The 72,089-nt window shown below is 46.3% G+C and overlaps 1 long non-coding RNA gene across 1 annotated transcript; it reads right to left on the bottom strand.

Moving 5' to 3' along the window:
• Window positions 1–37,027: 37,027 nt before the first annotated feature.
• On the bottom strand, window positions 37,028–70,986 carry LOC122926492. Its single transcript, XR_006387676.1, has 3 exons — window positions 70,773–70,986; window positions 38,091–38,296; window positions 37,028–37,169 (listed from the first exon to the last, which is right to left on the bottom strand). It is a non-coding gene; the product is annotated as an uncharacterized LOC122926492 (long non-coding RNA).
• Between the last annotated feature and the right edge of the window lie 1,103 nt (window positions 70,987–72,089).

The raw sequence follows: 72,089 nt of genomic DNA, 5'->3' as shown, positions 1-72,089 counted from the left end.
GGAACTCTCTGCCTGAGGAGGTGGTGATGGTGAGTACAATAAAGGAATTCAAGAGGGGCCTGGATGTATTTCTGGAGTGTAATAATATTACAGGCTATAGCTACTAGAGAGGGGTCGTTGATCCAGGGAGTTATTCTGATTGCCTGATTGGAGTCGGGAAGGAATGTTTTTCCCCCTAAAATAATGAAAATTGGCTTCTACCTCACAGGGTTTTTTCCCTTTCTTGTGGATCAACTTGCAGGATAACAGGCTGAACTAGGTTGACAGATTTCTATTTTCAGCCTTACAAACTATGTTACTACATTACTATGTAACAGTATTTAGGGGGTCTCCTCCACACCTTACAACTATCTCCATGAAGATTTACATTAACCATAATATGGACAGACTAGAGAGCAGGACTACATAAAAATTAGGTCTTTTGAATGTCGCATTGGGCAGGATTTTCTTTTAGTTCATATAGGGCAACTTGATGCTACATATTTGTTTTGGCTTTGTCCTATCGATGGGCACAATTCCCAGGGGGATATGGCTCAATCACAGTTTTCAGGATGGTCAAATGAAGGGCATGAGCTTGTATCTGACATTACTTTAAAGTCACATCCTGAATGTTTTTGATTAAATCCTTAAATCTTAGGTTTGGTGCTTATAGGTCATACTGTGAGAGAGCATCCTTTGTAGATATGGACATACTTTGGCAATTTTTAGATTATAATCTTGGTCACCATAAGTTTAATAAAAAAAAAACAAAGAAGATCTCCTCATTGGACATTGTATCTCTTATCTAGTCTAAGATTTCTCACTTGCCTTATTAAAGGAACTTCAACATGAGCATGATATGTCATATTACTACTTCATGACCATTTCTATAAACATTAATGGCAGCTTGATACAATAACATGGCTATATGTAGTGCAGAGGTAATAGTCACACCGATGGCTTGATACTGGAGGCAGTCGAAAGACCCCTCTGTAATCTAACATAGCAGTATTATGAATGGCATAATGCAGACCCTGTTACATATTTTTCATAACCTGTCCTCTGAACTAACTGGACTAACAACAATTAAGTAACAGCAATTAAAAACCATGCTAATGTTGTTGTTTGTGGTGTCTCCGTGGTTACAGACTACAAACAATCCATGTGTAATCTGATCCGGCAGTTATACTCCCTTTCATCTGTCTCCCACGTCTTATTAAGCGAGAAGTAGAGGACAGATGCATGGCACTATGACAGTAGGCCTCCATAGAGGCTGCAGACAAAAAACAAGATTTGTAGTAAAGAATTTTTGCAAAGTGGCTTCATTTATGAATTAAGGTGCTTTCAGAGGATGAAAAAAACAGTTGTGAAGTTAGACCTGTCCTTTACAATATTAAAGTTTGCATTCCATATTGATTTATGGTAAACGTAGGTGACAACAAATATTGCGCCTCTATAGCTCCCATGGGGTTAGATAGTTTGTCAAGCTGTGTGTAGGGGGCTATGATGATGGTTTCCCAGAATCAGAACAGAATATAATTTTTAACCCTTTTAGCTGAATCGGCCTAAGTATAGTCTTTCACGTTGGCTGCAAGCCAAAGGTCTTCAACAAAAAACATTGGTACATTGATTATGTACCGTACGAGGTCAAAATGAACTTTATTTTCCAAAGAATTCAAAAGTCTGTATGTAATGTGCACTGGAAACTTTTGTCTCAAAATATTAACACAGCTTAGAACAACAGAAAATTCTGAAAAACTGGAAAGCACACACATGCATAATCTTTATATAAGGTAAACACACTATTAAACGTGGAGACAGATCCAAGCTAAATAAAGCAGGTCTGCGGCAGTGATAACAAGTATGGGCGAGGACATTTTCCAACAGACCGCTTTTTGTTATATTAAGGACACAGTTACAATATATGTTATCATTTTTCAAGGACTGTAATAAAAATTTGATAATACACACACCAAAGTTCTCTGGTTTATTTTGAGATTCATTTTTTTCTTCTTTTTTATTGAGGACAAACATAAAATACAGATGGTACAGCATGTTTTTATATCTAACAAAGGTAGACGTAAAAAGAGCAATAGACAGAAATAAGAGTATGTTAACACTATGGTTGAACACATACTGATGGATTGCCATAAGAAAGGTCTCATTAAACACGAAAGTTGTAACAAATGCAATACTCAAGTATAGCATTACAAAATAAGTGCATGTTAAAGTGTAGGGAAGGAATGGGCAGTGCTGGCTGGTTTTTATGCCTGGGAAAACCCGGCCTGGAACATGGGGAGTAGTCACCCACCCAGCACTTTGACTACTCCCAGTAAGAGCTGTACCGAATTAGCTATGACAGCCATGCTAACTCTCAAGGTGTCATAGCTGCTGCTGAATAAAATACTGCAATAACTTCACCAAAGTCAGAAATCTCGGTGAAGCATACCTTCTATACACGATTATTTCAGGTACCTTCTTACAATATATATGTTATATATAAAAAAATGCCTTTCTGTCTGTCTGTCTAGATGTCTGTCTGGCCGTTCTTTATGCGCGACCAAACGACTGGACCAATCTTCACCAAATTTGGCACACAGGTACTGGTAAAGGGCCAGGCACTGTGGAAGTCACTGTTAACGGAGCAGGCACTGCGGAGGTCACTGTTAAAGGGGTGGACACTGTGGAAGTCACTTTTAAAGAGGCGGGTACTGTGGAGGTCACTGTTAAAGGGGCGGCCACTATGAAGGTCACTGTTAAAGGGGTGGTCAATGTTAAAGGGCGGGCACTGTGGAGGCCACTGTTAAAGGGGCGGGCACTGTGGAAGTCACTGTTAAAAGGGCGGGCACTGTGGAAGGTAACTGTTAAAGGGGCAGCCACTATGAAGGTCACTGTTAAAGGGATGGTCAATGTTAAAGGGGCGGGAACTGTGGAGGTCACTGTTAAAGGGGCGGGCACTGTGGAAGTGACTGTTAAAGGGGTGGGCACTGTGGAAGGTCACTGTTAAAGGGGCAGCCCTATGAAGGTCACCGTTAAAGGGGTGATCAATGTTAAAGGGGCAGGCACTGTGGAGGGCACTGTTAAAAAGGTGGTTAATGTTTAAGGGGTGGGCACTGTGGAGGTCACTGTTAAAGGGGCGGGCACTGTGGAGGTCACTATTAAAAGGACGGGCACTGTGGAGCCCACTGTTAAAGGGGCAGGTAGTGGGGAGGTCACTGTTATAGGCATGGGCACTGTGGAGATCACTGTTAAAGGGGCGTTTACTATTAAAGGGACAGGTGCTGTGGAGTTTACTGTTAAAAGGGCGGGCACTGTGGAGGTCACTGTTAAAGGGGCAGTCACTGCAGAGGTCACTGGTAAAGGGGCAGGCACTGTCAAAAAAACTGTTAAAGGGGCGGGTACTGTAGAGATCACTGTTAAAGGGGCAGCCACTATTAAGGTCACTGTTAAACGGGTGGTCATTACTACAGGGGCGAGCACTGTGGAGGTAACTGTTAAAGGGGCGGGCACTGTGGAAGTCACTGTTAAAGAGGTGGGCACTGTGGAGGTCACTGTTAAAGGGGCAGGCACTGTGGAGGTCACTGTTAGAGATGTGGTCACTGTTAAAGGGGCGGGCACTGTGGAGGTCAATGTTAAAGGGGCAACCACTGTGGAGGTCAATGTTAAAGGTGTATCCACTGTGTAGGTCACTGTTAAAGGGGCGGGCACTGTGCAGATCCCTGTTAAAGGGGCATGCACTGTGGAGGTCATTGTTAAAGGGGCGGGTACTTGTAATGGGGGAAACTGTTGATATCTTTTTACGACACACGGAAACATGAAATGAAATAGATGAAATATACCCATGCGAAGCCGGGTCCTTCTGCTAGTCTCTTATATTATAAAAATGAGTTTCTGTCTGGCTGTCTGTCTAAACGTTTTTTATACGCGACCATAACAACTGATCAAAGGTTTTAGCAGTTTGCAGGTCCTTAAATATTCAGTCATATGAGGTGTGTCAGTCAATATACAGTTGCAAGAAAAAGTATGTGAACCCTTTGGAATGATATGGATTTCTGCACAAATTGGTCATAAAATGTGATCTGATCTTTATCTAAGTCACAACAATAGACAATCACAGTCTGCTTAAACTAATAACACACAAATAATTAAATGTTACCTTTGTTTTTATTGAACACACCATGTAAACATTCACAGTGCAGGTTTAAAAAGTATGTGAACCCTTGGATTTAATAACTGGTTGAACCTCCTTTGGCAGCAATAACTTCAATCAAATGTTTCCTGTAGTTGCAGATCAGACGTGCACAATGGTCAGGAGTAATTCTTGACCATTCCTCATTACAGAACTGTTTCAGTTCAGCAATATTTTTGGGATGTCTGTGCATCGCTTTCTTGAGGTCATGCCACAGCATCTCAATCGTGTTGAGGTCAGGACTCTGACTAGGCCACTCCAGAAGGCGTGTTTTCTTCTGTTTAAGCCATTCTGTTGTTGATTTACTTCTATGCTTTGGGTCATTGTCCTATTGCAACACCCATCTTCTGTTGAGCTTCAGCTGGTGGACAGATGGCCTTAAGTTCTCCTGCAAATTGTCTATATAAACTTGGGAATTCATTTTTCCTTCGATCATAGCATTTCGTCCAGGCCCTGATGCAGCAAAACAGCCCCAAACCATGATGCCCCCACCACCATACTTCACAGTTGGGATGAGGTTGTGATGTTTCTGTGCTGTGCCTCTTTTTCTCTACACATAGTGTTGTGTGTTTCTTCCAAACAACTCAACTTTGGTTTCATCTGTCCACAGAATATTTTGCCAGTATTGCTGTGGAACATCCAGGTGCCCTTGTGCAAACTGTAAACATGCAGCAATGTTTTTTTTGGACAGCAGTGGCTTCTTCTGTGGTATCCTTCCATGAAATCCATTCTTTCTTAGTGTTTTACGTATTGTAGATTCACTAACAGGGATGTTAGCATATGCCAGAGACTTTTGTAAGTCTTTAGCTGACACTCTAGGATTCTTCTTCACCCCATTGAGCAGTATGCGTTGTGCTTGTGCAGTCATCTTTATAGGATGGCCACTCCTAGGGAGAGTAGCAGTAATGTAGAACTTTCTCCATTTATAGACTCCTCTTGTCTTACCGTGGACTGATGCACTTTTGGAGATACTTTTATAACCCTTTCCAGCTTTATGCAAGTCAACAATTCTTAATCGTAGGTCTTCTGAGAGCTCTTTTGTGCAAGGCATCATTCACATCAGGCAATGCTTCTTGTGAAAAGCAAACCCAGAACTGGTGTGTGTGTTTTTTATAGGGCAGAGCAGCTGTAACCAACACCTCCAATCTCATCTCTTTGATTGGACTCCAGTTGGCTGACACCTCACTCCAATTAGCTCTTGTAGATGTCATTAGTCGAGGGGTTCACATACTTTTTCCACCTGCACTGTGAATGTTTACATGGTGTGTTCAATAAAAACATGGTAACATTTAATTCTTTGTGTGTTATTAGTTTAAGCAGACTGTGATTGTCTATTGTTGTGACTCAGATCACATTTTATGACCAATTTGTGCAGAAATCCATATAATTCCAAAGGGTTCACATACTTTTTCTTGCAACTGTAAGTTCATATTAAAATTATTGAGGATTTCATAACAACACAGCCATAAATAGATTTTAAACGCGGTCACATGTCCCTTATCAGCCAATAGGTCACAGTTAAAGGGGCGGTCACAGTTAAATGGTTTCTACCGCTTTGCACCCATTTCGTTTTCAGACACTAGCGATCCGCTAGTGTCTGATGTACAATACAAGCTAAGTATTATCTTATTCTGTTCGGCCGTTTTGTTTAAAAAAGCACTTTTATATTTATGCTAATGAGCCTCTAGGTGCTATGTGGGTGTCTTTTCAGCACCTAGAGGCTCCGTCTACCTTCAGAAACTGCCGCCCAGCTCCTCGCTCCAGCACGCCCATCTCCTAGTGAATTCGATCCTCCCCCTGCTTCTGGCGTCTGAAATCTCGCGCCTGCGCCGTCCGTCTCTGCATTCGGCGCAGGCGCAGTGGAAATGTCTGACCGCTCCCTGAAAAAGACACCCACATAGCACCTAGAGGCTCATTTGCATAAATATAAAAGTGCTTTTTTAAACAAAATGGCCGAACAGAATAAGATAATACTTAGCTTGTATTGTACATCAGACACTAGCGGATCGCTAGTGTCTGAAAATGAAATAGGTGCAAAGCAAGTGGTAGAAACCCTTTAAAGGGGCGGTTACAGTTAAAGGGGCAGTCACTATGAAGGTCACTGTTAAAGAGACGGGCACTGTGGAGGTCACTGTTAAGGGGGCGGAAATTGTGGAGGTCACTGTTAAAGGGGCAGGCACTGAGGAAGTCACTGTTAAAGGGGCTGGGTACTGTGTAGGACACTGTTATAGGGGCGGCCACTGTTTAGATCACTGTTAAAGAAACCGGCACCATGGAGATCACTGTTAAATAGGCAGGCACTGTGGAGGTCACTGTTAATCACCTCAGCTCCCCTAGCTTAAACCCCCTTAATGACCAGATCACTTTTTACAATTCTGCACTACACTACTTTCACGGTTTATTGCTCGGTCATACAACTTACCACCCAAATTAATTTTGCCTCCTTTTCTTCTCACTAATAGAGCTTTCATTTGGTGGTATTTCATTGCTGCTGACATTTTTACTTTTTTTTATATTAATCGAAATGGACTGAATTTTTTTTTAAAAATGACATTTTTCACTTTCTGTTGTAATTTTTTTTTTGTTAACTACATTTCTATATAAATTTTTCTCAGAATTTATTGTTCTACATGTATTTGATAAAAAAAAATGCAATAAGTGTATATTTATTGGTTTGGGTAACAGTTATAGCGTTTACAAACTATGTACAAACTATGGTGCAAAAAAAATCAATTTACGCACTTTGACTCTCAGCACCTGTCATGTTTCCTGAGGTTCTACAATGCCCAGACAGTACAAAAACCCCACAAATGACCCAATTTCGGAAAGTAGACACCCTAAGGTATTCGCTGATGGGCATAATGAGTTCATGGAAGTTTTTATTTTTTGTCACAAGTTAGCAGAAATTGATTATTTATTTTATTCTTACAAAGTCTCATATTCCACTAACTTGTGAGAAAAAATGTAATTTTACATGAACTCACCATACCCCTCACAAAATACCTTGGGGTGTCTTCTTTTCAAAATGGGGTCACATTTTAGGGGCCCTAAAGTGTGAGGAGTAGTTTGGAATCCAAATGCGTAAAAATGCACTGTGAAATCCTAAAAGTACTCATTGGAATTTGGGCCCCTTTGCGCACCTAGGCTGTAAAAAAGTTCACACATGTGGTATCGCCGTACTCAGAAGAAGTAGGGCAATGTGCTTTGGGGTGTATTTTTACATATACCCATGCTGGGTGAGAGAAATATCTCTCTAAAAGACAACTTTCCCATTTTTTTATACAAAGTTGTCATTTTACTGAGATATTTCTCTCACTCAGCATGGGTATATGTAAAAATATACCCCAAAACACATTGCCCTACTTCTCCTGAGTACGGCGATACCACATGTGTGACACTTTTTTGCAGCCTAGGTGCACAAAGGGGCCAAAATTCCAATGAGTATCTTTAGGATTTCACAGGGCATTTTTTACGCATTTGGATTCCAAACTATGTCTCACGCTTTAGGCCCCCTAAAATTCTAGGGCAGTATAAATACCCCACAAGTGACCCCATTTTGGAAAGAAGACACCCCAAGGTATTCCGTGAGAGGCATGGCGAGTTCCTAGAATATTTTTTTTTTGGCACAAGTTAGCGGAAAATGATTTTTATTTTTTCCTTACAAATTCTCATATTCCACTAACTTGTGACAAAAAATACAATTTTACATGAACTCATCATACCCCTCACAGAATACCTTGGGGTGTCTTCTTTCCAAAATGGGGTTACTTGTGGGGTATTTATACTGCCCTGGCATTTTAGGGGACCTATAGCGTGAGAAGTAGTTTGGAATCCAAATGCGTAAAAAATGCCCTGTGAAATTGTAAAGTTACTCATTGGAATTTGGACCCATTTGCACGACTAGGCTACAAAAAAGTGTCACACATGTGGTATCGCCGTACTCAGAAGAAGTAGGGCAATGTGTTTTGGGGTGTATTTTTACATATACCCATGCTGGGTGAGATAAATATCTCTGTAAAAGACAACTTTTCCCATTTTTTTTTTTATACAAAGTTGTCATTTTACAGAGATATTTCTCTCACCCAGCATGGGTATATGTAAAAAGACACTCCAAAACACATTGCCCTACTTCTCCTGAGTACGGCGATACCACATGTGTGACACTTTTCTTGCAGCCTAGGTGCGCAAAGGGGCCCAAATTCCAATGAGTACCTTTTAGGAGGGCATTTTTAGACATTTGGATTCCAGACTTCTTCTCACGCTTTAGGGCCCCTAAAATGCCAGGGCAGTATAAATACCCCACATGTGACCCCATTTTGGAAAGAAGACACCCCAAGGTATTCAATGAGGGGCATGGCGAGTTCATAGAAGATTTTTTATTTTTTTGCACAAGGTAGCTGAAATTGATTTATTTATTTTTTTCTCACAAAGTCTCCCTTTCCGCTAACTTGGGACAAAAAGTTAAATCTTTCATGAACTCAATATGCCCCTCAGCAAATACCTTGGGATGTCTTCTTTCCAAAATGGGGTCATTTGTGGGGTGTTTGTACTGGAGTTTCTGCTATTCTCCTTATATTGAGCATACGGGTAATGAGATTTCTTTTTTCCGTTCAGCCTCTGGGCTGAAAGAAAAAATGAACGGCACAGATTTCTTCATTCGCATCGATCAATGTGGATGAAAAAATCTCTGCCCAAAATGTGCAAAAAAAAAAAAAGGAGGTGAAAGGCATCTGCCAGGACATAGGAGCTCCGCCCAACATCCAAACCCAGCCCGTATGCCCTGGCAAACCCGATTTCTCCATTCACATCAATCGATGTGGATGAATAAATCATTGCCGGAATTTATTATTTTTGTTTTATATACAAAGTGTTTGCCAAAGCATATGAACACCACCGCCCCCTCAGCTCATAAGCCTCGGAAAACGTATCTTTTTTTACTGCAGAGGAAAAATCTTGTCTTGCAGCGCTGCATACACCGACTTTTGTGTAATCTGACAGCAGCGCAATGCTTCTGTCAGAATGCACATCAGTGCTGCAGCTGGTTGATCGGTTGGTCCACCTAGAATGTAAAAAAACAAAACTAAAAACAGGCCGCAACACAATAAATTTATTAACATTAACTTCATATAACATTTGAAACAGAACATGAACTTTTTTAAACTTTATTTAACTTTTGGAACATTAACTTTTTTGCCTACTTGTGATTTTTTATTTTTATTTTTACCTTATAGGACAAACCTCTCCTTCCCCATGGGACAATGTGCAAAGCGCAAATTGCCCAGAGATGTGGCGAAGTACATTATGCACTTTGTCCCAGGTGAAAGGAGAGGTTTGCAGCAGCTCTGTGTGAAAGGGCCCTAAGACCCCTGTGTGCCTGTCCTGTGTCACGCAATCCCTATACTAAGACTATTGTACAAAACTATTGTACATCGCCAATTGAATTAGGTATACAGACACCTTCTTATACCAGCGTCTGGTCCTGCGGGAGAGTAAATAAGGAGCCAACATCTGGTCATTGAAGTCCACCCCTCCCATGAGCAAATTATAGTCGTGTACACAGAGGGGCTTTTCAATGACTCCAGTTGCTCTTTCAATTTAGATTGTCGTGTCTGCGTGAATGGAGGAGAGCATATAAATGTCACGCTTGTCTCTCCATTTCACCGCAAGCAGTTCTTCGTTACACAAGGCAGCCCTCTCCCTCCTTGCAAGACGAGTGGTAACGAGCCGTTGGGGGAAGCCCGCGCGACTAGGTCGCACGGTGCCACAGCAGCCAATCTGTTCTAGAAACAAATGCCTGGGGTACACTTGTGTAGAAATTGTCCACATAAAGATGGTACCCCTTGCCAAATAAGGGTGACACCAAGTCCCAGACTGTCTTCCCACTGCTCCCCAGGTAGTCAGGGCAACTGACCGGCTCCAGGGTCTAATTTTTACCCTCATAGACACGAAATTTGAGTAAATAGCCTGTGGCCCTTTCACAGAGCTTATACAATTTGACCCCATACCGGACGGGATGTATTGTTTGAAGCCAAGGCGCCCGGTAAAATGTATCAGGGACTCGTCTATACAGATGTTTTGCTCAGGGGTATACAAATCTGCAAATTTGGTGTTAAAGTGGTCTATGAGGGGCCGAATTTTGTGGAGCCGATCAAAAGCTGGGTGGTAGGGAGAGGTGCTGTTGTCTCTAAAGTGCAGGAAACACAGGATGGTCTCAAATCGTGTCCTGGACATGGCAGCAGAGAACATGGGCATGTGATGAATTGGGTTCATGGACCAATATGACCGCAATTCATGCTTTTTTTGTCAGGCCCATGTTGAGGAGAAGGCCCAGAAAAGTTTTAAATTCGGAAAGACTGGGCATAAAAGCTTCCCGGGTTGGCGGCTATAAATTGAGTGGCATACCGGTTTGTTTCTGCCACGACTAAGTCAAAGAGCTCCGCAGTAAAGAACAGCTAAAAAAAACCCAGTGCCGATCCGATCTGAGCTGTCTCAACCCGAACTCCAGACTGGGTGGTGAAAGGGGGAACTACTGGTGCGGCTGAAGATGGGGGCTGCCAATCAGGGTTTGCCAGCACCTCAGGGACTCTAGGGGCTCTACGTGCCTGTCTGTGCGGTGGCTGCGATGGGGGAACTACTGCACGTGCCACCGTACCAGCTTCAACTGCCCTTCTGGTGCTCGCCACTTCACCATGTTCTACGGTAGTGCTGATACTAGGTCCATGATGGGCTGCGCTGCTGGTGTATGCCTCACCACGTAATCCGACAGCGCCAGCCCCACTCTGCTGCCCTTGAAGCGGATCCTGCGCAACCTGTGGTCTAGCAACACGAGGCCGGGTACGACTTGTGGTATCAGGGACCTCAACCTCATCTTCCGAACTTTGGGTCAAACTGCCACTGCTTTCTACAGATTCGTATTTTGACCCGCTAGATTCATCAGATGAGGGTTCCCATTCCTCATCCGACTGGGTCAGAAGCCTGTAGGCCTCTTCAGAAGAATACCCCTTACTTGCCATTTGGTCAACTAAATTTAGGGGGTATTCCCTGAGACTACCCAAGAAAAAAAGCAAGACTGTCTTACAAATAGGAGGCTAGCAAAGTACAGGAAGCCGCTGCGATTGATAAAAAATATCAAAACTGATTTTTTTTATCGCTGCAGCGCTTGTGTAGTGATTGTGCAGTGATAAAAAAATAAATAACATTTTTGTCACTGCGGCGGGGCGGGCGTGGGTGAACGCACGTGTGGGCGACCGATCAGGCCTGATCGGACAAACACTGTGTTTTGGGTGGAGGGCGAGCTAAGGTGACACTAATACTATTATAGATCTGACTGTGATCAGTTCTGATCACTTCCAGATACTATAAAAGTACCAATGCTGATTAGCGATACGCTAATCAGCGAATCAGTGACTGCGGTGCGGTGGGCTGGGCACTAACTGACGCTAACTACCTACCAAAGGGTAGTCAATACTGGTGAAAAAAAAAATGTGACAGTTTACACTGATCACTTTTTTCCCTTTCACTAGTGATTGACAAGGGTGATCAAGGGGTTAATTGGGGTGATGGGGGGGTTATCTGGGGCTAAATGTGTTGTGTTTGGTGTACTTACAGTGATCTGTGCTCTCTGCTGGGACCAACCGACGAAAAGGAACCAGCAGAGAGCACAAAAGCCATTTAACACATTATATTTATAAATATAATGTGTTATATGCCTTGTGATTAGATTTTTTAAAAGTCACCAACCTGCCAGCGCAGATCATTGGCTGGCAGGCTGGTGACGAACTTCTGCTGCGACTTTTCCTGGCCCGCACTGCGCATGTGTGGGCCGGCTTGGCGCGTCATCCCGCGTCAACGAGAAACAACCCGACCGCCCGCAGGACGCATCCCTGCGTTAGGCAGTCGGGAGGTGGTTAAAGGGGGCGGGCACTATGGAGGTAACTGTTAAAGGGGCAGGCATTGTGGAGGTCACTGTTAAAGGGGTGGGTACTGTGGAGGTCACTGTTAAAGGGGTGGGAACTGTGGAGGTCACTGTTAAAGGGGTGGGCACTGTGGAGGTCACGTGGAGGTCACTGTTAAAGGGGCAGGCAGTGTGGAGGTCACTGTTAAAGGGGCAGGCCTTGTGGAGGTCACTGTTAAAGGAGTGGGTACTGTGGAGGTCACTGTTAAAGGGGCAGGCACTGTGGAGGTCACTGTTAAAGGGGAGGCCACTTTGAAGGTGTCATGGAACCATGAACCAGACGTACAACAAGAGATAAGTGGAAATAAGAAGGCTTTATTGAAAATCAAGCTGTAAGCAAAAGTCCAAACGGATGGCTAAACCGAAGCAGGGTCTTGCGTAGACAGAGGTCAGGAACCAGAAGGGTAGTCAGACGAAGCCTGGATCAGGAACCAGCAGGGTAGTCAGACGAAGCCAGGATCAGGAACCAACGGGGTAGTCAGACGAGGCCAGGATCAGGAACCAGAAGCAGCAGCAGTCTTAGAAGCATGTGAACACAGGAGGACCAAGCAAGGAACTGAAGCCACAGACCTCCTATATATATGAGCTAGGCATCCAGCTCCTCCCAGAGGGAAGGAGAAGCCGCAAGGTGGGAGGCTACAAGAAACCCAGAAACCAAGATGGCCGCCAGCACATGTCAAACGAAGGAGAACAGTAAGAAGGTAAGACCATGACAGTACCTCCCCCTCAAGGGCCCCTCCTCCGCGGAGTAAGGAACGGTTTCTGAGGGAAGCGTGCGTGGAAGGCTCGGAGCAAAGCAGGAGCATGGACATCTGCGGAGGGAACCCAGGAACGCTCCTCTGGACCATAACCACGCCAATGGACCAAAAACTGCAACCGACCGCGGACCAGGCGTGAGTCCAGGATATTGCTTACCTCATATTCCTCACGATTGCCCACTTGGACCGGACGGGGCCGAGGAACCGAGGAAGTGAAACGATTACACACCAATGGCTTCAACAGGGAGACATGAAACACGTTGGAGATCCGCATGCCAGGAGGAAGCGCAAGGGCATAGGCTACCGGGTTTACCCTGCGAAGCACTCGGAAGGGACCAACAAAGCGAGGCGCCAGCTTGGGAGTGGGCACTCGAAGGTTGAGGTTGCGGGTGGACAACCATACACGGTCTCCGACCTGGTAGGAAGGAGCGGCGCTTGTCTGCGATCAGCCTGGAGTCTCTGGCGCTGCGCAGAGACCTCAAGGGACCTCTGGATCTGTACCCAAGAAGCACGTAGGATGGAAAGGTGATCCTCCACAGCCGGAATATCCTGGGGAGAGAATACCTCCGATAACACGGCAGGTTGGAACCCATAATTGGCCATGAAGGGAGACGTCCCAGAGGAAGAGTTCACCGCCGTGTTCCTGGCAAACTCAGCCCAAGGCAGGAGGTCAACCCAATTGTCTTGGTGATCGGAGACATAGCAACGAAGGAATTGCTCCAAGGCCTGATTGGATCGTTCTGCGGCCCCATTGGACTGAGGGTGGTAGGCCGAGGAGAAAGAGAGATGAATCCCCAACTGGGAGCAAAAGGCGCGCCAGAACCTGGACACAAACTGACTCCCCCGATCCGACACAATCTTCTTGGGCAAACCGTGCAACCGGAAGACCTCCCTGGCGAAAATCGTGGCCAACTCTTGTGCAGAGGGTAACTTCTTGAGAGGAACACAGTGGCACATTTTGGAAAACCGATCCACAATCATGAGAATGACCGTATGGCCTCGGGATGCAGGGAGGTCCACAATGAAATCCATCCCCAGGTGTGACCATGGGCGCTCCCCGGTGGCTATGGGTTGCAAAAGGCCCAACGGAAGGTGCCGAGGGGACTTACTCTGGGCACAAACGGAGCATGCCGCTACATATGCGGCGATGTCGGAACGTAGAGAAGGCCACCAGAACAGACGTGAAACAGCCCAGGACAGCTGATTCTTTCCAGGATGCCCCGCGGCCTTGGAGTTATGGTAGGTTCGCAACAACTGAGTGCGCAACTCCTCAGGCACAAAACACCTGCCGTTGGGTCTCCCAGAGGGAGCACCAGATTGAGCCGCCAAAATCTGCTCACCCAGGGGAGAGGTCAGGCTGGTGCGAATGGCGGCCAGGATCTGATTCGGAGGTATGACCGAAGTCGGAATCGACTCCTCCCCGGACAGCTCGGAGTACTGCCGTGATAAGGCATCCGCTCTGATGTTCTTGGAACCGGGTAGGTAGGAGACCACGTAATTAAAACGTGACAAGAACAGAGCCCATCTGGCCTGACGTGGTGTCAATCTCTTGGCCTCAGAAAGGTAGGTCAGATTCTTGTGGTCCGTCAGGATGAGAACCGGAACCACCGAACCCTCGAGCAAGTGCCTCCATTCTTTAAGGGCCTGCACGATGGCCAATAACTCCCTGTCACCAATCTGATAGTTGCACTCCGCGGAAGACAGTTTCCGGGAGTAAAACCCACAAGGAAGCAGAGGACCCTCTGGTGTTCTACGCTGAGACAGAAGGGCGCCTACTCCCGTCTCAGACGCGTCCACCTCTAGGACAAAGGGCAACCCAGGGTTGGGATGCGACAGAATCGGAGCCGACACAAAGGCGGACTTTAGAGCCTCAAAAGCTCGGATGGCCTCGAGCGGCCAGACCTGGAAATTACTGCCCTTCCTGGTCAGATCCGTGAGAGGCTTGGCTAGAATAGAAAAGTCCCTGATGAACTTCCGATAATAATTGGCGAAGCCCAAAAGGCGCTGCAGGGCACGGAGACCACTGGGCTGGGGCCACTGTAAGACAGCCGAAACCTTCTCAGGATCCATGGAGAACCCCTCAGCGGAAATGATGTAACCTAAGAAGGTTACCTGGGATCGGTGAAATTCGCATTTCTCAAGCTTACCGAACAGCCTGTTCTCTCGTAACCGTTGCAACACTCGTCTGACATCCATAATGTGGGCCTCCATGGATTCAGAATATACCAAGATGTCATCCAAATAGACCACCACACACTGCTGCAACAGGTCACGGAAAACATCGTTGATGAATTCCTGGAAGACTGCGGGCGCATTGCACAACCCAAAGGGCATAACCAAGGATTCATAATGACCGGTCCTGGTGTTAAACGCGGTCTTCCACTCATCGCCCGCCTTGATCCTTACCAGGTTATATGCCGCCCTCAGGTCGAGTTTGGTAAAGACCGTGGCCCCTTTGAGGCGATCGAACAGCTCGGAAATCAAGGGTATCGGGTAAGCGTTCTTGATCGTGATGCGATTGAGACCCCTGTAATCGATGCAAGGCCTCAACTCACCGCCCTTCTTTTTCACAAAGAAAAATCCAGCCCCTGCCGGGGACGAGGATTTGCGAATGTGTCCGCGTGAAAGCGCCTCCCTCACGTACTCCTCCATGGCCTCATTCTCCGCTACCGACAGTGGATAGACTTTGCCACGAGGAGGAACGGCACCAGATTGTAACTCTATGGCACAATCGTATGGGCGGTGCGGAGGTAGGGCAACCGCGCGCACCTTATCGAATACATCCCGGTACTCTTCGTATTCAGGAGGCAACAGAGAGTCCGAGGAAGTACACAGCAACTTGACAGGCCCATGGATGCAACTAGCCCCACACTGCGGTGACCACGAGAGGATCTCGGCCGATCTCCAATCGAAAGTCGGATTATGCTTCTGGAGCCAGGGGTACCCCAAGACCACCGAGTAGTGTGGAGACGAAATCACCTGGAGACAGACCGACTCTCTGTGAACGGCACCAATGGCTATCCCCACTGGAAGGGTCTCATGAGTCACGTGTGGCGGCAGAAGGGGTCTGCCGTCTATCGCCTCAAGAGCCAGTGGGGAACCTCGAGGCTGCAGAGGAATGGAATTGGCGGCAGCGAACACACTATCAATGAACAAACCACCAGCACCAGAGTCCACCAACGCCTGGGTCGTCACCGAGCCCCCGACCCAGGAGAGGACAACAGTGATCAGTGGTTTGTCAACACGGGAAACCGGGGACGAGGAGACTCCACCCAAGATCTGCCCCCGACAGGATCTCAGGTGCGAGCGTTTCCCGGACGGTTCGGACATGCCAACCGAAAATGCCCACCGAGACCACAGTACATGCATCGGCCCTCGCGTCTCCGGAGTACCCTCTCCCCCTCGGAAAGGCGAGCAAACCCCAGCTGCATGGGTTCACCCCCAGACAAGTCATCCCCAGGAGGCGTGGGAGGAGAGGGAGGCACGGGTGGGACAGCAAACGTAGGCGCCAATCTGTTAGAAGACCTCCGCAGGCTCTCCTTAAAGGAAGGTCTCTCCCTGAGTCTGGTGTCAATCAAAATCAGGAAAGAAATAAGAGACTCGAGCTCCACTGGTAGGTCCTTAGCTGCAACCTCATCCTTCAAGGCATCCGAGAGACCATGAGAGAAAGCAGCGACCAGAGCCTCATTATTCCAGCCCACCTCTGCTGCCAGGGTACGAAACTCAATGGCGTATTCAGCTACGGATAGTGAACCCTGTCTGATGGACATAAGGAGCTTCGCAGCAGAGGCAGCACGAGCCGGCACATCGAATACCTTCCGAAGAGAAGCAACAAAACCGGAAAACTCGGCAACCACCGGATTGTTGTTCTCCCATAAAGGGCTGGCCCAGGCCAAGGCCTTGTCCGAGAGCAGCGAGATCAAGAAGGCCACCTTTGATCTCTCAGTAGGAAAGGCATGTGGCAGCAACTCGAAATAAATGCCCACCTGGTTAAGGAAACCTCGGCACTGAGTTGGCTCTCCCCCAAAGCGCTGTGGAAGGGGGGCAGAACCGGTCATACCCCGAGACACCGCAGGCGCAGCAACAGGTGTCGGGGTAGACTCTGGCGCAACAACCGGAGCGGCAGTAGGAGCGGGCCCAGGAGCGACAACCGACCCATCGGCAACGGAAGCGAAATGAGCCGTGCGTTCAAGCAGGGTTTGCAACGCCACAGCGAACCGACCCAACAGGTGATCCTGCTGATCAAGTCTGGCAACCAGCGTAGGTAGCGAGGATGGCCCTGTACCGTCAGAATTCATGGCTTGGTCCTAATGTCATGGAACCATGAACCAGACGTACAACAAGAGATAAGTGGAAATAAGAAGGCTTTATTGAAAATCAAGCTGTAAGCAAAAGTCCAAACGGATGGCTAAACCGAAGCAGGGTCTTGCGTAGACAGAGGTCAGGAACCAGAAGGGTAGTCAGACGAAGCCTGGATCAGGAACCAGCAGGGTAGTCAGACGAAGCCAGGATCAGGAACCAACGGGGTAGTCAGACGAGGCCAGGATCAGGAACCAGAAGCAGCAGCAGTCTTAGAAGCATGTGAACACAGGAGGACCAAGCAAGGAACTGAAGCCACAGACCTCCTATATATATGAGCTAGGCATCCAGCTCCTCCCAGTGGGAAGGAGAAGCCGCAGGGTGGGAGGCTACAAGAAACCCAGAAACCAAGATGGCCGCCAGCACATGTCAAACGAAGGAGAACAGTAAGAAGGTAAGACCATGACAGAAGGTCACTGTTAAAGGGGTGGTCACTGTTAAAGGGGCAGACACTGTGAAGGTCACTGTTAAAGGGGTGGTCAATGTTAAAGGGTTGTGCACCGTGGAGGTCACTGTTAAAGGGGCGGGCACTGTGGAAATCCCTGTTAAAGGTGCAGCCACTATGAAGTCAATGTGAAAGGGGTGGTCAATGTTAAAGGGGCAGGCACTGTGGAGGTCACTGTTAAAGGGGCGGCACTGTTATGGAGGTCACTGTTAAAAAAGCGGGCACTGTGGAGGTCACTTAATGGGTCAGGCACTGTGCAGGTCATTGTGAAAGATGCGGTCACTGTTAAAGGGGCGGGCACTGTGAACGTCACTGTTAAAGGGGCAGGCACTGTGGAGGTCAATATTATGAAGGAAACTGTTGATATATTTTTTTCAACACACGGAAACATAAAATGAAATAGATACAATATACCCGTGCGAAGCCGGGTCCTTCTGCTAGTCTCTCATATATATAAAAAGAGTTTCTGTCTGTCTGGACATTCTTTATGCGCGACCAAACGACTGGACCGTCTCAGCTCTCTAGGACTTATTGTTCTTGAGATATTCCCAAAATGACTCACATTAGCCAATACAAGCCTGCAAGCCTTTCTCTTCAAATACCAACTGCCATAAACACAGTTTTATTCCAGATTTCCATAACAACCCAGCCATTTTTCTTTGCTGCTTAAAGGGGTGGGCACTGTGGAGGTCACTGTTTTTTAAAAGGGCAGGCACAGTGGAGGTCACTATTATTAAAGGGGCGGACACTGTGGAGGTCACTATTATTAAAGGAGCAGGCACTGTGGAGGTCACTGTTTTTGAAGGGGCGGGCACTGTGAAGGTCCCTGTTAAAGGGGCAGGCACTGTGAAAGTCCCTGTTAAAGGGACGGTCATAGTGAAAGTTACTGTTAAAGGGGCAGTCACTGTTAAAGGGGGGTAACTGTGAAAGTCACTGTTAAAGGGGCGGTCACTGTAAAATACACTATTAAAGGGGTGGATACTGTTAAAGGGGCAGTCACCGTGAAAGTCACTATTAAAGGGGCAGTCATTTTGAAATTCACTATTTAAGGGGCAGTCACTGTGAAAGTCACTGTTAAAGGGGCAGTCACTGTGAAAATCACTGTTAAAGGGGCAGTCACTGTTAAAGGGGTGGTCACAGTTAAAGGGGCGGTCACTGTGAAAGTCACTGTTAAAGGGGCGGTCACTGTGAAAGTCACTGTTAAAGGGCCGGTCACTGTTAAAGACACTGTTAAAGGGGCAGTCACTGTGACAGTCCCTGTTAGAGGGGCTGTCACTGTAAAAGTCACTGTTAAAGGGGTGGTTGCTGTTAAAGGGTAAGTCGCTGTAAAAGTCACTGTTAAAAGGGCGGTCATTGTGAAAGTCACTTTTAAATGGGCAGGCACTGTGGAGGTCTCTGTTAAAGCGGCGGGCACTGTGGAAGTCACTGTTAAAGGGGTAGGCAGTGTGAAGGTCACTGCTAAATGGGCGGCCACTATGAAGATCACTGTTAAAGGGGCGGTCACTGTGAAAGTAACTGTTAAAGGGGCGGTCACTGTGAAAGTAACTGTTAAAGGGGCGGTCAATGTTAAAGTCACTGTTAAAGGGGCGGTCAATTTTAAAGTCACTGTTAAAGGGGCGGTCACTGTGAAAGTCACTGTTAAAGGGGCGATCACTGTGAAAGTCCCTGTTAAAGAGGCGGTAACTGTGAAAGACACTGTTAAAGGGGCGGTCACTGGAAAATCACTGTTAAAGGGGCAGTCACTGTTAAAGGGGTGGTCACTGTTAAAGGGGAGATCACTGCTAAAGGGGAGATCACTGTGAAAGTCACTGTTAAAGGGGTGGTGACTGTTAAAGGGGCGGTCACTGTAAAAGTCCCTGTTAAAGAGGCGGTCACTGTGAAAGTCCCTGTTAAAGAGGCGGTAACTGTGAAAAACACTGTTAAAGGGGCGGTCACTGTGAAAATCACTGTTAAAGGGGCGATGACTGTGAAAGTCACTGTTAAAGGGGCGGTCACTGTTAAAGTCCCTGTTAAAGAGGCGGTAACTGTGAATGACACTGTGAAAGGGGCGGTCACGGTGAAAGACACTTTTAACCCCTTAAGGACACAGCCTTATTACACCTTAGGACCAGGCCATTTTTTGCAAATCTGACCAGTGTCACTTTAAGTGCTGATAACTTTAAAACGCTTTGACTTATCCAGGCCGTTCTGACATTGTTTTTTCGTCACATATTGTACTTCATGACACTAGTAAAATTTAGTCAAAAAAATTATTTTTTTTGCACCAAAAAATACCTAATTTAACAAAAAATTGGAAAAATTAGCAAATTTCAAAGTTTCAGTTTCTCTACTTCTGTAATACATAGTAATACCCCCAAAAATTGTGATGACTTTACATTCCCCATATGTCTACTTCATGTTTGAATTATTTTGGGAATGATATTTTATTTTTTGGGGATGTTATAAGGCTTAGAAGTTTAGAAGCAAATCTTGAAATTTTTTAGAAATTCACAAAAACTCAATATTTAGGGACCAGTTCAGGTCTGAAGTCGCTTTGCAAGGCTTACATAATAGAAACCACCCAAAAATGACCCCATCTAAGAAACTACACCCCTCAAGGTATTCAAAACTGATTTTACATACATTGTTAACCCTTTAGGTGTTGCACAAGAGTTATTGGCAAATGGGGATGAAATTTTAGAATTTCATTTTTTTGTCTAATATTTCATTTTTACCCATTTTTTCCACTAACAAAGCAAGGGTTAACAGCCAAACAAGACTGTATCTTTATTGCCCTGACTCTGCCGTTTACAGAAACACCCAATATGTGGCCGTAAACTACTGTACGGCCACACAGCGGGGCGTAGAGTGAAAGGTGCGCCGTTTGGTTTTTGGAGGGCTGATTTTTATGGACCGGTTTATTTACACCAGCGTCCTGTTTCAACCCCCCTTATGCACCCCTGGAGTAGAAACTCCCTAAAAGTGACCCCATCTAAGAAACTACACCCCTCAAGGTATTCAAAACTGATTTTACATACGTCGTTAACCCTTTAGGTGTTGCACAAGAGTTATTGGCAAATGGGGATGAAATTAGAAAATTTAATTTTTTTGCCTTATTTTCCATTTTAACCCATGTTTTCCACTAATAAATCAAGGCTTAACAGCCAAACAAGACTGTATCTTTATTGCCCTGACTCTGCCGTTTACAGAAACACCCAATATGTGGCCGTAAACTACTGTACGGCCACACAGCAGGGCGTAGAGTGAAAGGTGCGCCGTTTGGTTTTTGGAGGGCTGATTTTTATGGACCGGTTTATTTACACCGTGTCCTGTTTCAACCCCCCTGATGCACCCCTGGAGTCGAAACTCCCTAAAAGTGACCCCATTTTGGAAACTACGGGATAAGGTGGCATTTTTTGGGGGAGTATTTTCAGGGTAAATATGATTTTTGGTTGCTCTATATTACATTTTTGTGAGGCAAGGTTACCAAAAATTGAAATTCTGATATTTCATCTCCATTTGCCATTAACTGTTGAGGAACACCTAAAGGGTTAATAAAGTTTGTATAATCAGTTTTGAATACCTTGAGGGGTGTAGTTTCTTAGATGGGGTCACTTTTAGGGAGTTTTTACTCTAGGGGGGCATCAGGGGGGCTTCAAAAGGGATATGGTGTCAATAAAAAAGGCCATCAAAATCGGCCTTCCAGAAACCATGTCGGTCCTTTCCTTTTGCGGCCTCCCTTTTACTGATACAGCAGTTTACGACCACAAATGTGGCATTTCTGTAAACTGCAGTATCAGGGTAATAAATATTAACTTTTGTTTGGTTGTTAACCCTTGTTTTGTTACCGGAAAAAACGGACTGAAATGGAAAAGTGCCCAAAATAGCGGTTTTGGCACCGTTTTTTTTTTTTAACCGTGTTAATCTGGGTAGTTAGGTCATGGGATATTGTTATAGAGGAGATTCTTACGGACGCGGCAATATCTAATAAGTAAATTCGAAAGAGTAGGTTAGTTGGATGCACAGGGTGGCTGATACACCAAAAAGGGTGCTCTCAAACTTACAGCGTCACCCCACTGTTAAAAAGCAAAAGTATATATAGGAATGATTGGGCACACCTAAGATACTTGGAGACCAATTTATTAAGGTTGTTAAAATAGTTAATTGATAGAAGACAGTAATAGAATAAAATAAAATAGTAGGAATAAAAGCAGCAGTGCAAATTTGGCAGTGCTATTAATGTATAAAGCTGTCACGTAATAAAATAGATATTAGATGCGTATGTGACCGAAAGGAGGCTCAGAGTAATACCTGCCCGGCAGTGCCAGTGACTATGAGCCTCGTTGCGACCACAGTGGACAGTGAATGTGAATATTCCAATAACAGTAAATAAAATTATATACTTTATAAATTAAGAATGCCGGGTGGGTAAAAACCTATATAAATATAAATGTAAAAATCAAAAGTCCGGATGTACTAGGTCGAGATCCTTCTGGTATTGGCACCCACTTACAGCAGCAGAAGAGTGTTTAAAAGAGGTTGCAGTGTTTAGAGTCAAGGTTTCTCTGTCTCTGACCCGGCGGCGTCCCGCTTACAGTCAGAGAACAATCCCGTGATGAAACAACAAGTAGTTCACAGTCTTACCAGTGTTGGAGGGTTCTCCTGATTCGGAGATACCTCGGCCGTCTATCGAAACCTTCCTTCAATCTTTGCCTTTATAATCAGATGGATCCAGCGGTAGCTTGAGTGCGTCACTTCTGTGGTTGCTGCACGTGTCCCGCTTGTTTGGCTCCAAAGCTGCCGGGTTTTCCAGGTTTGGTTTCAGATCGGCTCCGTTCGGTACACTGGCTCAGAGTGGTCTTCAAGTTAGTTGGATGCGGTGCACTCGCATAAGATTGGGGGGTCAGACCAAGTGGTCTTCAGTGTACCGAACGGAGCCGATCTGAAACCAAACCTGGAAAACCCGGCAGCTTTGGAGCCAAACAAGCGGGACACGTGCAGCAACCACACCTATTTCGGGGGCTATATGACTTTTTGATCGCTTGCTATTAAACTTTTTGTTATGTAAGGTGACAAAAAATTATTTTTTTGCTTTGCACCTATTTTTTTTTACTGTGTTAATCTGGGGGGTTGGGTCATGGGGTATTTTTATAGAGGAGATTCTTACGGACGCGGCGATACCTAATAAGTCTACTTTTTTACAATTATTTAGGTTTTAGACGATATTATCCTTTTTGATACCCTAAAAAAATGTTTGGATCTCTAAAGTCTAAGAGTCATTTTAAATTTTTTTATTTTATCCGATTATCTTATGTGGGGGCTCATTTTTTGCGGGATGAGACGACGGTTTTATTGGCACTACTTTGGGGGCTATATGACTTTTTGATCGCTTGCTATTAAACTTTTTATTATGTAAGGTGACATTTTTATAGAGGAGATTATTACCGACGCGGCAATACCTAATATGTCTACTTTTAATAAATTATTTTAGTTTTTTTGGGTGTCTCAAGTCTGAGAACCAGTTTTTTTTTTTTATCCGATGTCAGTGCTAAATTGGGATATAAATTTAGTACTCCATGGAAGTGTGATACTCCCTGAAGCAACCGTCAATGCAGAGGCCCGGATGATCGGGGCATGTGTCGCACTGAGTAGTGGTGTCCTTCCGTATCCCCCTCCTGCTACACACTCTGCACTTTTTTGGGGTTCGTCCCTTCTTTCCAGTATGGGGGACCACACCTGGAAAGTGTTGGCCAGGGACGATCCGGGCGCCTACAGTTCCCAAGGTACTCCGGCCTGCTCTTTCCCGGTCCGAAAAGATCAGGGCCTTGAGGACTGCCTCATAGAACTGGAGGAATGTCCCTGTGCTGCCAGCCCTTCGGGATAGTACAAAAGAGTTGTACATGGCAACCTGCACCAAGTAGACCGCAACTTTTTTGTACCATTCCTGGGTTTTGCGCATGGCGTTATATGGCTTGAGGACTTGATCCGAGAGATCAACTCCTCCCATATACCGATTGTAGGCGACGATACAATCGGGCTTGAGGACCGTTGCCGCGGTACCTCGCACAGGGACAGGGGTGATGCCGTTACCATGAATTGTGGACAGCATAAGGACATCCCTCTTGTCCTTATACCTGACCAGCAACAGGTTTTCAGTGGTAAGGGCACGGGTCTCACCCCTGGGGATAGGTACCTGGAGGAGGTGGGCAGGGAGGCCGCGTTGATTTTTCCGCACGGTCCCACAAGCGGACGTGGATCTGGCGGCAAGGGAGTGGAACAAGGGGATACTTATACAGACGGTCATGGGCAGGATCACCTCGGGGGGGACATGCTGCATTATCGGAATAATGCAGACATTTCCGGATGGCCTCAAACCGGGAGCGTGTCATGGCCGTACTGTAAAGTGGGGTCTGGTATAGGACGTCCCCACTCCAGTACAGCCTGGCACTGGGTTTCTTGACCAGGCCCATATGCAGCACGAGGCCCCAAAATGTCCTCATTTCGGCTGCACTGACCGGCGTCCAGCCACCGGGCCTGGCCAAAAAGGAGTGTTGAGCGACGAACTGTTGGGCGTACAGATTCGTCTGCTCAACCATCAGATTTACCAGTGGGTCACGGCAGGGTGCTCTGGTGGATTTAACTGGTGGGCCGGAAAACCAGTACTAGCCCCAGAGCTGCTCGTACTAGTGTGGGCCACAGGGTCCCTAACATGGCGGTCCCCTTGCTCTGCCTGGCGGCGTCTCCGCCGCCTTGGGGGCTCATCATCATCGCTAGATGATAAGGAGGATGCGGATGACAACAGGAATGTGGGGTCATCCTCATCCTCACTGGGACTCTCGGAGTCGGAGGCAAGCTGGGCGTATGCCTCTTCGGCCGAGAACGTCCGGCGGGCCATAGGGGAGTGTGTGTCTGCGTGTGTATGTGCGTGTGTGTAAATCTTTATTTGGTGTGCGTGTGTGTGGGGGCACGGGTGTTCACGAACTCACCCTAAAACTAACAGAAAAAAAAGAAATAAACTAACTAAAAAAAAGGGCAGAAAATGTGGGGAAAAAAATTCTAAACCGCTGATCAACCGTCCGAAGTTGATCAGCGGTGGGGTGTGCGATGCGCTAACAGTGGCCGGACGCTAAGTGCCGGCCACAGTCAGCGGACACAAAAAAAAAAAAAAGGGGGAGGGGGGCAAGTGACAGCACCCCTGGGGGGTCTAGGGTCACACAGCTGTGCTGTGGACCCCAGACACCCTAACTGGGATGATGCAATAAAAGTTCAAAAAAACTACCTTTCCCTTTTTTTCCCTGCCTAACCCAAACTTTTATGTACCTGATGGGGGGGTGCTGGTGGCAGAGATCGGGTCCTGGGGGCACAGATCGGGGTGCAGGCAGCGGTGCAGCGGTGGCAGCAGACACGTGCAGGCAGCTCCTCTCTCCTCCGGCTCCGGAACACAAAAGGAGGAGGAGAGGAGCTCCTGCCTCTTTTGAATATCGCGCCGGACTGCCCACAGACCAATCAGAAAGCGATCCTGAGTGCTGATGTCACCATCACCACTCAGGATCGCTGGATGGTGATTGGTGGAGTGAAATCACACCACCATCACCATCCTGTTCTGGGTTATCGGGTCTTCAGAGACCCGAATAACCCGGAAACGCAGAAAACCGCAGGTCTGAATTGACCTGCGGTTTTCTGCGATCGCATATATGGGGGGGGTCACCGGACCCCCCGACGCATTTGCCCCAAGTGCCTGCTCAATGATTTGAGCAGGCACGGGGTTACGATCGCCGCCGGCCGCGCGGCGGTAATCGAAAATACACAGGGCGTACATGTACGCCCTGTGTCCTTAAGTACCAGGGCACAAGGGCGTACCTGTACGCCCTGTGTCCTTAAGGGGTTAAAGGGGTGGGCACTGTGGAGGTCTCTGTTAAAGGGTCGGGCACTGTGGAAGTCAATGTTAAAGGAGGGGGCACTGTGAAGGTCCCTGTTAAAGGGGCGGACACTATGAAGGTCACTGTTGAAGGGGTGGTCACCGTTAAAGGGGCAGTCACTGTGAAAGTCACTATTAAAGGGGCGGTCACTGTGAAAGTCACTGTTAAGTGGGCAATGAATGTAAAAGTCCCTGTTAAAGAGGCGGTCACTGTGAAAGTCCCTGTTAAAGAGGCGGTAACTGTGAAAGACACTGTTAAAGGGGCGGTCACTGTGAAAATCACTGTTAAAGGGGCGGTCACTGTGAAAGACACTTTTAAAGGGGTGGGCACTATGGAGGTCTCTGTTAAAGGGTCGGGCACTGTGGAAGTCACTGTTAAAGGAGGGGGCACTGTGAAGGTCCCTGTTAAAGGGGCGGACACTATGAAGGTCACTGTTAAAGGGGTGGTCACCGTTAAAGGGGCAGTCACTGTGAAAGTCACTATTAAAGGGGCGGTCACTGTGAAAGTCACTGTTAAATGGGCAGTCACTGTGGAAGTCATTGTTAAAGGGGCGGTCACTGTGAAAGTAACTGTTAAAGGGGCGGTCAATGTGAAAGTCACTGTTAAAGGGGCGGTTCACTTTTAAAGACACTGTTAAAGGGGCAGTCACTGCGAAAGTCACTGTTGAAGGGGCGGTCACTGTAAAAGTCACTGTTAAAGGGGCGGTTGCTGTTAAAGGGTAAGTCTCTGTGAAAGTCACTGTTAAAGGGGCGGTCATTGTGAAAGTCACTGTTAAAGGGGTGGTCACTGTTAAAGGGGCGGTCACTGTGAAAGTCACTTTTAAATGGGCGGGCACTGTGGAGGTCTCTGTTAAAGCGGCGGGAACTGTGGAAGTCACTGTTAAAGGGGCGGGCACTATGAATGTCACTGTTAAAGGGGTGGTCCCTGTGAAAGTCACTGTTAAAGGGGCGGTCACTGTGAAAGACACTATTAAAGGGGCGGTCACTATGAAAGTCACTGTTAAAGGGGCGGTCAATGTTAAAGTCACTGTTAAAGGGGCGATCACTGTGAAAGTCACTGTTAAAGGGGCGGTCACTGTTAAAGTCCTTGTTAAAGAGGCGGTAACTGTGAATGACACTGTGAAAGGGGAGGTCACTGTGAAAATCACTGTTAAAGGGGCGGTCACTGTGAAAGACACTTTTAAAGGGGTGGGCACTGTGGAGGTCTCTGTTAAAGGGTCGGGCACTGTGGAAGTCACTGTTAAAGGAGGGGGCACTGTGAAGGTCCCTGTTAAAGGGGCAGACACTATGAAGGTCACTGTTAAAGGGGTGGTCACCGTTAAAGGGGCAGTCACTGTGAAAGTCACTATTAAAGGGGCGGTCACTGTGAAAGTCACTGTTAAATGGGCAGTCACTGTGGAAGTCATTGTTAAAGGGGCGGTCACTGTGAAAGCAACTGTTAAAGGGGCGGTCAATGTGAAAGTCACTGTTAAAGGGGCGGTTACTGTTAAAGACACTGTTAAAGGGGCAGTCAATGTGAAAGTCACTGTTAAAGGGGCGGTCACTGTAAAAGTCACTGTTAAAGGGGTGGTTGCTGTTAAAGGGTAAGTCTCTGTGAAAGTCACTGTTAAAGGGGCGGTCACTGTTAAAGTTACTGTTAAAGTGGCGGTCACTGTTAAAGGGGTGGTCACTGCTAAAGGGGCGGTCACTGTGAAAGTCACTGTTAAAGGGGTGGTCACTGTGAAAGTAACTGTTAAAGGGGCGGTCACTGTTAACCACCTCCCAACCGCCTAACGCAGGGATGCATCCTGCGGGTGGCCGGGTTATTCCTCCTAAAGGCATCGATGCGTCATCTTGCGAAAGGCGAGATTTCGCGCGTTCACAGCGACGCGCACCTGAGAAGTTGATATACAGCCTGCCAGCAGCGATCATTCGCTGGCAGGCTGTAGATGCGATTTTTTTAACCCGAAAAAGGTATATTAGACGCTGTTTTGTTAACAGCGTCTAATATACCTGCTACCTGGTCCTCTGGTGGTCCCTTTTGCTTGGATCGACCACCAGAGGACACAGGCAGCTCTGTAAGTAGCACCAATCACCACACTACACTACACCCCTCCTGTCACTTATTAACCCCTTATTAGCCCCTGATCACCCCATATAGACTCCCTGATCACCCCCTGTCATTGATCACCCCCCTGTAAGGCTCCATTCAGACGTCCGTAGGTGTTTTGCGGATCCGCACATTGCCAGCACTATATAGAAAATGCCTTTTCTTGTCCGCAATTGCGGACAAGAATAGGACATGTTCTATAGGCTCTACAAAAAACGCAGTGTTCGCCCGATCAGGCCTGATCTTGTGCGCACACTTGCGTTCAGTCCGCCCCACCGCAGTGACAGAATTTTTTTTTTCTGATCACTGCAAAAACACTGTAAAATCGCTGCGGCACTTTAAAGATAACTTTTGAGGGGCATGGCGAGTTCATAGAAGATTTTCTTTTTTGGCACAAGTTAGCTGAAATTGATATTTTTTTCATTTTTTTTTTCTTACAAAGTCTCATATGCCACTAACTTGTGACAAAAAATAAAATCTTACATGAACTCACCATACCCCTCACGGAATTCAAATGCGTAAAAATGCCCTTTGAAATTTGGGCCCCTTTGCTTATCTTGGCTGCAAAAAAGTGTCACACATGTGGTATCGCCGTACTCAGGAGAAGTAGGGCAATGTGTTTTGGGGTGTATTTTTACATATACCCATGCTGGGTGAGAGAAATATCTCTGTAAAATTACAACTTTGTATAAAAATATGTAAAAGGTTATCATTTACAGAGATATTTCTCACACACAGTATGGGTATATGTAAAAATACACACCAAAACACATTGCCCTACTTCTCCTGAGTACGGCGATACCACATGTGTGACACTTTTTTGCAGCCTAGGTGCGCAAAGGGGCCCAAATTCCAATAAGTACCTTTTAGGAGGGCATTTTTAGACATTTGGATTCCAGACTTCTTCTCACGCTTTAAGGCCCCTAAAATGCCAGGGCAGTATAAATACTCCTCATGTGACCCCATTTTGGAAAGAAGACACCCCAAGGTATTCCGTGAGGGGCATGGTGAGTTTATGTAAAATTTTATTTTGTGTCACAAAAGGGCCGGGCACTGTAGAGGTGACTGTTATGTGGGAAACTGTCGATATCTTTTTACGACACACGGAAACATAAAATAAAATAGGTGAAATATACCCGTGCGAAGCCAGGTCCTTCTGCTAGTCTCTTATATATATAAAAATGAGTTTCTGTCTGTCTAACAGGAAAAATTCCACGGCACATCCAAGGTATAAAATAAAATTAGGCTTTATTCACCAGACCGCGACGTCGCGGTCTGGTGAATAAAGCCTAATTTTATTTTATACCTTTGATGTGCCGTGGAGTTTTTTCTGCTACTTCATTGAAGGGGGATAGCCTTCACAGCCGCTGGCACTCCGCCTACACCTTTATACTGCTGTGCTGCTCTTATTCAAATCTCCTGTCTGTCTGTCTAGACGTTCTTTATGCACGACCAAACGACTGGACCAATCTTCTGGCACACAGGTACATCAGGTGTCCGGGAAGGTTTTAGACCGGGTCTGAGCTCTCTAGGACGTACCGTCCCTGAGATATTCCCCCAAAATTGCCAGCATTAGCCAATAGAAGCCAGAAAGCCTTTCACTTAAATCCGCTATGATATGCCCCCATTGTCTGATAGGTGCGGGTCACACCTCTGGGACCCACACCTACAACGAGAATGGAGCGGGGAGAGCTGTGGCTGGAGGACCCTGGATTTCCCAGGGTCTGTCCACCACCAAACGCTGCTCCCATAGAAGTGAATGGGAGAGCACTGCGCACGCGTGGACCCTGCTCTTATTCATTTCTATGGGGCAGATGGAAATAGCCGAGCCAGTGCTCGGCTAATTTCGGCGGCCCCATAGAAATGAATGAATGCATCCATATAAGATGCAAGCGAGTGAATGTAAAAACTTGAAGATATATCATTAGTGCAGCAATGATCGGCTGGGGAAAGATGCCGGAAGCATCGCTGCACACACTGTGACCTGAACAACGGTCACGTGATTGATCGGTGTCCTGGTAACAGGACGCTGAGGGCAAAACCCAGTAGGAGTGTATGGGCGGATAGGAGGAAGCATCACTGCGCACCGTGCAACCACGTGACCTGAACAGCGGTCACGTGATCGCTGTGTGTCCTGGCAACAGGACGCTGAGGGCAAAGTCCAGTAAGACTGTATGGGCGGGTAGGAGGCAGGATCGTGTCTGCCACACAGTGATCCCAAGAACTGTGTGCAGGCGAGACCGGGTGCTGGAACACGCTGGGTGGGGAGGGAGGTGACTAATGAATGGCTAAACCATAAAAATGGAGAATAAAAAAAACCAATAGATTAACGGCAGACATAAATGAATATAAATGATTGAATTATGGAATACATTAAAAGGGGTATAAAATCAATTTATACAAATGACCTAACGGCAGACATAGATAAATCGCTAAATATAAATTATTTGATAGCCGAATGCATTAATAAATAATAATTGTTGGATGTAAGATCGATCCAGAGGGCACATAGTCAAAGGATTATAATCATTTTACGTGTACACAAATTATAGGGGGAGTTTTGTTCCAAGGAAGAACCAGAATACTTAGTGTGGACACAGGTAGACGAGTTGACGCGAATAACGCTACCTGAAATGTATATGGGTACACAAATGTGCTGAGACTCAGGAAATGTGTATATCGTGTCATGGAAAATATAAGCTAAAATAATCATCATTATTGCAAATGCAAAAACCGAATGCACCTATATTAAGAATGGACTAACGGTTGTTGGTTTAGCCCCAGTGGTGGGTGAGGCTCCTAGTTGATGCTCTAACCCGGGGTTATTGGTAGATTCCTGAAGGATCAGAGCATGGGTCTAGAGATTGATCTCAAAAGCCTCATTCAGGCCGTATGGGTTCAAACAGTTCAACTTATAGATCCAAAACATTTTGCGTTTCCGCAAGATTTTGATGGTATTATAACCATCGGGTTTGATCCTCTCAGTTGGTAAACCCAAGAAATAAACCATGGTGGTGATCTGTAGCGTGCCTCGAGACACTGTGCTGTAAGAATTTATTTTTAACGTTGCTTGTTAAGTCTGTTCCAAAGGGCCTGGATTGTTCGTCCTATATACTGGAGGCTGCATGGGCCTAGGGGGTTAGGTCATGTGATATTTTTATAGAGCCAGTCGATACGGACGCGGCGATACCTAATATGTATACTTTTTATTTATTTACGGTATGTACGTAAAATCATGTTTAAGTGTCTCCATATTCTGAGAGCCATAGTTTTTTCAGTTTTTGGGCGATTATCTTAGGTAGGGTCTCATTTGCGGGATGAAATGACGGTTTGATTGGCACTATTTTGGGGTGCATATGACTTTTTGATCGCTTGCTATTACACGTTTTGTGATGTAAGGTGACAAAAAATGGTTTATTTAGCACAGTTTTTATTTTTTATTTTTTAACACTTTCTTTCCATTCCTGTGGCTAGTAAAGATCGCTCTCTCAGACCAGGGCCGGCAGCTGTTCCATCCGTTTTATACACTGTCTATACTGTCACTGTATATAATTTCATTGTGTAATACTATTAAGGGGGCCCTGACCAAATCCTTTATTCCTCCTCCTCCTGGATGGGCCCCTTCTGGGTCAGGGCCCCAAAGGTGCAGCTTCCCCTGCTTCCCCTGTAGCTATGCCCCTGGTCTGCAGGTGACCGTGATACAGCTCCACAGATTTCTTTTCATCTGCATCTTTCTAAACAATCTGTGGCATTAGTCTTTTATCCAGACTCAGTCATTGTGCCATTATGTGGCCTCATTATGCTGCCATCTCCACACCATGTCAACTTGCCACTCGTTTTTATCACCATGCTGCTGCTGATGCTGCTTAAAAAGCCTTAAACTGATCACCATGCCCCCAATCTAACTAAGGTTTTACGCGCAAAAACAAAGTAAAAAATCGATTTTATAGGAAAAATGTATTGAAAACATTCTTTCCTGTATATTTACTTGTATATAAAGTGCTGCCAAACTGCCAAAAATTACAAGGAAGAGGCACTCCGATACAACCTGTATATCACATAAAGGAGGGCCTCATTCACATTGAGTTGCAGGCTTGCAGGTGAGCTGACCCTGTAAAAGATTTGATTTGCGGGCCTGCAGGTGAGCAGACCCTGTCAAAAATTATATGTGAGGGCCTGCTGGTGAGTGGACCCTGTAAAAAATTATATGTGAGGGCCTGCTGGTGAACAGACCCTCTAAAAAATTATATGTGAGGGCCTGCTGGTGAGCGGACCCTGTAAAAAATTTGATGTGAGGGTCTGCTGGTGAGCGGACCCTGTAAAAAATTATATGTGATGGCCTGCTGGGGAGCGGACCCTGTAAAGAATTCTATGTGAGAGCCTGTTGGTGAGCAGATCCTGCAAACAATTATATGTGAGGGCCTGTTAGTGAGCGGACCCTCTAAAAAAATTATATGTGATGGCCTAAGGGTGAGCGGACCCTGTAAAAAATTATATGTGAGGGCCTGCTGGTGAGCGGACCCTGTAAAAAATTATATGTGAGAGCCTGCTTGTGAGCGGACCCTGTAAAAAATGATATGTGAGGGCCTGTTGGTGAGCGGACCCTCTAAAAAATTATATGTGAGGGCCTGCTGGTGAGCAGACCCAGGGAAAAATTATATGTGAGGGCCTGCTGGTGAGCGGACCCTCTAAAAAATTATATGTGAGGGCCTGCTGGTGAGCGGACCCTCTAAAAAATTATATGTGAGGGCCTGCTGGTGAGCAGACCCTGTAAAAAATTATATGTGAGGGCCTGCTGGTGAGCGGACCTCTAAAATTTTTTATTCGAAGGCCATATATGCGAGGGCATTATATGTGACGAATAAGCAATGCATGTTGATATGACGGAAGAGGAGGAGGAGTATGAGAAAAGGAAGATTCAACCATATACCCTTGTTTGTGGTGGAAGGGGTGCATGGGAATACAGTCTATTAACTACATTAAAAACAATACATGTAAAGTGCCTTTCTGTTCATCAGCATTCCTCTGGTGGAGTTGAGAAGTCATAGTCAATCCAGGCCTTGTTCATTTTTATATGAGTAAACCTGTCAGCATTTTCAGTTGACAGGCGGATACGCTTATCCGTTATAATGCCACAAGCAGTACTAAATACACGCTCACACAAAACGCTGGCAGCAGGGCAGGCCAGCACCACCAAAGCATAGAGCGCCAGTTCGTGCCTTGTGTCCAGCTTGGACACCCAGTAGTTGTAAGGCACTGAGTGATCATTGAGGACGCTGACATGGTCTGCTATGTACTCCTTCACCAGCTTCCAAAAAATTTCTCTCCTTGTGGCAGTAGGCCGCACATCAGGGTGAGGGTGCTGGCAGGGTGTCATGAAACTGTCCCAGGCTTTAGAGAGTGTTGCCCTGCCTCTGTTGGAACTGCTGTGTGTTACCCTTGTCTCCCCTCCTCGGTTTGCCAAGGAAGTACGGACTTTGCCACCAGCATTGTCAGATGGAAAATTTTGGAGCAATTTTTCAACAAGGATCTTCTGGTATTGCACCATTTTGCTCATCCTCTCCACCTGAGGAATGAGAGATGAAAAGTCCTCTTTGTAGCGGGGGTTGAGAAGGGTGAACAACCAGTAATCTGTGTTGTCTAAAATGTGTATAACGCACGGGTCGCGGGAAAGGCAGCCTAACATGAAGTCAGCCATGTGTGCCAGAGTACCAACAGGTGAGACTTCGTTGTCGTCATCAGGAGGATCACTCCCAATCTCATCATCCTCTTTCTCCTCTTCTGCCCACCCGCGCTGAACATATGGAATTAAACTTCCATGGGTACTACCCTCTGTAGCGGAGGCAACCGTCTCCTGCTCCTCCTCTTCAGCCTCCAATACGCTGCTGAGAAGACAAACTGAGGGTGGTCTGGCTATCATCAACCTGTGTAAGGTCTTCCCCCATTTCCACCTCTTCCACATGCAAAGTGTTTGTGAGCAGCGAGTGTTTTAGAAGACACAGAAGTTGGATGGTGACGCTGATAATAGCCTTATCGCCGTTCACCATCTGTGTTGATTCCTCAAAGTTGCGTAAAACCTCACCATCCATGCCCACTCCTCGCTTGTGAATAGCGAAAGCTGACTGGAAAGGCAACAACCATGTTGCAGCTGGTATTCCACAACTGCCCTCTGCTGCTCACAAAGCCTGGCCAACATGTGGAACGTGGAGTTCCAGCGCATGCTCACATCGCACAAAAGCCGGTGAGCTGGCAATTTCAAGTGCTGCTGCAGCGTTGACAGACCGGCTGAAGCTGTCGGTGACTTGGGGAAATGTGCACACACGCGGCGCACCTTCACCAGTAGCTCAGGCAAATTGGGGCATGTTTTTAGAAACTGCCAAACCACAAGGTTAAATACGTGGGCAAGGCATGGGATGTGTCTAAGGTTGCCCAGCTCCAAAGCTGCCACCAAGTTACGGCCATTATCAGACACAACCATGCCTGGTTCTAGGTTGAGTGGCGAGAGCCACAGCTCAGTCTGGTCTCTTATCCCCTGCCACAGCTCTGCGGCGGTGTACTGTTTGTCACCTAGGCAGACCAGCTTTAGCATAGCCTGTTACCGCTTCCCCACTGCAGTGCTACACTGCTTCCAGCTACTGACTGGTGCTGCACGTGGATAATTCGCAGATGGAAGAGGAGGAGGAGGCGGAGGAGGTGGAGGAGGAGAAGTGGAGATTGGAGCCACTAACATTTGTGGTGGCGGAAACCGTGATGGAATAGGGGCCCGCAATCCTTGGCATCGGTAGCACCTGTGCCATCCCAGGGTACGAGTCGCTCCCGGGCTCCACAACATTCATCAGTGTGCCGTCAGGGAAATGTAGCATCCCTGGCCGAAAGCACTTGTCCATCTGTCCGTGGTTAAGTGGATCTTCCCAGTAACTGCGTTGGTCAGGGCACGTGTGATGTTAAGGGACACATGTTGGTGAAAGGCTGGCATGGCACACCTTGAAAAATAGTGGCAGCTGGGGACTGCGTAACGAGGGACGGCCACCGACATAAGGCTGCGGAAGGCCTCGGTGTCCACAGGCCTAAATGGCAACATTTCCAGGGCCAGTAATTTGGAAAGCTGCGCATTTAGTGCTATGTCCTGTGGGTGGGTGGCTGGGTATTTGCGCTTGCATTCAAATGCCTGGGGTAATGACATTTGGACAGGGAAGTGGATGTGGTCGCTGATGGTGCTTGCGAAGGTCCAGGTGCAGGGCAGGAGGCATCCGGGCCTGCGTCTTGGACAGAGGATTGGCCAGCACGTAACACAGGGGAAGAGGAGGCAGTGGTGTGACCCACAGACAGATTGTGGATTCAGGCGTTCAGCCCACCTATTAGGGTGCTTTGATGACATGTGGTGGATCATGCTGGTGGTGGTGAGGTTGCTAGTATTCACGCCCGAGCTCATTTTGGTGTGGCACAGGTTGCAAACTACTATTCTTTTGTCGCCTGCACTTTCCTCAAAAAAGCGCCATACTGCTGAACACCTACCCCTTGGCAAGGGAGTGCTGCGTGGAACAGTTGCGGGTCTGTTCGGTGGTGCGTAAAGAGAGTAAAGCTGTTATAAACTTCATCACAAGGTCTGGACTCAATTTATTTCTTCATCCCACAATTCAACTACTGTCTGCTTCAGAGCCAAAGCCTGGGGTTCCAGCTTGTCTAGGTAGGAGCACCGTGACACATGCACCACACCTTAAGGGACATTGTAGGCTACCCTACACCACTCTGTCATTCCTACATCTGGATACCACATACTATATCACTAAAAGGGGCCCCTGTGCCCTTGTTGCTTCATTGCAACTGGCGTCACGACAACCAACACTTCTCTCATCTTAACGGGACCCCTTGCGGACCGCGCCTCTGTTGCAAATGTAATAAAGAACAACTCATGTGTTGTATTCTCTAAAAAATTTACACCAGCAATAAAGAACTAATCCATTTGTGATTATGAACTCCTTGCAGTTAAAGGGGTTATCCAATTTCTGAAACATCCGCTTCATGTCCCGGGCCCCTCACAGGTAATATACTTACCCCGCTCCCGGCGGCGCTCCTGGTTCCCACACCGCCGCTGCTGCTTCTCCCTGTACAAGGATGAAAACATCCGGTGTCTTGGGGGAAGCTTTTTCAGAAATTAAACTCGTCTTGGAAGAATGACATCTGGAGGGATCTAAGCTTCCAATAACCATTTATACTGATCACAAAAATACATTAAATCAGTTTGCATAGTGAATCCTCACCAAGTGTGTATATTAGTTATCTTAGGTTCAAATGCACTGCAGAGTTGCTTTCTCATTTTTACTGGTGGCCCAATTGGAGACAAGCTATAAAGAAATTTACACCTTTTTCCCAGTTCAAGTTCTCTCGACTGGCACTCCTGGTCTGAAATATCTATGGACTTTGTTACAGATCTACCTACTGGACAAAGATTAACTACTATGTGGGTACTTCGATTTGCCTCCGCGTTCTGGAGAGCAGTGAAGCAATATCCTTTGATCTTTTCTAAGGTCCATGAAGATAATGTGCCAGATCTTCTTCCCTGGGCTGAATTGCCCATAAGAAATAAGTGTCTGAGACAACAGAAAAATCTAATTTCCACACTGTCTATGGATGACAGTCTTGTCTACCATTGCCCATCTCCATTCTGAGTTGGGTTCCAGCCATGGAGGGGCCTTGTTTCGACATCCGTGACATCTGGACCGAGGTCTAAGCAAATCTGTCTGCAGTAAAGGCTAAAAATAGTGGAGACAGACGCACATGAACCACTTCTAACATTTCTCCAGGAGTCTGTAAGAAACTTTCTTCTAGATTCATTGTTCCTCTCAAAGTGATGAAACAAGTCATTTTTTATCTTGAATTGCCTCCTGGACCCCTTTTAGGGCCCCTAAAAGTTTTAATTTCCCTTTGCTCTGCCCGCTGGTCCTTAACAAATTCTCTACAGAAATTAAGACATTGCCTGTGTCCATGCAGGATCCCAATGTTGAATATGAAATCAACCAAATCCTGGATTGCAAGAAGGCTCATGGGAGGCTCGTCTATCTCATAGACTGGAATAGTTATGGTGCTAAAGAGAGCAATTTGGTTCCTTTGGCATACTCTGGGAAGGGGCCTTAAGGGGGAGGGGTACTGTTATTCACATTTCCCAGATCCAGTGCCTTGCACTGGGCAATCCTACCTCTCTGGCCAGCCTAGTCTTCTCTCCAGCAGCCTAGTGTTGGTTGCTATGGAAACTCGCACATCCAATATTATCAAAACAAATAGCTGAATATGTGTGTATATATCAAATAGCGCACCAAAAATATGAGAACACACATATAATTTAACATGATCCTTTATTGTTCAAAAGTCATACAAAACACAAAATCTGACATAATGCATAATTTAGCAGCAATGCAGGAAAGTGACATAGTGAAAAACGGTCACCCCTAGAAGCCACAAGAAGGTCATCGTATATGAGTCTCAATGGAGTGTGCAATCTCTGTAGAAAAAGACATAATGTCTGTTAATGCTAACTACATAAGAACACCCATTATGCTACAAACATACTTGCACAGGCCTATATACTCATACTGATAAACATATGCCAAGGATTCCAAACTAGAGATACCAAAGAAAGTGGTATGACACACTCTAAGCAGAGAGAAACAATGAAAAGGCGATAGCCAGTATACACAAGTAGCATTCAAACAGAGACTTATACAGACCAAGGGCTTCAGGAGGACGCCAACCTCGACGTGCGTTTCGCCTCGCTTCCTCTTGGATGCATATCCAACCCATTCAAACCCTTGCTATTTATAGCCCTTCTAATAGATTGTGTACCTCGTTTGCTGGAATGCAAATGATCTCCACCTGTGGACTGGAGGAAGAGCTCCGGTTTGAACGGCCAGTGAGAAACACATTCTCAAAGATGGCCTCCAAATCCTGCAAGACTTGTTACGGGCACATTCTGCTAAGGCTGTCGTATGATTATACACAATCACCTGACCGCCTAAACCGCACTTTAAGTGGTACCAGGGTAAACTGCGGCTGGTAAGTGCGCATGCCCCACACAGGGGGCGGGACCATCACAAGCCGCCCACTCCAATCCCCCAGTGAGCTCCGAGGTACACATAGCCACATACCTCGGGCTCTCGGCCGCAGCTTGTCACCACCGGCGCCATGATAATGATGGTGCAAAAGCATTTTCTCATAAAGTGGAAAGTGTAATGGCAAAAATACCATTCATTGTCATGATTCTCAATACACATACATTAATCAATACAAAAAAAAAATAATAATAATAATAAAAGTGAATCTCATGATTAAAAGATAAATACAGTGCAGAAGTGCTAAAGTGCTGAGTGCTCAGTGCAAAATGTGAACATGCAGTGCAAAGTGCAAAAAATACACAAATCAATACCTGAATAGAAGACACGACCCCATGGTCTATGCGTGGGCAATCTAAAACCTAACATCCACAATGCTCCCCTCAGTCCAGGTGTAATATCATCATATCAGAGGATAATTCATCCTAATGGCGTTCTTAATGACCACAGCTCCAAGTCTGACACTGATAAACGCAGATCAGCGATCCATAAATGCAGGACAGCAACCAAAATCAGATCTCTGAAACATAGCAAAGGTAGTTAGTCGGGAAGGTACAAAACTGTAGGAACAGTTAAAAACAGTGAAAACTTAATAAAACTACAAATGTTAAAACCTTGTTATATGCTTCAAGCACCGGCCCGGGTCAGAGGGCACCATCCAGCAAATCAAGGGCCCAGTCAAATACCACACCGCACACGGAGGGCTGAGGCAAAAACATTGCCCCTCCTACTTGCCCATATAGTAGATAAAAAAATAAAAAAAAAGGGTCAAAACTATTGTTCTCATTGAGTCCCCATGGTACCACCGTATTAAGAGTAAAGATCCATTTTGTCTCTTTTTGGCACAATATCTTCCTACAATCACCCCCTCTGGGGAAAATCATCACCTGATCGATGCCTTTATGTCTTTCTTTAAAATGTCTCGTTACGGACTGTAATTGTGCAAGATCCTCCTCATCTTTACCTGCCTCAATCGCTAGGACATGTTCCCTAAGGCCTCATGCACACGACCGTTGTTGCGTCCCGTGTCCGTTGTTCCGTTTTACGTGATTTTCTGCGGACCCATTGACTTTCAATGGGTCCGTGGAAAACTCGGCTAATGCACCGTTTGTCATCCGTGTCCGTGATCCGTGTTTCCAGTCCGTGAAAAAAATATGACCTGTCCTATTTTTTTCACTGACAACGGTTTGCGGACCTATTCAAGTCAATGGGTCAGTGAAAAAACATGGAGGCACACAAGATTGTCATCAGCGTCCGCATCCGTTTTTTTTCTATCATTTGCATGGCAAACTTGACTTAGATTTTTTTTTTTTACTTTCTTTCATGTCTGGAGGTCCTCCAAAAATAAAGGAAGACACACGGAAACAAAAACGGACACGGCTCACGGAACAACGGAACCCCTTTTTGCAGACTGCAAAACAATACTGTCGTGTGCATGAGGCCTTATTCTCCTCTTTAGTTGTCTGGACGTCATGCCAACATAAATCAGATTGCATGGGCACATAGCCCAATATATCGCTCCCACGGTGGTGCATGTTATTGGGTACATAATCCATATTGGCACAGGCAACGCACTTGCCACATTCCTTGTTTCCCCAAGGTATCCCCTTCGTTCCAAACAGTCCCAATTCCTTGCGGACATAATGACTCTGGACCAAGTGGTCCCTAAGGTTCTTAGCTCTTCGATGAGTTATTGAAGGATTGGTGCTATGGAAACTTGGCAACACACTAATGACATCACACCTTTGGATTTTTTTAAACCTACCTGGTTATTCAAAAGTTTCCTCAGCATTCTGCCTGCCTACCACATTGTTTAGCTCCATCGCTACTGACGATCTACATCATTCAGCTCTTTCACTACTCAAGCTCTGTTTCATCGTTCAGTTCCATCAGTACTTCAGTTCTGCTGCATTATTTTGCTCCATCACTACTTCAGCTCTGCTGCATCATTCAGTTCTTCTACTCCACCTATACTACATTGTCCAGCATCACTACTCTGCTACATCTTTCAGCCCCATTAGTCTTCAATGCTGCTAAATGTCCTATGCATGTCTTCTCTAGCTCTGATACATAATTCTGTACAATTCCACTACTTCAACACTGTTTCATCAGGAAAGCGCCTGTACTCCAGCTGTTTTGCATCTATTTTACATCAGAGCACTACGGAGCACTACTACTTCAGCTTTGTTTCATTATTAATCCAACTCTACCAACTTCGCAACACCTTCAGCTCTGCAGTAGAACTGGCATTGAGCAGGGGCGTAGGGGGTCCAAAGACCCTTGTGCCACATGTGAAGACTATGGTATTATAAAAAGTGCATGATATTCAAGTTACACCTCTGGCTAGAGGTAAGGGATTAGGTCAATAATTTGCCATGGGGGGAATGCCGTTTCAATTTTTGCCTCAGGCAGCGGGAAGGCTATGTTCTTCCCTGCCCCTGGACACAAAGCACTTAGAGAAGGGGGGCCCAAGCTGAACTCTTGCACCAGGGCCCATGAGCCTTTAGCTACGCCCCTGGCATTGAGTTACCAATTTAGCTACATCTCCAGTTCAGTTACTTCACCAACTCTTCTGTTTCTGTTCTTTTAGCCTTGCTGCATTAGTGCCACCAGTAAGTGCTATGTGAGACCTGCTCATCCAATCCAGAGGCTTCACAGATCCACCTCATCAGGTGAGCCATAACAGAAAGACATGCATGCAAAAAGCCATGTTGCAAAAATACGGGGGGTAGGCAACCTTCGGCACTGCAGCTGTTGTGAATCTACAACTCCCAGCATACATACTTGCTCTGCTCTTCTAAGAACTATCATAGAAATGATACAGCTGGAGTGCCGAACGTTGGTGACCCCTGTCCTAGCATGTTAAGTAATGGCTGTCCAGCAGACTGGTCCCTTTATAAAGTCATAACTAGGGTTGAGCAAACCCGAGTTCGTACTGAACTTTAGGATTTTTGGACCCCAAACTTTTATCCATCTGTTAGTTAGGTGGGCAGCGGTGTACATTTTATGCAAGCTCAGTGCACCAGCACTGCATATGTGCATTTGTACAAGCTTGAAATACTGCAATTATATTCTGGGTTAAAAAAATCACCCATTATTTGCAAGACCCTACATCTGTGGCCTATGCAGCATTTGTCAGTGTGAAATACAATTTTGAAATACTGCAATAATTTTCTGGGTTTAAAAAAGGACCCATTTTTGGCAATGCCTTACATATGGGGCCTATGCTGCATTTGTTAGTGTAAAATACAAGCTTGAAATACTGCAATAATATTCTGGGTTAAAAAAAAACACAAATTTTTGGCAATACCCTACATCTGGAGCCTTTGCTGCATCTGTCAGTGTGAAACACAAGCGTTAGATACCGCTGTTATATTCAGCTATTAAAAAAAAAAACACCCTTTTTGGGGAAAATACTAAATTTGCTGCATCTGTTATTTTTAAATACAAGCGTAAAATGCTGCAATAATGTTCTAGGTTTAAAAAAGCACACATTTTTGCCAATACCCTACATCTGGGACCTGTGCTGCATTTGTCAGTGTGAAATATAAGCTTGAAATACTGCAATAATTATCTGGGTTTTAAAAAAACACCCTTTTTGGGCAAAATATTAAATTTGCAGCATCTGTCAGTGTGAAATATAAGTGTTAGAAACCACTGTTATAATCTGTTAGTAAAAAAACACCCTTTTTGGCCAAAATTCTTAATTTGCATCTTTTGCTGCATCTGTCAGTGTGAAATAGACACGTTAGATACCACTGTTATATTCTGCTATTTAAAAAATACACCCATTTTGGGCAAAATACAATATTTGCGGCCTTTGCTGCATCTGTCTGTGTGAGATACACGCGTTAGATACTGCTGTTATATTATGCTATTAAGAAAACACCTATTTTGGGCAAAATACCAAATTTGCGGCCTTTGCTGCACCTGTCAGTGTTAAATACACGCGTTAGTTACTGCTGTTATATTCTGTTATTAAAAAATCACCTATTTTGGCCCAAATACTATTAAAAAAAACACCCTTGTTGGGCAAAACACTAAATTTGTGGGGTTTGCTGCATCTGTCAGTGCGAAATACAAGCGTTAGATACTGCTGTTATATTCTGTTATTAAAAAAAAACATCCTTTTTGGGCAAAATTCTAAATTTAGCGTGTTTATCATTGGGGGAGCAGTCCCACCGCATGTGGACCGCAGCAAACGACCATCCCGAGCAAGTAATGCATACAAAGGAGGACGCCAGCGCGGTCCACATGCACCACAAAAACATCCTAAACAAACAGGAGCATTGTGCGGATGAAAATACAATCAAATAAATCACTGAAAAAAACACCAAACAGATATACCACTGACTATACTAGCTGGTCATACAAGCAGATAATAAAATCTGAGACTTTTGCCAATATATTCCTGTCAGAAATGATGGGCTCCGATATCTTCCTGACAGGAATATATTGGCAAAAGTCTCAGCTTTTATTATCTGCTTGTATGACCAGCTAGTATAGTCAGTGGTATATCTGTTTGGTGTTTTTTTCAGTGATTTATATGATTGTATTTTCATCCGCACAATGCTCCTGTTTGTGTAGGATGTTTTTGTGGTGCATGTGGACCGCGCTGGCGTCCTCCTTTGTATGCATTACTTGCTCGGGATGGTCGTTTGCCGCGGTCCACATGCAGTGGGATTGCTCCCCCAATGATAAACACGCTACAGTGTTTGGGGTTTGAGCAGCTCCCCCATACTTGCCACGGTATTTTGTGGTTCACATGCGGTGGGACTGCTCGCCCAATGAAAGACACGCTACAGTGTTTGTGGTTGAGACAGTTCCCCCATATTGGCCACTATATTTTTGTGATGTTGTCAAATACTAAATTTGCGGCGTTTACTGCATCTGTCAGTGTGAAATACAAGCGTTATATACCAATGTTAAATTCTGCTAAGAAAAAAACACCAATTTTGGGCAAAATACTAATTTTGCATTGTTTTATGCATCTGTCATTGTTAAATACAAGCTTGAAATACTGCAATAATTTTATGGGTTGGAAAAAGCACCTATTTTTGGCAATACCCTACATCTGGGACCTATGCTGCATTTGTCAGTGTGAAATATAAGCTTGAAATACTGCAATAATTATCTGGGTTTTAAAAAACAACCTTTTTGGGCAAAATACTAAATTTGCAGCCTTTGCTGCATCTGTCAGTGTAAAAAATACAAGCGTTAGATACCACTGTTATATTCTGCTATTTAAAAAAAACACCCTTTTTGGGCAAAATACTAAATTTGCGGCATTTGCTGCATCTGTCATTGTTAAATACAAGCTTGAAATACTGCAATAATTTTCTGGGTTTAAAAAAGCACCCATTTTTGGCAATACCCTACATCTGGGGCCTATGCTGCATTTGTTAGTGTGAAATACAAGCGTTAAATACCACTGTTATATTCTGCTATTAAAAAAAACACCCTTTTCGGGCAAAATTCGAAATTTGCAGCTTTTGCTGCATCTGTCAGTGTGAAATACATGCGTTAGATACCACTGTTATATTCTGCTATTTAAAAAACACCCTTTTTGGGCAAAATACTAAATTTGCGGCGTTTGCTACATATGTCAGTGTGAAATACAAGCGTTAGATACTGCTGTTCTATTCTGTTATTTAAAAAACAACACCCATTTTGGGCAAAATACAATATTTGCAGCCTTTGCTGCATCTGTCAGTGTGAAATACACGCGTTAGATACTGGGGTTATATTGTGCTATTAACAAAACACCCATTTTGGGCCAAATACTAAATTTGCGGCCTTTGCTGCACCTGTCAGTGTGAAACACACGTGTTAGTTACTGCTGTTATATTCTGTTATTAAAAAATCACCTATTTTGGCCCAAATACTAAATTTGCAGCATTTGCTGCATCTGTCAGTGTGAAATACAAGCGTTAGATATGAATGTTAAATTCTGATATGAAAAAAACACCCATTTTGGGCAAAATACTAATTTTGCGGTGTTTGCTGCATCTGTCATTGTTAAATACAAGGTTGAAATACTGCAATCATTTTCTGGGTTTAAAAAAGCACCAATTTTTGGGCAAAATACTAAATTTGCGGCGTTTGCTGCATCTGTCATTGTTAAATATAAACTTGAAATACTGCAATAATTTTCTGGGTTTAAAAAAGCACCCATTTTTGGCAATACCCTACATCTGGGGCCTATGCTGCATATGTCAGTTTGAAATATAAGCTTGAGATATTGCAATAATTATCTGGGTTTTTAAAAACACCCTTTTTAGGGCAAAATACTAAATTTGCAGCCTTTGCTGCATCTGTTAATGTGAAATAGAAGCGTTAAATAACACTGTTATATTCTGCTATTAAAAAACCACCCTTTTTGGGCAAAATACTAAATTTGCGGCCTTTGCTGCATCTGTAAGTGTGAAATACTTGTGAATTAATCCGAGTAAATGTATCATTTTAAAGGAAAAATACGTTGATTCAAATTTTCACGGTGTCAACGAATCCCCAAAAAGTTGGGACAAGTAGCAATAAGAGGCTGGAAAAAGTAAATTTGAGCATAACGAAGAGCTGGAAGACCAATTAACACTAATTAGGTCAATTGGCAACATGATTGGGTATAAAAAGAGCTTCTCAGAGTGGCAGTGTCTCTCAGAAGCCAAGATGTGACCAATTCCCACAATGTTGCGCAGAAAGATAGTGGAGCAATATCAGAAAGGTGTTACCCAGCGAAAAATTGCAAAGCCTTTGCATCTATCATCATCAACTGTGCATAACATCATCCGAAGATTCAGAGAATCTGGAACAATCTCTGTGCGTAAGGGTCAAGGCCGTAAAACCATACTGGATGCCCGTGATCTCCAGGCCCTTAAACGACACTGCACCACAAACAGGAATGCTACTGTAAAGGAAATCACAGAATGGGCTCAGGAATACTTCCAGAAACCATTGTCAGTGAACACAATCCACCGTGCCATCCGCCGTTGCCAGCTGAAACTCTACAGTGCAAAGAAGAAGCCATTTCTAAGCAAGATCCACAAGCTCAGGCATTTTCACTGGGCCAGGGATCATTTAAAATGGAGTGTGGCAATGGAAGACTGTTCTGTGGTCAGACGAGTCACGATTCGAAGTTCTTTTTGGAAATCTGGGACGCCATGTCATCCAGACCAAAGAGGACAACCCAAGTTGTTATCAACGCTCAGTTCAGAAGCCTGCATCTCTGATGGCATGGGGTTGCATGAGTGCGTGTGGCATGGGCAGCTTGCATGTCTGGAAAGGCACCATCAATGCAGATAAATATATTCAGGTTCTAGAACAACATATGCTCCCATCCAGACGTCATCTCTTTCAGGGAAGACCCTGCATTTTTCAACAAGATAATGCCAGACCACATTCTGCATCAATCACAACATCATGGCTGCGTAGGAGAAGGATCCGGGTACTGAAATTGCCAGTCTGCAGTCCAGATCTTTCACCTATAGATAACATTTGGTGCATCATAAAGAGGAAGGTGCAACAAAGAAGGCCCAAGACGATTGAACAGTTAGAGGCCTGTATTAGACAAGAATGGGAGAGCATTCCTATTTCTAAACTTGACAAACTGGTCTCCTCGGTCCCCAGACGTCTGTTGAGTGTTGTAAGAAGAAGGGGAGATGCCACACAGTGGTGAAAATGGCCTTGTCCCAACTTTTTGGGGATTTGTTGACACCATGAAATTCTGATTCAACATATTTTTCCTTTAAAATGGTACATTTTCTCAGTTTAAACTTTTGTTCTGTGATTTATGTTCTATTCTGAATAAAATATTAGAAGTTGGCACCTCCACATCATTGCATTCAGTTTTTATTCACGATTTGTATAGTGTCCCAACTTTTTTGGAATCCAGTTTCTAAATTTGCAGCGTTTGCTGCATATGTCAGTGTGAAATACAAGCGTTAGATACTGCTGTTCTATTTTGTTGTTAAAAAAACAACACCCATTTTAGGCCAAATACTAAATTTGCAGACTTTGCTGCATCTGTCAGTGTGAAATACACGCATTAGATACTGCTGTATCTAAGATCCTAAATTTGCGGAGAATGAGGAGAGTTTTAATAAGGGACGTGGCCCCCGTTGTGGTGCTGGTGGTGGAGCTCCTGTTGTTGGGAGAGGACGTGGTCGATCTGTGCCAGCTACACGCACAAGTGAAATACCTTCCTCAGGTGCGAGTAGGCACCAGAACCTTCAGCGTTATTTGGTCGGGCCTAATGCGGCTCTACGAATGGTGAGGCCAGAACAAGTACAGGCGATAGTAGATTGGGTTGCTGACAGTGCCTCCAGTTCCTTCACATTGTCTCCCACCCAGTCTCCTGCTGAAAGATCAGAGTTAGCAGCTGCAGCCGATGTCCATCAGTCTTTCACCTCACCCCCTTGCAAATCAGCCAAGCAGTCTGAGCCCCAAGTCATGCAGCAGTCTCTTCTGCTTTTTGATGACTCTGATAGCAGTGTTTCCCAGGCCCATCCACATAGATCTGCCCCAGAAGTGGAAGAGATTCAGTGCACCGATGCCCAACCACTTATGTTTCAAGATGAGTACATGGGAGGACCACCGCAGCAGGTCTCGGATGATGATGATGAAACAAAGGTGCCAACTGCTGTGGCTTTCGAAAGTGTGCAGACCGACAAGGAGGGCAAGGGTGAAGACTGGGTGGAAGATGATGTGGAGGACGATGAGGTCCTCGACCCCACATGGAATCAAGGTCATGCGAGTGACCTGTGTAGTTCGGATGAAGAGGCAGTGGTCGCACAGAGCCACCACCACAGCAGAAGAGGGAGCAGGGTGCAAAAACAGAACGGCCATCCCCTAGACAGTATGCCTACTACTGCCCAACGCAGCAAGGGACCGAGCACACCAAAGCCAGCTCCAAGGAGTTCCCTGGCGTGGCAGTTCTTCAGACAATGTGCTGACGACAAGACACAAGTGGTTTGCACGCTGTGCAATCAGAGCATGAAGCGAGGCATATACGTTCTCAACTTGAGCACAACCTGTATGACCAGGCACCTAAGTGCAAAGCATGAGCTGCAGTGGAGTAGACACCTCAAAAACCAAGAAAGGTCTCTGGCTCCTCTTGCTTCCTCTTCTGCTGCAGTCTCTGCCTCTTCATCCAGCTCTGGAGTAACAGTGGCACCTGCCACCCCGCAAACAGAGGATCTGCCAGCAACACCACCTCCTGGGTCTCCAAGCATCTCCAAAATGTCCCACGGAAGCTCTCCATCTCCCAAACACTGGAGTCAGTGGCGTAGCTACAGGGGTCGCAGCGGTCGCAATTGCCGCAATTGCCTCTTATTCAAAATCCAGGCTAGGGCCCGCCCTAGGGGCAGTGGACGCGGCGCAGCAGCAGGCTGTTGGCGGCTCGCATGTCTGTCATGTCAGAGGGGGCAGGCGGGCGGCCGCAACATTGAGTGAGGTCTGACTGAGTGAGGAGGAGCCGGAGGCGTGGTTTCCGCGCATCTCCGGCTCCCAGTCAGATCAGACACTCAGAAGCAGGCGGCAGTGGCAGTGCGGACATGCGGTGGCTGCGGCGGCGAGGTGAGTTTTGAGACTGTCTAATTACTGGTGACAGACAGTGTCTCTACTCTGACTGAGTGGCAGGCGGCGGCAGCGCAGAGCCCAGGGCCCAGCTTGATGGGATTGGGAATGGAATGGGATTGGGTCTTGGGATCATGGAGTGAGTGGTGGGAGTCTGGGACTGGGACTCTGAATTCTGTGGGAGTGGGAATCTGTCTCTGTGGCTGAAGTGGTTACTGGGCACACTACTTACTGTGTGTGTGTGCCAGGCCCAAGGGTCAGACTCAGGCCGCAGGCAGGCAGTGTGTGGGCCTGCACCAGGCAGGGGCACTGGCCCCTGGCCTGGGCAGGCCAGGCAGTGACTGCTGTTACTCTGAGCCAGGAGAAGCAGTGCACTGCAAGCAAGTGTGCGTGCATGCCACTGTGCCAGGCAGCGGCCCAGGCCCCCAGCGTGATGCCCACTGTCTGTTGCTGACTGGTGCTGGGCACTTAAATTAATGACAGTGTGTGTGTGCCAGGGGGCAGGCCACAGGCAAGCAGTGTGTGCGCCTGCTGCCAGGCACGGGCACTGCCCCTGAGGTAGGCAGTGAGGGAGTCTGATGGGACTGACTTGTAAAAGTTAGATGAGAGAAAAAAGTCTGAGTGCACTCAGACTTTTCTCTCTCATCTAACTGAAGACGCATGGTAAGGCCCCATTCACACATCCGTAAGTGTTTTGCAAATCCACGGGCCCGTGGATCCGCAAAACACTGACATCGGTAATGTGCGATCCATAATTTGCGGACCGCAAATTGCCGACACTGCATAGAATATGCCTACTTTTGTCTGCAGATGCGGACAAGAGTAGGGCATGTTCTATTTTTTTTCGGGAACGGAATTGCGGACCCGGAAGTGCGGGTCCGCAACTCCGTGTCCAGGCTGCACATCGTGCAGCCCCATAGAAATCAATGGGCCCGCAATTCCGTTCCGCAAAATGCAGAACAGAATTGCGGACGTGTGAATGGGGCCTTATTGGTAGGTGCCAGACCAGATGTGACAACTCTAGACCCTCAGACTTTTCTATGCTCATGGCGGTGGGAGATCTAGGATGGGTGTTTGGGTGGGAGCTCTGGAAGGGGTGGTGGGAGGCCCGATAGATATGTGGGGGCTTGGGGGGCCCATAAATTTTTTTGCTATGGGGCCCATGCATTTCTAGCTACGCCCCTGACTGGAGTGGAAGAGGAAGTACCCCCCTACCTACCCGCGATCCCTGGCCCTGAATGCCAGCATTTCAAAATTACTGGCCTTTGAAATGCTGTCATTCCGTCTGGTGTAGACGGAGAGTTTTAAAAGCCTTATGGCGGTGGCTGGCCCACAGTATGTCGTGCCCAGCCGCCACTACTTTTCCAGGCGAGCCATCCCTTCCCTGCACAACCAAGTAGGGGACAAAATCAGGTGTCCACTGCGCAATGCCATCTGTGGCAAGGTCCAGCTAACTACAGATACATGGACCAGTAAGCACGGTCAGGGACGTTATATCTCTCTAACAGCACACTGGGTAAATGCAGTGGCAGCTGGGCCTGAGTCGGATAGCAGTTTGGCGCATGTCCTTCCACCACCGAGGATTGCAGGGCACTTCAGTTTGCCTCCTGTTGCTTCCTCCTCCTTCTACTCCGCTTCCTCATCCGGTCAGCGTAACACCATCACCACCAACTTCAGCACAGCGGGGGGTAAACAACAGCAGGCAGTTTTAAAACTTATCTGTTTGGGGGACAAACCCCACACCGCACAGGAGCTGTGGACCTGCATGGAACAACAGACCGATGAGTGGTTGGTGCCAGTGAGCCTCAAGCCCGGCCTGGTGGTGTGCGATAATGGGTGAAATCTCGTAGCAGCTCTGGGACTAGCCGATTTGACACACATCCCTTGCCTGGCGCATGTGCTGAATTTGGTGGTGCAGAGGTTCCTTAAAAATTACACTGATATATCAAAGCTGCTGAGGAAAGTGTGGGCCGTCTGTGCGCGCTTTCAGCGTTCTCACCCTGCTGCTGCTCGCCTGTCAGCGCTGCAGCGTAACTTGCCCACAAGCGACATGCGACATGCCCACAAGGTGGAACATCACCTTGCACATGCTGGCAAGACTGTGCGAGCAGCAGCAGGCGATAGTGGAGTTTCAGCTGCAGCACGCACGGGTGAGACAATCTGCAGAACAGTACCACTTCACCACCAATGACTGGGCCTCCATGCGAGACCTGTGTTCCTTGTTGCGCTGTTTCAAGTACTCCACCAACATGGCCAGTGCCGATAACGCCGTTCTCAGCGTTACTATCCCACTACTATGCCTCCTTGAAAAAACGCTTCTGGCGATGATGGAAGAGGATGTGGTACAGGAGGAGGAGGACGAAGAGGGATAATTTCATAGGGTTTCCAGCCAGTCATTCACAAGTGGCTCCGAGGGTGGGTTCCTGCACCCACAAACACCATGTACACAATAGTCCAGCCAGGGCACAGTTCTGGAGGATGACGAGGTGGAGGAGGAGGAGATGGAGGAGGAGGAACCGTGTTCACAGAAGGGTGGCACGCAAACCAGCTCATGGCCATCACTGGTGCGTGGCTGGGGGGATACAGAGAACACAGAAGATACACCTCCCACAGAGGACAGCTTTTCATGGGCAGCCTGGGACACATGAGCAATTACATGCTGCAGTGTCTCCGCAACGACCGCCGAGTTGCCCACATTCTAACTTGTGCTGATTACTGGCTGGCCACGCTGCTGGATCCCCGTTACAAGGACAACATACCGTCCTTAATTCCGTCACTGGAGCGTGATCGTAAGATGCACGAGTACAAGCGTACGCTGTTAGACACGCTGCTGGTGGCATTCCCACCTGACAGCGGGGACACAGTGTAAGCACAAGGCGAAGGCAGAGGAGGAAGAAGAGGTCACCAACGCAGCTGGGGCACCGCCAGCTCTTTAGAAGGCAGGGTTAGCAAGGCCGAAATGTGGAAAAGCTTTGTCAGCACACCACAACAACCATCATCACCAGCTGATATGGAACGTCTTAGCAGAAGGCAGCATTTCAGCAACATGGTGGAGCAGTATGTGTGCACACGCCCACACGTACTGAATGACGGGTCTGCCCCCTTCAACTTCTGGGTTTCCAAATTGGGCACCTGGCCTGTGCTTGCCCTTTATGCCTTGGAGGTTCTGGCCTGCCCTGCAGCCAGTGTATTGTCTGGAAGTGTGTTTAGCACTGCAGGGGGAGCTATCACAGACAAGTGCAGCCGCCTGTCCACAGCCAAAGTGGACAAGCTCACTTTCATTAAAATTAAGCAGGCATGGATCCCACAGGACTTGTCCGTAGCTTGTGCAGAATAGACATGTATACAGGCCTTACCCAGCCATTGTTATATTACAGCGCAATTGCTCATTGTTGTATTTTGGATATTTTAAACTCTTTTGGAGTGTACCCTAATTTAAACAAATAAAAAAATAAAACCAGTGTTGGCTATCTCGTCCTCCTCCACCGCCGCTTCCACCTACACTGCTATGTCTACCTCCTCCTCAAACTCCTACTCCATATGGACCTCCACCTCATAAATCAAGATTTTTTTTGTACGTATTATATTTTGTCATTTCACTAATTTGTCTGTTACATTTTCGGGTTAAATTCACAAATTTTTGCTGTGATATACCACTGCTATACCTAGCAGACAGGTAAAAAAAAAACATTAATTTGTCTATTACATATTCGGGTGAAATTCCCCAATTTTTGGGTGTGATATACCCCTGCTCTACCTAGTAGACAGGTAAAAACATTTCACTAATTTGTCTGTTACATTTTCAGGTGAAATTCACAAATTTTGGGCTGTGATATTGCCACCGCCAGCTCTCTGAGAAGGTCTGGCAGACGTTCTTCTGTACCTCTTGCATGATGCTCTCTGTTTTGGTTTCAATTTGTCATCTCTTTTCCTTCTCCCAGCTGTCACCTATTCACAATAATTGCCTCCCTTTATATTCCCTCCCATACTGCCTCACTTTGCGGTTTATACTACTTCCTGGATTGAAGTGATCACTGCTAGAGACTTCTGTTACTGCTTGTTCAGATAAGTCCTTTCTTGTATTGTGTTTCTTTGCTGGCTTGATTCTAGGTGACCCTGACTCCCTCTGTATTAAGTGCAGGTAGCCGGTGGTCATGTCCCCTCACTATTATAGGGTTTTCAGGTGTCACACAGTCTAGGTAGGAGGGCATGCAATCGTCTACCTCTGAGACCCTTGTATGTGCTTAGCAGTCAGGGTGAGATCTTAGGGTTTTACAGGGGTCACCTTTATGCTCCTTAGTTTGGGATCAAGCCAGTCGGATGTTTATCCATAACTTCCAGCTATCTGCAATATCATCTGTGACAGATATACCACTGCTTTAACTAGTAGACAGGTAAACAAATTTCACTAATTTGTCTGTTAAATATTCGGGTGAAATTGACCAATTTTTGGGTGTCATATACCCCTGCTCTACCTAGTAGACAGGTAAAAAGAATTCACTAATTTGTCTGTTACATTTTCGGGTGAAATTCACTTATTTTTGGTTGTGATATACCAGTGCTATACCTAGTAGACAGGTAAACAAATTTCACTAATTTGTCTGTTACATATTTGGGTGAAATTCACCAATTTGTGGGTGTGATATACCAGTGCTATACCTAGTAGACAGGTAAAAAAAATTTCACTAATTTGTCTGTTACATTTTTGGGTGAAATTCACCAATTTTTAGCTGTGATATACCACTGCTATACCTAGTACACAGGTAAAAACATTTCACTAATTTGTCTGTTACATTGTCGGGTGAAATTCACCAATTTTTGGCTGTGATATACCCCTGCTATACCTAGTAGACAGGTAAAAACATATCACTAATTTGTCAGTTACATTCTCGGGTGGAATTCACCAATTGCTATATACAAACCCCTGCTCTGCATAGGTGACAGGGAATTACATTTCTAAAATACTTCGGCTTCAATAATTTGTCCCACTTTTCCGTTCGATCAACATTTAATTTTATCCATTGACCTCCCTTGGATGTGGTCTCTCTTTCTCACGCTCCCTCCCTGGTGTGGAACCCTGATTCGCCAATAACTGTGATCAACATGGTAGGCTCAGAAAAGAACATTGAAAGTTGATAGAGAAGATATCCAAATGTATCACGGGGACGTGTGATCAGGCAGAAGTTATCTAGAGTCAACAAAGCGGCAGCCCGGCTTCTCCTATCTAACGTTTCCAAATCCAAAATACCCCAGTGACATTCCCTATAATTTTTTAGTAATCATTTCAATAACAGGGCATCTTAAGAGTCCTGTATTATTATTTATCGTCACTACCTCCCCGAGTCGGGAGTGGGTAATTGCCACGCGTCCCACCCTTTACTTTGATGCTTCTGCTTCAATAACTTCTCCCGCATTTCCGCTCGATTACCTTGCAGCCATTAACCTGCCTTGGATGTGGTATCCCTTTCTCACGCTCCCTCTCCGGCGTGGAACCCTGATTCGTCACTAACCGTGATCAACATGGTAGGCGCAGAAAAGAACATTGAAAGTTGATAGAGAAGATATCCAGATGTATCATGAACATCACGGGGACGTGCGACATGGTGGGGCAGTATGTGTGCACACGCCTAAACGTATTTTTGATGGGTCTGCACCATTCAACTTCTGGGTCTCCAAATTGGGCATATGGCCTGAGCTTGCCCTTTACGCCTTGGAGGTGCTAGCTTGCCCTGCAGCCAGTGTATTGTCTGAATGTTTGTTTAGCATGACTTGAGGCGGTTATCACAGGTTATATTTCCCAATGTTTTGTGGTGTACTCTAATTTAAACACAAATTTTTTTTTTAACCAAAAACCAATGTAGGCTACCTCCCCCTCCTCCACCGCCGCTTCTACCTACACCGCTACATCCACTGCCTTCTCAACCTCCTACTTCATATGGACCTCGTCCTCCTACCGTGGTGTCCCGAAAATAAGACATTCCCCGAAAATAAGACCTACCTGTAGTTTTGCCTATCGCTGTAATATAAGGCATCCCCCCGAAAATAAGGCCTCCCCGATTATAAGGCATCCCCCCTGAAAATAAGGCCTCCCCGATTATAAAGCATACCCTGAAAATAAGGACTCCCCGATTATAAAGCATCACCCGAACATAATGCCTCCCCGATTATAAAGCATCCGCCGAACATAATGCTTCCCCGATTATAAAGCAAGCCACCCCAGAATGTAAGGACCCCGCAGCTACGGTACCGTAAGGCGCCGCCACGCAGCTCACTGATTGGCCGCAGCGCAGGCGGTGCGAAGTCTCTTTAAATCTGAGAGCCCGCGCCGCCGCCAGGACAAGCTGCCGCCTTCTTCCGCCCGCTGCTCGCTCTGCCCTGATGGAGTCTCACAACTTGGCTGGCACGGACATACAGGGGACGGGGTGACAGGTGGGGGGAATATCTGATGGAAGGTGGGGGATGTCTGGTGAAGATGGGGGCGAGACTAAAAACGGTAATTAAAATGACAGGGTGATCAGAGGGGGGAATCAAAATGACACAGGGTGATCAGGGTGGGGAGGGGGATCATTTAAAATGACACAGGGGGATCAGAGGGGGGGAATTAAAATGACACAGGAGGATAAGAAAGGGGTACTAAAATGGTAATCCCCCCTCAGATTCTCCTGTGTCATTTTAATTCCCCCCTCTGATCCCCCTGTGTCATGGAAAAAAAAGACAACCCTGAAAATAAGACCTAGTGCATCTTTGGGAGCAAAAATTAATATAAGACACTTATTTTCGGGGGAAACAGGGTAGATCAAGATTATTATTTTTTATTTTTACGTATTTTATGTTATTTAAAGTCATTTCCATATCCAGAGCACTTGCCATGCTCTTAACCACATTTTGCTGACATTTGCAGCCCTCTAGCCCTTTCCATGACTTTTTTACAGCCATTTTAATGCTCAAAAGTTCGGGTCCCCCTTGACTTCAATGGGGTTCGGGGTCAAGTTCGGTTCAAGTTCGGGTCCCGAACTCAAACTTTTTTGTGAAGTTCGGCCGAAGCCATCGAACCCAAACATCCAGGTGTCCGCTGAACTCTAGTTCTGGAATTAAACCTTTGGCATCACAGTCATTTTTTTGTTTTGTTTTTCTCCTCGCCTCCAAGAGCCATAACTTTATACCTTTTTTTCAGCATAGCCGTATGAGGGCTTGTTTTGCAAGTTGTATTTTTAATCTCACCATTTAAAGGCTATGAACACCTTTGAGGGATATATTTTTTATCATTCCAGTTTACTCACTTTGATAAAAGTTCACATCTTTATCAGAGGCAGATTCAGTCAAAATCTGCAGACAAAAATGTCCTTTTTTGTGCTGAAATAGCGCAATCCAGAACAGAAACTAAACAAAACCCATTATAGTCAATGAGGTCCATTCTGCACCGTTTGGGTCAGTTACGTGCCAGTCACGGCACTTCCATTATATTTGTTGCTCTGCCCCTATGATGGAGAAGAATAGCGGAAATGGATGGCACTGGTGTACCAGCCTTCTTTTAAAAAAGGAAAAATCTTGCCTTCAATATTCTGGCGCACATAACTTAGCATTTTTCCAGCGATGATGCTGTGTGAGGGCTTGTGTTTTTGCAGGGAATGTTGTAGCTTATATTGGTACCATTTTGGGATGCACACAACTTTTTAGAGACAAGGTGACCTATAAGCTGCAATTCTGGTACTGGTATTGTTTTCCAAAAACCTTACACTATCAGTAGCTCTCAATATTTTTTGGGGACTAGACCACTTGCCATCATCAACTGTCTTTTGCAGCCCTTAAGGGGTGACAACAGCTTACAATATCCAAATTAAGCACATCTTCTATGTCCATTCATAAGGTTTATTTGTGTTTTGAGGTTTTACTAGTTAGGTACATGTTGCTTCAAAATGAGGATGGTAGGGATGGTTCATGAATCCAGGCCACAGTTTGAGGGTGGTAGCTACTATCTTGGTCCTGCTGCTTTTCATTTTTATCAGTACCTCTCCATTCAGGATCATTAATTAGTGGGCTGTGGAAATGCAGCTTGTTACCTAGAACAAGGAAGTGGTGGAGAAAAGGAAGAGCAGATCAAGAACCGGACACATGAGGTGCGAATGTCAACCCTACAAGAACTCACACCTACAAAATGTGCTCCTGGCACTCTCCCTCCCACCAAGTTTAGAAATGGGGGGAGTTTTGCTGCCAGTGGGAAAGGGTAGTTTGGAGAACAATGCTATTGTCAGTAAGGAAGGAGTGGAAAGAGGTTTAGCAAGTGTCACAACCAGACAGCTGAGAAGCTCTGACAGAGGCCTTTCAGAACCTCCTCCTTGAGTTTCTGTGTTGTGGTATTCAGCTCCTCCTCTCATTAGCCTCTCTCAGCTGTCATGTGTTGGACTAATTGCTTCCCTTTAAATTCTTCCCCAGAAGGCTTTTCTGGGCGGCTTATATTTCTTCCTGGAGTATGTGTGCATGCCCATCTGGTTCTCCTCTCCTCTACAAAGTTAAGTGTTAAACTGTTATCTGTTATTTTCTGTTTGCTGGATCCCAGGTGACCCTGACTCCCTCCGTGTCTGGTGTAGGGAGCCGGTGGTCATGTCCCCTCACTATTGTAGGGTGCTCAGGGGTTATATAGTCAAGGTACGTGGATATGCATACCTCCACCATTCGGATCTATGCATAGGCTGAGCAGCCAGGGAAAGTGCCAGGTCTTCTACAGGGGTCTCCCTTTTGTTCCTTAGCTTTTGGATCCAGCGAGTCTTTTATGCATGTTGTTTTGCCTTGTTACCTGTACACATTCCGTGACATTATAAGCCGCCAAAACCGTCTTAAGCATGGATCCGGTTTCACTTTTGGCTGAACGCTTCCAGGGTCTTTCATTGGAGGTAGCTGACCTCCGTAAGACTTTTTCTCAGCTTCAAGTGACCGGTTCAGCTTGCGTTCATGGAGCTTGTTCTGAGCCTAAGATCTCGCTCCCGGATACGTTCTCCGGGGGTAGTGAGAATTTTGTGCGTTTTAGAGAGGCTTGCAAACTCCATTTTCGCCTTCTTCCCCTTTCCTCTGGAGATGAGGAACGGAGGGTGGGGATCATTATATCGCTGCTCAGAGGTAACGCTCAGTCCTGGGCCTTTTCGCTGCCGGAGGGGGCACGGCCTCTCCGTTCAGTGGATGAATTCTTTTTAGCCCTGGGTCAGATATATGATGATCCGGATCGTATTGCTCTGGCGGAGTCTAGACTACGTCTCTTATGCCAGGGTAAACAATCCGCAGAAATATACTGCTCAGAATTTCGGAGATGGGCAGCTGATACTGGTTGGAATGATGCTGCACTCCGAAGTCAATTTTGCCATGGTCTTTCAGAGGGATTGAAAGATGCATTTGCCTTTCATGAAAGGCCTATTTCTTTGGACTCTGCTATGTCTCAGGCCGTTCGTATTGACAGGCGTCTTAGAGAGAGAGGAGAGATCTCTCCTTCCTGTCATACTCGGTCCCAGGACTGTGCAGCGGTCCCATTCTGTGCGCAGGGGTCTCAGTCGCTGTCAGCCCCTTCTGAGCAGGAGCCCATGCAGCTGGGGTTGATTGCTTCTGACAATAGAAGATTCAGCCCGCATGGGACGGTTTGTTTTTGTTGTGGAGGTATTAATCATTTGGCAAATATTTGTCCCTCTAGGAGATTCAGGCAGTTCTCTGGGTATAATAAAAAAACAAAAAGGAAAAAATCTTTGAAAAATGTTCCGTCTGTTACTATTGGCAGGGTTGAGGCGGAAATTGAAGGTTTTCCGTTTGCTTGTAGTTCCCGTTTTGTCCTGCCGGCTAGGGTGGCGCTAGAGAGCAAGAACATTTTTTGTGAGATTTTTGTGGATAGTGGAGCAGCGGTCAATCTCATTGATAATCAATTTGCGATAACTCATGGTTTCCAGGTGTGCGCTTTGAGAAAGGATATTCCTGTTTTTGCTATCGATTCCGCTCCACTTTCTCAGAAATCATTAAAGGGCATAGTTCACAATATCCGTTTAATTGTGAGTGATGCTCATGTTGAGGATGTGTCATGTTTCGTCCTTAGCGGTTTGCCCACCCCTCTGGTGTTGGGGCTGCCCTGGCTCACTAAGCATAACCCCACCATTGATTGGCAAGCGAAGCAAATAAATGGTTGGAGTGACTTTTGCAGAGAGAATTGCCTCATGACATCTGTTTCTGAGGTTGCTACTAAGACTATACCATCTTTTCTCTCTGAATTTTCGGATGTCTTCTCTGAGAGTGGAGTTCAGGATTTGCCCCCGCACAGGGAGTATGATTGCCCTATTAATCTCATCCCAGACGCCAAGCTGCCTAAATCTCGTTTATACAATCTTTCCCAACCTGAGAGGATCGCTATGCATGCTTATATCTCTGAGAGTCTGAGAAAGGGACACATACGACCCTCGAAGTCACCTGTTGCCGCTGGTTTTTTCTTTGTTAAGAAAAAAGATGGTTCTTTAAGACCTTGTCTGGATTTCAGGGAGCTGAACAATATCACAATTCGTGACCCTTATCCGCTTCCTCTGATCCCGGACCTATTTAACCAGGTTGTTGGGGCTAAAGTCTTTTCCAAATTAGATTTAAGAGGGGCATACAACCTGGTCAGGGTCAGAGAAGGGGACGAATGGAAGACGGCCTTCAATACCCCTGAGGGCCATTTTGAAAACTTGGTTATAACTTTTGGTTTGATGAATGCCCCAGCCGTTTTTCAGCATTTCGTGAACAGCATTTTTTATCATTTGATGGGAAAATTTGTATTGGTGTATTTGGATGACATTTTGATTTTTTCTCCCGATTTCAAAACTCATAAGGAACATTTACGTCAGGTCTTGCTCATTCTGCGGGAGAATAAATTATATGCGAAACTGGAAAAATGTGTGTTTGCGGTTCCAGAAATTCAATTTCTGGGGTTTCTTCTCCCCGCTTCTGGTTTTCGCATGGACCCCGAGAAGGTCCGCGCTGTGCTTGAGTGGGAGCTTCCTGAGAATCAAAAGGCGCTGATGCGTTTTTTGGGCTTTGCCAATTATTACAGGAAGTTAATTTTGAATTATTCTTCTATTGTTAAACCACTCACTGATATGACCAGAAAGGGGGTAGATTTTTCTTCTTGGTCAGTAGAGGCGCGTAAGGCTTTTTCTGATATCAAGGAGAGTTTTGCTTCCGCTCCCATCTTGGTGCAACCTGATGTTTCGTTACCCTTCATAGTTGAGGTTGATGCTTCTGAGGTGGGTGTGGGGGCGGTCTTGTCTCAGGGTTCCTCTCCTGCCAATTGGCGACCGTGTGCCTTTTTCTCAAGAAAACTCTCCTCCGAGAGAAATTAGAGAGAAATTACGATGTGGGAGATAGGGAATTGTTGGCCATCAAGTTGGCTTTTGAGGAATGGCGCCATTGGCTAGAGGGAGCCAGACACCCTATTACCGTATTTACTGACCATAAAAATCTGGCCTACTTGGAGTCAGCCAAGCGTCTGAACCCGAGACAGGCCAGATGGTCGTTGTTCTTTTCTAGGTTTAATTTTGTTGTCACGTTCCGCCCTGGAGTTAAGAATGTGAAGGCAGATGCCCTGTCACGTTGTTTTCCGGGAGGCGGGAATTTTGAAGACCCGGGTCCCATTTTGGCTGAAGGTGTGGTGGTCTCTGCTCTTTTTCCTGAATTGGAGGCAGAGGTGCAGGCAGCCCAGTCAGAGGCTCCTGATCTTTGTCCTCCTGGGAGGTTGTTTGTGCCTCTCGCTTTAAGACACAAGATTTTTAAAGAACACCACGATACGGTCCTTGCTGGGCACCCGGGGGTAAGAGCCACACTGGATCTCATCGCTCAGAGATTCTGGTGGCCTGCGCTTCGTAAGTCGGTTGAGGGTTTTGTGGCAGCCTGCGAGACTTGCGCTCGTGCCAAAGTCCCTCATTCACGGCCATCAGGTCCTCTCCTTCCCTTGCCCATTCCTTCCCGTCCTTGGACACATCTGTCCATGGACTTCATAACAGACCTGCCTCGTTCCTCGGGGAAGACTGTGATTCTGGTGGTGGTGGACCGTTTTAGCAAAATGGTGCATTTCATCCCTTTTCCTGGTTTGCCCAATGCTAAGACGCTGGCACAGGCATTTGTTGATCACATTGTCAAATTGCACGGTATTCCTTCAGACATAGTCTCTGATAGGGGCACGCAGTTTGTTTCCAGATTCTGGAAGGCTTTCTGTTCTCGCTTGGGGGTTCGGTTGTCATTCTCTTCTGCTTTCCACCCGCAGTCGAATGGCCAGACAGAGCGCGTCAATCAGAATCTGGAGACATATCTGCGTTGTTTTGTGGCGGAGAATCAAGAGGATTGGTGTTCTTTTTTGTCCCTTGCTGAGTTTGCTTTAAATAACCGTCGTCAGGAGTCCTCTGATAAGTCACCATTTTTTGGTGCATATGGGTTTCATCCACAGTTTGGGACTTTCTCGGGAGAGGGGTCTTCTGGTTTACCTGATGAGGACAGATTCTCCTCGTCTTTGTCATCTATTTGGCAAAAGATTCAAGATAATCTAAAGAGCATGAGTGAGAGATATAAGCGTGTGGCTGATAAGAGACGTGTGCTTGGTCCGGACCTGAATGTTGGTGATCTGGTGTGGTTGTCTACCAAGAATATCAAATTGAAGGTTCCCTCCTGGAAGTTGGGTCCTAGGTTTATTGGCCCTTACAAAATCCTGTCTGTCATCAATCCTGTTGCATACCGTCTTGATCTTCCTCAGACTTGGAAGATCCATAATGTTTTTCATAAGTCCTTATTGAAACCTTATGTTCAACCCATTGTACCCTCGCCTTTGCCTCCTCCTCCGATTATGGTTGATGGGAATCTTGAATTTCAGGTCTCTGGGATTGTGGATTCTCGTCTTGTCCGCGGTTCTCTTCAGTACCTTGTTCACTGGGAGGGGTATGGTCCTGAGGAGAGGATGTGGGTCCCAGTGACGGACATTAAAGCCTCTCGTCTCATCAGGGCTTTCCATAGGTCCCATCCTGAGAAGGTGGGTTCTGAGTGTCCGGAGTCCACTCGTAGAGGGAGGGGTACTGTCACAACCAGACAGCTGAGAAGCTCTGACAGAGGCCTTTCAGAACCTCCTCCTTGAGTTTCTGTGTTGTGGTATTCAGCTCCTCCTCTCATTAGCCTCTCTCAGCTGTCATGTGTTGGACTAATTGCTTCCCTTTAAATTCTTCCCCAGAAGGCTTTTCTGGGCGGCTTATATTTCTTCCTGGAGTATGTGTGCATGCCCATCTGGTTCTCCTCTCCTCTACAAAGTTAAGTGTTAAACTGTTATCTGTTATTTTCTGTTTGCTGGATCCCAGGTGACCCTGACTCCCTCCGTGTCTGGTGTAGGGAGCCGGTGGTCGTGTCCCCTCACTATTGTAGGGTGCTCAGGGGTTATATAGTCAAGGTACGTGGATATGCATACCTCCACCATTCGGATCTATGCATAGGCTGAGCAGCCAGGGAAAGTGCCAGGTCTTCTACAGGCGTCTCCCTTTTGTTCCTTAGCCTTTTATGCATGTTGTTTTGCCTTGTTACCTGTACACATTCCGTGACAGCAAGGTGGACAATGCTGCTGATAGTTGGGTAGGTTTGGAGAAGTGTATACTGCTTCTGTCAGTGAAGGAATGAAACGTGGAAGAATACTACTGCCTGAGAGATAGGGGTGGGATGCAGACAAGGCTGCTGCCAGTGGGTGAGGGTTGTCCAGGAGCATAAAGCTGCTGCCAGTTGTGGAGGGGTGAGAAAGGTGACAATTCTGCAGCCAGTGATGATGCACTATGGTATTTGGTACTTCTGTTGAGGTATTTTGTGATGCACTGTGGTATTTGTTTGGCATTGCCGGGGAGGTATTTTATGCTGTAGTGTGGTATTTGGTACTTCTGTTGAGGTATTTTGTGATGCACTGTGGTATTTGTTTGGCATTGCCGGGGAGGTATTTTATGCTGTAGTGTGGTATTTGGTGCTTCTGTTGAGGTATTTTGTGATGCACTGCGGTATTTGGCATTGCCGGGGAGGTATTTTATGCTGTAGTGTGGTATTTGGTACTTCTGTTGAGGTATTTTTTTGATGCACTGTGGTATTTGTTTGGCCTTGCTTGGTGAGATATTTTGTGCTTTTACTCTGGTATATTGCATTTATGGGAGGTATTTTGTTATTTTACTTTGGTATATTGCCTTTCTGGGAATGTATTTTGCACTATGCTGTGGTATTTGTTTGCCACTGCTGAGGAGGTATTTTGTGCTGCACTTTGGTATTTGTTTGGTGCTATTTTGAGCTGTATTGTATTGTGGATAGTGCCTGTCATTGACCATACGATTGGGTGTTTATTAGGGATGAGCGAACCCGAACTGTATAGTTCGGGTTCGTACCGAATTTTGGGGTGTCCGTGACACGGACCCGAACCCGGACATTTTCGTAAAAGTCTGGGTTCGGGTTCGGTGTTCGTCGCTTTCTTGGCGCTTTTTGAAAGGCTGCAAAGCAGCCAATCAACAAGCGTCATACTACTTGCCCCAAGAGGCCATCACAGCCATGCCTACTATTGGCATGGCTGTGATTGGCCAGAGCACCATGTGACCCAGCCTCTATTTAAGCTGGAGTCACATAGCGCCGCCCGTCACTCTGCTCTGATCAGCATAGGGAGAGGTTGAGGCTGCGACAGTAGGGCGAGATTAGGCAGATTAACTCCTCCAAAGGACTTGATTAATTGATCGATCTGCAGCTGTGAATCATTGAGCTGCTGATACTCAATTGCTCACTGTTTTTAGGCTGCCCAGACCGTTTGTCAGTCACTTTTTTCTGGGGTGATCGGCGGCCATTTTGTGTCTTGTGGTGTGCCAGCACAAGCTGCGACTAAGTGCATTTAACCCTTAATGGTGTGGTTGTTTTTTGGCTAATTCCTACATCAGTGTGAATCTGTCACACCAAGTGCATTTAACCAACAATAGTCTGGTTATTTTTTTGGCCATATACTACATCAGGGGAAAGCTGCGCCTGTCACCAAGTGCATTTAACCCTCAATGGTGTGGTTGTTTTTTGGCTAAATCCTACATCAGGGTGAAGCTGTCACACCAAGTGCATTTAACCAGCAATAGTCTGTTTATTTTTTGTCCATATACTACATCAGGGGCAAGCTGTCACCAAGTGCATTTAACCCTCAATGGTGTGGTTGTTTTTTGGCTAAATCCTACATCAGGGTGAAGCTGTCACACCAAGTGCATTTAACCAGCAATAGTCTGTTTATTTTTTGGCCATATACTAAATCAGGGGCAGCCTGCGCCTGTCACCAAGTGCATTTAACCCTCAGTAGTGTGGTTGGTCAAGCTGTCACACCAAGTGCATTTAACCATCAATAGTGTGGTTATTTTTTGGCTATATCCCAATTCTGTCAGTAAACCTATACCTGTCACCCAGCGCCTAAATACTAGGCCTCAAATTTATATCCTGCTAAATCTGTCGTTACTGCTGTACTGTTGTGGCTGGGCAAGTTATTTAGTGTCCGTCAAAGCACATTTTTTGTTCTGGGTTAAAATACAATTCCCAATTTAGCAATTTCCTAATTTATTGGTTTCTGCTGTATCAGAGCAATTTTAAATCTATCCCTAAAAGGGTATATCAGATTCAAGGTGCACATAGGGTCATTCTGAATAACTTCACACACATGCTACTGTGCATTTCCAAGTCTAATTCTGTCAGTAAACCTATACCTGTCACCCAGCGCCTAAATACTAGGCCTCAAATTTATATCCTGCTAAATCTGTCGTTACTGCTGTACTGCTGTGGCTGGGCAAGTTATTTAGTGCCCGTCAAAGCACATTTTTTGTTCTGGGTTGAAATACAATTCCCAATTTAGCAATTTCCTAATTTAGTGGTTTCTGCTGTATCAGGCCTACTTTAAATTTATCCTTAAAAGGGTATATCAGATTCAAGGTGCACATAGGGTCATTCTGAATAACTTCACACACACGCTACTGTGCATTTCCAAGTCTAATTCTGTCCGTAAAACGTATACCTGTCACCCAGCGCCTAAATACTAGGCCTCAAATTTATATCCCGCTAAATCTGTCGTTACCGCTGTACTGTTGTGGCTGGGCAAGTTATTTAGTGTCCGTCAAAGCACATTTTTTGTTCTGGGTTGAAATACAATTCCCAATTTAGCAATTTCCTAATTTATTGGTTTCTGCTGTATCAGAGCTATTTTAAATCTATCCCTAAAAGGGTATATCAGATTCAAGGTGCACATAGGGTAATTCTGAATAACTTCACACACACGCTACTGCGCATTTCCAAGTCTAATTCTGTCCTTAAAACGTATACCTGTCACCCAGCGCCTAAATACTAGGCCTCAAATTTATATCCTGCTAAATCCGTCGTTACTGCTGTACTGTTGTGGCTGGGCAAGTTATTTAGTGTCCGTCAAAGCACATTTTTTGTTCTGGGTTGAAATACAATTCCCAATTTAGCAATTTCCTAATTTAGTGGTTTCTGCTGTATCAGGCCTACTTTAAATTTATCCCTAAAAGGGTATATCAGATTCAAGGTGCACATAGGGTCATTCTGAATAACTTCACACACACGCTACTGTGCATATCCCAGTCTAATTCTGTCCGTAAAACGTATACCTGTCACCCAGCGCCTAAATACTAGGCCTCAAATTCATAGTCAGCTAAATCGGTGGTTACTGCTGTGCCTGTATTAGTGTAATACGGTACCTAAATAGATAGCCAGATAGTGTTAGGTGTCTGTAAAAAAAGGCCTGAATTTGAATTCAATACATTGGGCCAAATAATATTTTAGTTGTTGTGGTGAACGATAACAATGAGGAAAACATCTAGTAAGGGACGCGGACGTGGACATGGTCGTGGTGGTGTTAGTGGACCCTCTGGTGCTGGGAGAGGACGTGGCCGTTCTGCCACATCCACACGTCCTAGTGTACCAACTACCTCAAGTCCCAGTAGCCGCCAGAATTTACAGCGATATATGGTGGGGCCCAATGCCGTTCTAAGGATGGTAAGGCCTGAGCAGGTACAGGCATTAGTCAATTGGGTGGCCGACAGTGGATCCAGCACGTTCACATTATCTCCCACCCAGTCTTCTGCAGAAAGCGCACAGATGGCGCCTGAAAACCAACCCCATCAGTCTGTCACATCACCCCCATGCATATCAGGGAAACTGTCTGAGCCTCAAGTTATGCAGCACTCTTTTATGCTGTTTGAAGACTCTGCTGGCAGGGTTTCCTAAGGGCATCCACCTAGCCCTTCCCCAGCGGTGGAAGACATAGAATGCACTGACGCACAACCACTTATGTTTCCTGATGATGAGGACATGGGAATACCACCTCAGCATGTCTCTGATGATGACGAAACACAGGTGCCAACTGCTGCGTCTTTCTGCAGTGTGCAGACTGAACAGGAGGTCAGGGATCAAGACTGGGTGGAAGACGATGCAGGGGACGATGAGGTCCTAGACCCCACATGGAATGAAGGTCGTGCCACTGACTTTCACAGTTCGGAGGAAGAGGCAGTGGTGAGACCGAGCCAACAGCGTAGCAAAAGAGGGAGCAGTGGGCAAAAGCAGAACACCCGCCGCCAAGAGACTCCGCCTGCCACTGACCGCCGCCATCTGGGACCGAGCACCCCAAAGGCAGCTTCAAGGAGTTCCCTGGCATGGCACTTCTTCAAACAATGTGCTGACGACAAGACCCGAGTGGTTTGCACGCTATGCCATCAGAGCCTGAAGCGAGGCATTAACGTTCTGAACCTTAGCACAACCTGCATGACCAGGCACCTGCATGCAAAGCATGAACTGCAGTGGAGTAAACACCTTAAAAACAAGGAAGTCACTCAGGCTCCCCCTGCTACCTCTTCTGCTGCTGCCGCCTCGGCCTCTTCTGCTGCTGCCGCCTCGGCCTCTTCTGCTGCTGCCGCCTCCGCCTCTTCCTCCGCCTCTGGAGGAATGTTGGCACCTGCCGCCCAGCAAACAGGGGATGTACCACCAACACCACCACCACCTCCGTCACCAAGCATCTCAACCATGTCACACGGCAGCGTTCAGCTCTCCATCTCACAAACATTTGAGAGAAAGCGTAAATTCCCACCTAGCCACCCTCGATCCCTGGCCCTGAATGCCAGCATTTCTAAACTACTGGCCTATGAAATGCTGTCATTTAGGCTGGTGGACACAGACAGCTTCAAACAGCTCATGTCGCTTGCTGTCCCACAGTATGTTGTTCCCAGCTGGCACTACTTCTCCAAGCGAGCCGTGCCTTCCCTGCACAACCAAGTATCCGATAAAATCAAGTGTGCACTGCGCAACGCCATCTGTAGCAAGGTCCACCTAACCACAGATACGTGGACCAGTAAGCACGGCCAGGGACGCTATATCTCCCTAACTGCACACTGGGTAAATGTAGTGGCAGCTGGGCCCCAGGCGGAGAGCTGTTTGGCGCACGTCCTTCCGCCGCCAAGGATCGCAGGGCAACATTCTTTGCCTCCTGTTGCCACCTCCTCCTTCTCGGCTTCCTCCTCCTCTTCTTCCACCTGCTCATCCAGTCAGCCACACACCTTCACCACCAACTTCAGCACAGCCCGGGGTAAACGTCAGCAGCCCATTCTGAAACTCATATGTTTGGGGGACAGGCCCCACACCGCACAGGAGTTGTGGCGTGGTATAGAACAACAGACCGACGAGTGGTTGCTGCCGGTGAGCTTTAAGCCCGGCCTGGTGGTGTGCGATAATGGGCGAAATCTCGTTGCAGCTCTGGGACTAGCCGGTTTGACGCACATCCCTTGCCTGGCGCATGTGCTGAATTTGGTGGTGCAGAAGTTCATTCACAACTACCCCGACATGTCAGAGCTGCTGCATAAAGTGCGGGCCGTCTGTTCACGCTTCCGGCCTTCACATCCTGCCGCTGCTCGCCTGTCTGCGCTACAGCGTAACTTCGGCCTTCCCGCTCACCGCCTCATATGCGACGTGCCCACCAGGTGGAACTCCACCTTGCACATGCTGGACAGACTGTGTGAGCAGCAGCAGGCCATAGTGGAGTTTCAGCTGCAGCACGCATGGGTCAGTCGCACTGCGGAACAGCACCACTTCACCACCAATGACTGGGCCTCCATGCGAGACCTGTGTGCCCTGTTGCGCTGTTTCGAGTACTCCACCAACATGGCCAGTGGCGATGACGCCGTTATCAGCGTTACAATACCACTTCTATGTCTCCTTGAGAAAACACTTAGGGCGATGATGGAAGAGGAGGTGGCCCAGGAGAAGGAGGAGGAGGAAGAGGGGTCATTTTTAGCACTTTCAGGCCAGTCTCTTCGAAGTGACTCAGAGGGAGGTTTTTTGCAACAGCAGAGGCCAGGTACAAGTGTGGCCAGCCAGGGCCCACTACTGGAGGACGAGGAGGACGAGGATGAGGAGGAGGTGGAGGAGGATGAGGTTGGTCACAGCGGGGTGGCACCCAACGCAGCTCGGGCCCATCACTGGTGCGTGGCTGGGGGGAAAGGCAGGACGATGACGATACGCCTCCCACAGAGGACAGCTTGTCCTTACCCCTGGGCAGCCTGGCACACATGACCGACTAGATGCTGCAGTGCCTGCGCAACAACAGCAGAGTTGCCCACATTTTAACGTGTGCGGACTACTGGGTTGCCACCCTGCTGGATCTACGGTACAAAGACAATGTGCCCACCTTACTTCCTGCACTGGAGCGTGATAGGAAGATGCGCGAGTACAAGCGCACGTTGGTAGATGCGCTACTGAGAGCATTCCCAAATGTCACAGGGGAACAAGTGGAAGCCCAAGGCCAAGGCAGAGGAGGAGCAAGAGGTCGCCAAGGCAGCTGTGTCACGGCCAGCTCCTCTGAGGGCAGGGTTAGCATGGCAGAGATGTGGAAAACTTTTGTCAACATGCCACAGCTAACTGCACCACCACCTAATACGCAACGTGTTAGCAGGAGGCAACATTTCACTAACATGGTGGAACAGTACGTGTGCACACCCCTCCACGTACTGACTAATGGTTCGGCCCCATTCAACTTCTGGGTCTCTAAATTGTCCACGTGGCCAGAGCTAGCCTTTTATGCCTTGGAGGTGCTGGCCTGCCCGGCGGCCAGCGTTTTGTCTGAACGTGTATTCAGCACGGCAGGGGGCGTCATTACAGACATACGCAGCCGCCTGTCTACAGCCAATGTGGACAAGCTGACGTTCATAAAAATGAACCAGGCATGGATCCCACAGGACCTGTCCATCCCTTGTGCAGATTAGACATTAACTACCTCCCCTTAACCATATATTATTGTACTCCAGGGCACTTCCTCATTCAATCCTATTTTTATTTTCATTTTACCATTATATTGCGAGGCTACCCAAAGTTGAATGAACCTCTCCTCTGTCTGGGTGCCGGGGCCTAAATATATGCCAATGGACTGTTCCAATGTTGGGTGACGTGAAGCCTGATTCTCTGCTATGACATGCAGACTAATTCTCTGCTGACATGAAGACAAATTCTCTGTTACGGGACCTCTCTCCTCTGCCTGGGTGCTGGGCCTAAATATATGCCAATGGACTGTTGCAGTGGTGGCTGACGTGAAGCCTGATTCTCTGCTATGACATGCAGACTAATTCTCTGCTGACATGAAGACAGATTCTCTGTTACGGGACCTCTCTCCTCTGCCTGTGTGCTGGGCCTAAATATATGCCAATGGACTGTTGCAGTGGTGGCTGACGTGAAGCCTGATTCTCTGCTATGACATGCAGACTAATTCTCTGCTGACATGAAGACAGATTCTCTGTTACGGGACCTCTCTCCTCTGCCTGTGTGCTGGGCCTAAATATATGCCAATGGACTGTTGCAGTGGTGGCTGATGTGAAGCCTGATTCTCTGCTATGACATGAAGACTGATTCTCTGGTGACATGAAGCCAGATTCTGTGTTATGGGACCTCTCTCCTCTGCCTGGGTGCCGGGGCCTAAATATATGACAATGGACTGTTACAGTGGTGGGTGACGTGAAGCCTGATTCTCTGCTATGATATGAAGACTGATTATCTGCTGACATGAAGCCAGATTCTGTGTTATGGGACCTCTCTCCTCTGCCTGGGTGCCGGGGCCTAAATTTATGATAATGGACTGTTACAGTGGTGGGTGACGTGAAACCTGATTCTATGCTATGACATGAAGACTGATTCTCTGGTGACATGAAGCCAGATTCTGTGTTATGGGACCTCTCTCCTCTGCCCGGGTGCTGGCCCTAAATATCTGACAATGGACTGTTGCAGTGGTGGCTGACGTGAAGCCTGATTCTCTGCTATGACATGCAGACTGATTCTCTGCTGACATGAAGACAGATTCTGTGTTATGGGACCTCTCTCCTCTGCCTGGGTGCTGGGCCTAAATATCTGACAATGGACTGTTGCAGTGGTGGCTGACGTGAAGCCTGATTCTCTGCTATGACATGAAGACTGATTCTCTGCTGACATGAAGACAGATTCTGTGTTATGGGACCTCTCTCCTCTGCCTGAGCCTAAATTTATGACAATGGACTGTTACAGTGGTGGGTGACGTGAAGCCTGATTCTCTGCTATGATATGAAGACTGATTCTCTGCTGACATGAAGCCAGATTCTGTGTTATGGGACCTCTCTCCTCTGCCTGGGTGCCAGGGCCTAAATATATGCCAATGGACTGTTCCAATGTTGGGTGACGTGAAGCCTGATTCTCTGCTATGACATGCAGACTAATTCTCTGCTGACATGAAGACAGATTCTCTGTTACAGGACCTCTCTCCTCTGCCTGGGTGCCGGGGCCTAAATATCTGAGAATGGACTGTTCCAGTGGTGGGTGACGTGAAGCCAGATTCTCTGCTATGGGACCTCTCTCCAATTGATATTGGTTAATTTTTTTTTATTTTTTTTTATTTTAATTCATTTCCCTATCCACATTTGTTTGCAGGGGATTTACCTACATGTTGCTGCCTTTTGCAGCCCTCTAGCCCTTTCCTGGGCTGTTTTACAGCCTTTTTAGTGCTGAAAAGTTTGGGTCCCCATTGACTTCAATGGGGTTCGGGCTCGGGACGAAGTTCGGATCGGGTTCGGATCCCGAACCCGAACATTTCCAGGAAGTTCGGCCGAACTTCTCGAACCCGAACATCCAGGTGTCCGCTCAACTCTAGTGTTTATATGTTCCACTTTTATTGTCTTTCTTGTGCTATGGTTTACCTATTACTGATGTGGCCAAATAAAGCAAAATTCGCTGCAATAGAGGAAAGAGAAAATTTGTTTGTGGGTAGGTGGTGATTATGTGCCAGGGCTGCTTTTTAATCCCAGTCCGGGCTGGATCAAAACCTCCATGTGGCTTTACTGCATTCCACTTCTGTCCACTAGGTGGCACAGTCACAAAACAGGAATTAATGATTTCATGCAGCATTTACCCTTTAAGTATGAATAATATACAGTATAATGTGTCCAGGGAACACGTATAATGTAATACATGTGTTTGCTGTTTGTTATGGAGACTGTGTGTCCCATATAACTATGTACAGAGAATGTAGTCTGCTCTAGAAGATACATATGGCCTATTGTACATACATACAGGCAAAAATGTAACTGTAGCTTATCTTGCTGATGTGACTTCATGTTACATTTATTTATAAACCACCATCACGCTTGTAGTTCTATAGTGGATAACAGCAGTCTGTAAAAAAATCTGTTATGTTCACATTAAAGTATACTTGCCATAACATTCAAAATAGCATCATACACGGTGCGCAAAATTTTTGTATGCCTGCAAGTGGCCGCAATTTACAGAATTTGAATAACTAATAGATATGTCTCCTTCATCATATCATACCCCAAAATGAATATGGACCCTGTGAACTATCACAAACCATACAACAAACAACCAAAATAAATATACACACCAGATCAGAACCCTAAAGTGAATATGAACCCGAGATCAGACATCCTCCAAAGAAATGCAAACCCCACTTTAAACCAATCCTAGACCAAACCCACCCATCGACACAAACCCCAGATCACATCTATTAAGGACTCATGCACACCGTTTGCGGTGTGTATATTGCAAATCCGCAAAACACAGACACCGGCCTTGTGCATTCAGCATTTTGAGGAACGGAAAGGCCAGCCCCCAATAGAACAGTACTATCCTTGTCCGTAATGTGGACAATAATAGGACACATTCTTTTTTTTTTTTTTTTGCGGCCTCATTGAATTGAATGGTCCACATACAGGCTGCAAAAACAACAGAACAGACACAGAAAAAAATAAGTTTGTGTGCATGAGTCCTAATACAGACCCCAAACCAGCCAAGAACATAAAAAGGTCTACTGATATAATAAAAAAAATCTCAGACAATCCCCCAAATGGACTAAAATTAAAGGATGCTATTACTTTACTATTACTTCTCTTCTCCTCCAGCGGTGATTTCTCTGGTGCCGATCCAGCCCTCCTGCTGCTGCTTGTTTACAAACTGCTTTGGTGACGTGCCGGTATATGGCACATGACTGCTGTAGTCTATCTTCAGCGTTAGAAGGAATCCACTGGACCACTGGGGGCTTTTATTAAACGGTAACTGTTATGTTTTCATTTAAAAAAATAATCAACTTTAGCATATGTTACTGCTGCAGCAGCATTATGCATAACACAATCTTTAGTTTCTTCACATGCCACTGTTTTCCTTGAGTTTTGCCCTTAGTTATGGCTGTTTAATCATTTAGAATATGAGGACCTTCTCAAGATGGCTCCTCTGCCAGTTATCTGAGGCCAAAACTGCTTTTCCTCACTTCCCATACACACTTGCTGTAGCCAGCAGCTCCATGCCAGCCAATCAGATTGGATTACTGAGAGACACACCTCCTCACTCTGAAGCCTAATGCAGGCATGCAGTGTGAAGGACCGCCCCTCCATCTTCTTAGCCAGAGACAGACAAGCCATAGCAACTGTATTTTAAGGGAGCAGTGGAAAGGCACAGAGGACATTAATGAAAGCTGTTATTATAAGGTAAATACAGCTCTTTTGACAATTATTGGCAGACTAACTCAGCAGTATACATGCCTAGCTCTAATAAACTAGCAAAAAATAAAATAAAAAATATGACAGTTACTCTTTAAATCCTATGGACAAATGCTGCCTGAAAAGGAGCTTTGAGTCTCCATAGCCTCATGTATGGGAAAATAAGTCTTATGGTGCCTGGACACACCTGAGGAGCAGATTGTCCATCTTCTTAGGGAAATTATCCACATACCACAGAGGACATTTGTGGAAACGCATATTGTGAATACGACAACCTGTCCAAAAATGTGTAGAACTTTGGCCTCATGCACACGACCGTTGTGTGCATCCGTGGCCGTTGTGCCGTTTTTTTCGCGGACCCATTGACTTTCAATGGGTCCGTGGAAAAATCGTAAAATGCACCGTTTTGCAGCCGAGGCCGTGATCCGTGTATCCTGTCCGTCAAAAAAATATGACCTGTCCTATTTTTTTGACGGACAACGGTTCACGGACCCATTCAAGTCAATGGGTCCGTGAAAGAACACGGATGCACACAAGATTGGCATCCGTGTCCGTGATCCGTGGCCGTAGGTTGCTTTCATACAGACGGATCCGAAGATCCGTCTGCATAAAAGCTTTTTCTGATCTAAGTTTTCACTTCGTGAAAACTCATTTCCGACAGTATATTCTAACACAGAAGCGTTCCCATGGTGATGG

The sequence above is a fragment of the Bufo gargarizans genome, chromosome 2 (assembly GCF_014858855.1).
Source record: "Bufo gargarizans isolate SCDJY-AF-19 chromosome 2, ASM1485885v1, whole genome shotgun sequence".
Taxonomy (NCBI): domain Eukaryota; kingdom Metazoa; phylum Chordata; class Amphibia; order Anura; family Bufonidae; genus Bufo; species Bufo gargarizans.
This window is presented reverse-complemented; position numbering and strand designations above follow the sequence as displayed.